The following is a 72089-nucleotide window of genomic DNA, read 5'->3' on the forward strand; positions in this document are numbered from 1 at the left end:
TATCCATTCATGTTAATTCATGAACTCTAAGTTTCCGTAACGAATACCGGCGACCCAGTTGGTGTCCTCGCAACTGCAAGTCCACAGACGTAACCACTCTTGAAATTTAATTTTCTTAATATATGGTAAAGTATTCTTGTCTGGTGGAGAAAAGATTACGTGCAGCCTCAATCCTAGTGTAGTCTATAGGTCCGAAAACTTATTAACCAACCAACTATATTGTGAGATTCTCACTGTATCTTTCTGGGTCCGTGTTATTTAATATTTTGTAAATTTCTAGCATTGTATTGTTTCTTATGTCGTTTGCATTATTGTCAGTGTTAATTCAGAAGTATAGACTTAATAATTATGGCATTGTGAATAAAGCCTGAGTATTTTTCTTTACAATTCCAGTGGCAATTTAAGATTATTATTATTATTAAAATCAGGGGAAAGCGCTAAACCCGGAGGATTATACAGCGCCTGGGGGGATGTGGAAGGCATTCAGGCTTAATTCGGGGAACTGGAGCACAGATCCAATTCTCTAAATCAAGAGCCCCTCACCAACATCAAGGAACCTTCCTTGAAGGGGGCAATTTAAGAGCAAATACGTAATTCGATTTGGGTTCATGATACTCAAGAACTCTTAAAAAAGTTTCAAAGTATTTGAGAAACTAGGGTTTGTAACAACAATAAACACTGATCCAGTAACACGTTCACTACAGAATAACCATCGGTGAAAATCTGGTCAAGACCTCCATCAGATTCAGTGTTGACACTGGCTGGTGGGAATGCCTTCAACTTTTAACTGAACGACCGGGTTCAATCCTGTAGCGTTTGGAACATGTTTCCTTACATCTGTCACCTGGTAGTAAGTAGGTACTTGAGGGTGTTAGTCGACTGTTGTGCGTCGTAGTCTAGGGAAGAGGACCGTAGGATCCCAGTGGAAATAATCCACACTGATTTACTTCCTTGAGTTACCAACCATCCAGGTAATAATTATGATCGAAGTCTCGGTATTCACTCATCATATGTGACAAATCTGATTTTGTCTTACTGTACCGGGTTTAATTACCTTTACCGTCTCACTTTGCTTCTATGGATGGCTTTAACGTCCTCCATGGTATAGCAGCGTTGTTTTTTGTGCAAGAAATACCGTACAGGGAACTCAGAATATGGGCTTGCAATTGGAAGTCCACGACTGTACCGACTTGACCACAGAGTATTCCTTACAGACTCTGTCACTTTAACAATACGTGAGATACTCATTTTAGTATTTCCTGTTCAGCTGATAATAATTTTTGTGTTTAGCAGTTCTATTTTACAACTTTCCCAATACTTCCCTTTATTAATTACAACCATGATCATCTAGGTAGAATGTTTTCTTTATTACTCCTCAACAATTTTATGACAAAATTGGGATCGAATAATCCCTGTTCAAGAAATTATATCTAAAATGATTTACTTATAAAAAAAAAATACAAAAACTTATTCCCAGCTACACCACATGACTTACGAAATCGTAATAACACTATTGCAAACAAATCACAGAACGGAATGGGCTCCATCCCATGGCACGCGAGCCCTAATACTCAGTCCAGTCTGTTAACCACTAATCTATGCCAGCCTACCAGGAGTCACCCAACTAGGTATATTTCAAAACACCACTGAAGTCCTGACTCTACAATGAATTTGCATTATCTGACAGTCTACTGGAAAAATATTTTTGTACATAACAGACACACAAAGTAGTAACAGAGGCAATAAGCATTAAAAATAGTACACACTTCTGTCACTAACATTTACACGAGTCTATCTTTTCACCAGTTTTATTCAAACATCCCGATAGAAACCCTTTGGGTTGGTCTCTGAGTTAATAAAATATATAACAAGGGAAGCTGAGGAACGAAATAATAAACATTATAATAACAATAAATTCAGATAACTCAAATAGTTGGACAACTGAGGGAAGATTGTGAGCCTCTAAACCTCTTATTGTTGATAATATTTGAAGCCTCGTATGGTGAATTAAAGGAACGAGTTGCTGAGCTTTGTCAAATTAAAAAAAAAATAAATAAAAACAACGAGTAAACAAAATGAGAAATTTGTGAGTGGATTAAATCAGCGGCCCTCCTAAAACAATATTATTAAAATTATTGGAAAGAGAAGTTGATAAACTCTTACCCAAATCTGTTCCACTGTGCAAATAAGTTAATCATGAACTGGGTTTACCTTCCTACCAGGCTATTGTTGCCTACTGTTGCTACCTTCGCTGTTACTGTGGCTTCTGTTGCAGCTCCTAAGTTTGATGTCATACTGTTGTTGTTGATGTTACTGATTTTCCTATTGTTACTTCTGCTATTATTGTTGCTGCTGTTAGTGTCATTGCTGTTACCACTGCTGGTAATATATGCTGTTGCTCTTTCTTCTTTTGACTTTGCTGCTGCTGTTTGATTTCTTGCTGCAGCAACTGCTGCAGCTTATGTAACTGCTTTTACGATAGCTGAGAATAGTGGTACTTGGTAGTAGTAAAAACAGAAAACGGGATGACAAAAAAAAAATGGTTAACATTTATTTTCGCTTCAGAACCTTAACTGCGTTAAATATTACGAAACGTAAATACTTCACCAATCTTCCTCTTGTAAATCGAACAAATTTCTTAGGAAATATTGTGCAGGCTAATTTAAGAGTGTTATATTTCTGGGAAAGCACTAAACCCTTAGGGCTCATACAGTCCGTGGTAGTGGGAAAAAATCAGGTTTGATCCAAGTAAAGAGTAATTCCAATTCCATGGATCATGAGCCCTTCATCAGTCTTAAGGCGCTTTAAAGGGGCGGCGGGTGTTCCGTGGCGTGCGAGCGAAAAAAAAAAATTCGAAAAATTATGAAAAGAGTTAATCATATAGAAAAATAGCTTGTCTCTTTGGTAACACTCTGGTACAAGAATCAATGAATGAACGACAGAACTTTTCAAAAGTCGCTGTGGACTGTCCGAGGTTTCTGAAAGTATTATCCAGAAGGCTGAGGAGGGATAGTTGAGGTGGTTCGGACATTTAGAGAGGATGGAACGGAACAGAATGACTTGGATAGCTTATAAATCTGTACTGGAGGGAAGGCGGGGTAGGGGTCGGCCTAGGAAAGGTTGGAGTATTGGAAGTTTTGTGTGCTATGGGCTTGGACTTCCAGCAAGCATGCATGAGTGTGTTAGACAGGAGCGAGTGGAGACAAATGGATTTTAAGACTTACGTGCTGTTGGAGTGTGTGCAAAGCAACATTTATGAAGGGACTCAGGGAAACTGGCAGGCCAGGCTTGAGTCCTGGAGGTGGAAAGTACAGTGTCTGCACTCTGAAGGAAAGGTGTTTATATGTTGCAGTTTTTTAGCTGTAGTGTAGGCGTGCCTCTGGCAAGACAGTGATGGAGTGTATCTTTTTCAGGTCACCCTGCCTTGGTGGGAAACGGCTGATGTGTTAATAAAAAATTAAACAGGTGACTTCAGAATATGCAAAACAACCATTGTGAAAGAATAGAGAAATTCCAAGCGCTTTCATGACTACTCACATTATCAAGGAACTATTGTTCCTTGATAATGTGAGTAGTCACAAAAGCGCTTGGAATTTCTCTATTCTTTCACAGTGGTTGTTTTGCATATATATATATATATATATATATATATATATATATATATATATATATATATATATATATATATATATATATATATATATATATATATATATATATGCATATATATATATATATATATGCATATATATATATATATATATATATATATATATATATATATATATATATATATATATATATATATATATATATATATATTATACAGTGTGTGTGTTCCCCATAGGATAATATATTCAATAAAAGACACAGGCTCCTACCCTAAATATTAGCCGACGTTTGTGGTCGAGTTGTATCCTGTCTTACCTGAAGTGTTACATGCGTCCATTTTTCTGCGGAGGTCTCCTGATCCAAAGAACTAGAGCTACTCTCTTCCCCAGATATCAAACCTGATTTCCTCTCCTTCCCTTGGCGCTGTATGATCCTTACGGTTTTAGCGCTTCCCCATATAATAATGATAATACAATTCAATGATGTATCTGAATCTTTAATTAATTATTGTACTTGATAAGGGTGTAACATGCAGTACAATATGTTATTTTCACCAAAATCTAATAAATCACGCCACAGTATATATTTTCCGACATGCTGATAGACATACTCTCTTTTCCTGATAAAAGGGAGTTGTCGTATGTGCAACAAAAATATGCAAATTGCAATAGGGTGGCAAATTAAGGTCAAAGCCTCAGGCTACTTGTAACTCCTTTACTAGTTAAGATATAGGTGAGTACAAATAGGAAGCGTGTTTGTCTGGCGCTCAGCAGACGGAGGATCGAGCCTCTATTACGTCTTGCGCTGAATGACCCACATGGGTCTAGCGCTTAACATGAATTAAATTTACCAATTAAGAATAATATTTAATCTATAAATTAGAGAGTAAAGTAAACTTTCAGTGTATAGCGTAATCGTATGAGAAATTCCTTTAACACTTTCTTTCCTCGACTTCTTTGCTTCAGCATAACCAATGAAAACCCAGCTTACACGTTAAGCTTATTAACAACTGGTGAGAACAGGCAAGGGCGAGTAGAAACATCTGAGTTGCGACTGATCAGTGAGTTGTGTTTAAAGCATGAAAAACATGTAGTCATATTTAAGAATGATCACTTCCCTTCTTCACAAGGAGACAGTCTGGAGTACATGTCTTTCCAAGACCTGCACAGAAAGTTTGTTTTCTGTAAATATAATGTACCGTTGCTTCTTTATTCACTTACTGTTCATTACTTATACTAGTATAAAATTACATAAAACCAATGGCTGAAAATGCACCACAGTCAGAGTACTGTCTGTTTACGCTGCTCCAAGCGTGAGGTGATGGCGGTGGTATTTTATTTGTCAGGAAACGGGACAAGTTTCCTGACGTTGGAGTGTTCATGAAGAATTTTCCAAAACCCTTCTTGGTGGCCAATCCTACCAATGTCTTTGTGTGTTGATTAGTCGTCCTGAAGATAAAGCAGCTGCATGTGAGCCATTACAGAACAAGAAGAGACAACAGGCTTGTGCTAAGCAAAGGAAACTTGCTGGAGGCAGATGAAGGCTTGGAGATGTCAGGTTATGTTGGTGAAGATGCCACAACCAGGAGCCTGAACAACAGATCACACTGCTAAGCATGATCTGAGGAATGAAGGAGGATAAAATATTATTGATAATGAGAAATGAAGATGAAGATAAGTAAAACCATTAGCTCGATGGACTCGCTTCCTTCATCTGTTCATTACAGTGGTAGTGTGTTCCTCTCACAACTGAAAAAAAAACATGTTCTGTTCTCCGGTGAAACGAGACTAACAAATGTTCTTATACATAGTGTTCATGTTCACCTGGTAAGAAACACGTACTTCAGTATTAATCTGCTTGTGGGTAGGACCTTAATAGAGGTAAGTCTTGGGTTATCCTGGATTAATAGCAAAGTTTAAATGGCCCCTAAGGATGTCTTCATCTTCTGTCGCTGATGGACTTCCGGGATGTCTATGATACTGGTACACACATGGTACATACTATGTAAATTTTAGCTGTATCATTATATAATAGGCTGCATTATATTATACACATGTATTGCATCAGAGAGAATTACTGTGTTGTATTTCCTCGGATTTGCTGTACAGTAGTGTATATGTTGTGTATTTATCTGAAATAATTATATATATATATATATATATATATATATATATATATATATATATATATATATATATATATATATATATATATATATATATAACAAGTCGGCCGTCTCCCACGGAGGCAGGGTGACCCAAAAAGAAAGAAAATCCCCAAAAAGAAAATACTTTCATCATTCAACACTTTCACCTCACTCACACTTAATCACTGTTTTTGCAAAGGTGCTCAGAATACAACAGTTTAGAAGCATATACGTTAAAAAAAATACAAAATATATCCCTCCAAACTGCCAATATCCATAAACCCCTCCTTTAAAGTGCAGGCATTGTACTTCCTATTTCCAGGACTCAAGTCCGGCTATATAAAATAACCGGTTTCCCTGAATCCCTTCACTAAATATTAACGTGCTCACACTCCAACAGCTCGTCACGTCCCAAATACCATTCGTCTCCATTCACACCTATCTAACAAGCTCACGCACGCTTGCTGGAAATCCAAGCCCCTCGCCCACACAACCTCCTTTACCCCCTCCCTCCAACCTTTTCGAGGACGATCCCTAGCCCGCCTTCCTTCCTCTACAGATTTATACGCTCTCCATGTTATTCTACTTTGATCCATTCTCTCTAAATGACCAAACCACCTCAACAACCCCTCTTCAACCCTCTGACTAATACTTTTATTTACTTATTGATATATATATATATATATATATATATATATATATATATATATATATATATATATATATATATATATATATATATATATATATATATATATATATATATATATATATACAACATTGCGACTAGCCGAGGATTCGAATCTGTGTTGTTTTAGCCCGCCTCATGGTGAGCGAAAATTCACGACGCTCTAACCCATTGAACCATCGAATCCTACAAGAATCACGCACCCAGCAGAGCTAGGTGTTGTACCGTTATCCGAGGACATACGATGGTGTGAGTGCTTCAGGGCTAATTTCATCCTCCTCCCCGTTTGGTGTGCTAGCTTTCACAAGCAGTATATATACTAGCTCTGCCGGGTGCGTGATTCTTGTAGGATTGTATGGTCCCGTGGATTAGAGCGTCGTAAATTTTTGCTCACCATGAGGCGGGCTAAAACAACATGGGATCTAATCCTCGGCTAGTCGCAGTGCTCTTATTGATTAAATATCACTTGTTCGTGGTTACATTATATATATATATATATATATATATATATATATATATATATATATATATATATATATATATATATATATATATATATATATATATATATGCAATAAGATCACAGTAAACAGGTGATTTTAGAATATGCAAAACAACCACTGTGAAAGAATAGAGAAGTTCCAAGTGCTTTCGTGACTACTTACATTATCAAGGAACAATGATAATGTGAGTAGTCACGAAATCGCTTGGAACTTCTCTATTCTTTCACAGGGGTTGTTTTGCATATGTATATATATATATATATATATATATATATATATATATATATATATATATATATATATATATATATATATATATATATATATATATATATATATATATATATATATATATTATATATATATATATATATATATATATATATATATATATTATATATATATATATATATATATATATATATATATATATATATATATATATATATATATATATATATATATATATATATATATATATATATATATATATATATATATATATATATATATACAATAGCTTGATACTGGATGGTATTTACCTATTTGATAAAGTTCCTGGGTTGGTATCTGTTGGTGTGGGCGGTGTGATTCACCTGATGATGGGGGAGACTGGAGTAGCTATTAGATGTGGAGGCATGCTGCTCATTCATCTGCTGTTGTTGCTGCTGCTGCTGCTGCTGCTGTGGCATAAGGCACTTTCAAACAGGTGAACAGTGAGATTCCTTTATATTCTAGTGTCTTTTTTTCCCCTCAATGACATTTAAGTAAATTACCTGACCTGTAGGGAGATCAAACAGCTCCTGGGGAATGACAGCTAATCAGGTTCAATCCGAGGACGAGGAGAGTAACTACAATTCTCTGTATCAAGAGCGCTCCAAGGCAGCCCCCTGGAAGGGTGAGCCTCGAAAGGTGGGCATGGAAGGCTGGGCATGGAAGGGTGGGCCTGGAAGGATGGGTCTGGAAGGGTGGGCCTGGAAGGATGGGCCTGGAAGGGTGAGCCTGGAAGGATGGGCCTGGAAGGGTGCGCCTGGAAGGATGGGTCTGGAAGGGTGGGCCTGGAAGGATGGATCTGGAAGGATGAGTCTGGAAGGGTGGGCCTGGAAGGATGGGACTGGAAGGGTGGACCTGGAAGGATGGGTCTGGAAGGATGGGCCTGGAAGGATGGGTCTGGAAGGGTGGGCCTGGAAGGATGGGTCTGGAAGGATGAGTCTGGAAGGGTGGGCCTGGGAGGATGAGCCTGGAAGGGTGGGCCTGGAAGGATGGGACTGGAAGGATGGGTCAGGAAGGATGAGTCTGGAAGGGTGGACCTGGAAGGGTGGGCCTGGAAGGATGGGTCAGGAAGGATGAGTCTGGAAGGGTGGACCTGGAAGGGTGGGCCTGGAAGGATGGGTCTGGAAGGGTGGGCCTGGAAGGATGGGTCTGGAAGGATGAGTCTGGAAGGGTGGGCCTGGAAGGATGGGTCTGGAAGGGTGGGCCTTGAAGGATGGGTCTGGAAGAATGAGTCTGGAAGGGGGGCCTGGAAGGATGGGTCTGGAAGGATGGGCCTGGAAGGATGGGTCTGGAAGGATGAGTCTGGAAGGGTGGTCCTGGAAGGATGGGTCTGGAAGAATGAGTCTGGAAGGGTGGGCCTGGAAGGATGGGTCTGGAAGGGTGGGCCTGGAAGGATGGGTCTGGAAGGATGAGTCTGGAAGGGTGGGCGTGGGAGGATGAGTCTGGAAGGGTGGGCCTGGGAGGATGAGCCTGGAAGGGTGGGCCTGGAAGGATGGGACTGGAAGGATGGGCCTGGAAGGATGGGTCTGGAAGGATGGGTCTGGAAGGATGAGTCTGGAAGGGTGGACCTGGAAGGGTGGGCCTCTGAAGGATGGGTCTGGAAGGGTGGGCCTGGAAGGATGGATCTGGAAGGATGAGTCTGGAAGGGTGGGCCTGGAAGGATGGGACTGGAAGGGTGGACCTGGAAGGATGGGTCTGGAAGAATGAGTCTGGAAGGGTGGGCCTGGAAGGATGAGCCTGGAAGGGTGGGCCTGCAAGGATGAGTCTGGAAGGGTGGGCCTGGAAGGGTGGGCCTGGAAGGATGAGTCTGGAAGGGTAGGCCTGGAAGGGTGGGCCTGGAAGGGTGGGCCTGGAAGGGTGGGCCTGGAAGGGTGGGCCTTGAAGGGTGGGCCTGGAAGGGTGGGCCTGGAAGGGTGAGCCTGGAAGGATGAGTCTGGAAGGGTGGGCCTGGAAGGGTGAGCCTGGAAGGGTGGGCCTGGAAGGGTGGGCCTGGAAGGATGAGTCCGGAAGGGTGGACCTGGAAGGGTGAGCCTGGAAGGGTGGGCCTGGAAGGGTGAGCCTGGAAGGGTGGGCCTGGAAGGGTGGGCCTGGAAGGGTGAGCCTGGAAGGGTGGGCTCTGCTTCAGCCTTTTCTCTCATATGTCTCAGATTTTACAGATGATAAACACTTCTGAATATTGGATAACCATTCTTATTAATCGATGACCTTCCTAACCAATGGATGATCTTTCTAGCTAATGGATAACCTTTCTAACTAACGGATAACCTTACAAAGGAATGGGTAATGTAACTAATGGATGACCTTAAGTTATGGATCACCTCCTTAACCAATAGATGACCTCAACCAATGGATGACCTTCCTAAGAAATGGATGACCTTCCTAAGCAATGGATGACCTTCCTAAGCAATGGATGACCTTCCTAAGCAATGGATGACCTTCCTAAGCAATGGATGACCTTCCTAACTAATGGATGACCTTCCTAACTAATGGATGACCTTCCTAACTAATGGATGACCTTCCTAAGCAATGGATGACCTTCCTAACTAATGGATGACCTTCCTAACTAATGGATGACCTTCCTAACTAATGGATGACTCCCCTGACTCAAATAACCTTGTTTACTGCCGTACAATTTCCCTGAAGGTAAAATGACCTTCATGACCTTTGTTCTACCTCGAGGATTCTTGTATGACCTTAACTCGATCCCGACTGTGCTGCATGACTTCTAATATATCTGGTTGTAAACTAATGTGATTATCTTTTAAATGATCTGACTCTAGAGTATAATTAAGTAAAATGTCTGCCTCGCTCTCAGAGGACGGAGGATCGATCCTACACCACTCCTTGCGCTGACCCCACACGGGTTTAATGCTTCCCATAAATAAGGCCATTTAATATGATATTCACTGGGAAACGTTAAATCTGTAGGAGTTATGCAATGCCTGGGAAGTGGGAGATAATTAAGTTCCATCCTGGGAAGGGGAGGATAGTTCCAGTTCCTTGGATCAAAGGGGATTTTTCAGCATCTAGAAAACCCCCCTTGAAATGGAAACTGACTCTAGAATCCTCAATCTGGCTTCTATTCTAGAGGCCGAGCTTAACTCTCCAGGAATTTACCTAACACTGGACGAAGTATATCATTATATTAATTATATACAATATCAACGAGCTGATCAATAAGACTCATGTTTTTTTTATGCCTAATAAAGCTACCCGGGTGAAGCACATGTAACTTATCATCTCAATAAGGTCTGGGTGATTAATTGTGAAGATTGTTACTAATCCCTGAGTGAACCCTGACTCCCCTGGCTGGCCAGCACCTGTCCTACCTGGGCCCTGGCGCGCTCCTGTGTGAGTTGGTCCAGCTCCTGCCTCAGGGAGGTGATGGTGTGGTGACTCTCAGCTTCCCGCTGCTCTGCCTCTCTGTCTTTCTCCTGCTGCTGAGTCTGTCATGTTAGAGAATTATATATATATATATATATATATATATATATATATATATATATATATATATATATATATATATATATATATATATATTTTATATATTTCTTTCAACGCACCGGCCGTATCCCACCGAGGCGGGGTGACCCAAAAGGAAAAATTAAAGTTTCTCATTTTAGATTTAGTAATATATACAGGAGAAGGGGTTACTAGCCCCTTGCTCCCGGCTTTTTAGTCGCCTCTTACGACACGCATAGCTTACGGAGGAAGAATTCTGTTTCACTTCCCCACTTAACCATTTTTTAATCTTTTTCTGATATTTTAATTTAATAGCTCTGTTTGATTCAGATATGTAAATAATGTTCTTTGCTTATGTATCGTTAATGGAAAATTTAATAATTTTGTGTTAAATAACTTGATCTTTTCATTAAATTCATATCTGAAATATAAAATAAATGGTGCCAGTGTAATTTAGACTATACTACAGTTTATCTTCTATTAATATATATAGCGCTAACATCCTGAGAGGTCATTCAGCACGAGGAATGATGGTGCTCTATCCTCTGTGCGTAAACTCTGATCTCGCAGTCAGTCTTCTCCCAGTATGCTGCGCGTATTTTGATAAGACTATGCTGTTCTGCACTGCACTGGAGCTAAACTGTGTACTTTAATACAGCATACAGCTGTCGATACTGTGCTCTATTCCACTATCATCCAGCATACAGCTGTGGATACTGTGCTGTATTCCACTATCATCCAGCATATAGTTGTCGATACTGTGCTCTATTGCACTATCACCCAACATACAGGTGTCTATACTGTGCTGTATTCCACAGTCATCCTGCATGACCAACATTCTTACCTGCCAGGAGGAGAAATTCATGAAGTTCTTTTTGAGTTCTTCGTTGAGTTTGTCGACCTTCTTGTTGAGCGCCTCAATGACCAGTGACTTCTGCAGATTCTCCTCCATCAGGTCATGCACCTCTGGGTCGTCGTGAGTCTACCAAGATTAAAGGTAATATCATTATAAACAAGGAATAATAATAATATAGATAAGGATGATGTTATGTCTATACTCCATGCTAAGTAGGTCACATTTGTCACATATAACAATGAAATATAATCATGAATGCACGAACAATAACAAAATTAGTGAAAAAAAGACAGGTTGCAGACCAAGCTTTTGTTGTGACAATGTTTCTCTCTGAGCAAAGCGTTATCATTTTAAAGTTTGTTCAGTAGCCTGTCTTTTCCACACTTTTGTCTGCAGCACGCAGTTTAGATGGAACTTTGGAGTGGTGGAGGAAGTACCTGTGCATCAGCAGACTTCTCCTTTTGTTTAAGTTGTTCCAATTCCTTTCTGAGCGAGGCGATGGTGTCGAGCTGCTCCCGCTGGAACAGGAACCTACTTAGTGAACCTCTTTTGTTTACAATCTTCTGGATATGCCTCTCCAATAAATAAAGTACATATCTTACTCATACAGTGTCTGTACTCTGAAGGAGGGGTGGTAAAGTTGCAGTTTTATAACTGTAGTGTAAGCGCGCCTCTGGCAAGACAGTGATGGTGTGAGTGATGGTGAAAGTTTTTCTTTTTCGGGTCACCCTGCCTTGGTGGGAGGCGGCCGATGTGTTAATAATAATCATAAAAAATCTTACTCATTTATAGTGGCATGAAATATTATATGAAGAGCGGAAGAGGGAGGGTTGTGGTTATTATTAATTTATGGGGAACAGCTAAACCCGTAAGGGTCATACAGCGTCTGGGAAGTGGAAAGTTTCAGGCTTCACATCGCTTTAAAAAAAAGTTCGTCAAGAGGTATTGGTATTGGTGAACTGGGTCTTAATCCAAGGAATTGGAGCTACTTTTTTGTACCATAAATGAAACCTGATTGCCTCCCATTATCATGGTGCTTTATGGCCCTTGCGAGTTTAGCGCTTGCTCGTGATTATTATTTTAATATATTACGAAGTCTTAGCAGAGTTACTGGTGAAACCTGAACACTGAGGATGTCTGGTGATTCAACCTAGCACTGAGGAAGTGTTTCAATCTAACACTGAGGATGTCTGGTGATTCAACCTAGCACTGAGGAAGTGTTTCAATCTAACACTGAGGATGTCTGGTGATTCAACCTAGCACTGAGGAAGTGTTTCAATCTAACACTGAGGATGTCTGGTGATTCAACCTAGCACTGAGGAAGTGTTTCAATCTAACACTGAGGATGTCTGGTGATTCAACCTAGCACTGAGGAAGTGTTTCAATCTAACACTGAGGATGTCTGGTGATTCAACCTAGCACTGAGGAAGTGTTTCAATCTAACACTGAGGATGTCTGGTGATTCAACCTAGCACTGAGGAAGTGTTTCAATCTAACACTGAGGATGTCTGGTGATTCAACCTAGCACTGAGGAAGTGTTTCAATCTAACACTGAGGATGTCTGGTGATTCAACCTAGCACTGAGAAAGTGTTTCAATCTAACACTGAGGATGTCTGGTGATTCAACCTAGCACTGAGGAAGTGTTTCAATCTAACACTGAGGATGTCTGGTGATTCAACCTAGCACTGAGGAAGTGTTTCAATCTAACACTGAGGATGTCTGGTGATTCAACCTAGCACTGAGGAAGTGTTTCAATCTAACACTGAGGATGTCTGGTGATTCAACGTAGCACTGAGGAAGTGTTTCAATCTAACACTGAGGATGTCTGGTGATTCAACCTAGCACTGAGGAAGTGTTTCAATCTAACACTGAGGATGTCTGGTGATTCAACCTAGCACTGAGGAAGTGTTTCAATCTAACACTGAGGATGTCTGGTGATTCAACCTAGCACTGAGGAAGTGTTTCAATCTAACACCGAGGATGTCTGGTGATTCAACCTAGCACTGAGGAAGTGTTTCAATCTAACACCGAGGATGTCTGGTGATTCAACCTAGCACTGAGGAAGTGTTTCAATCTAACACCGAGGATGTCTGGTGATTCAACCTAGCACTGAGGAAGTGTTTCAATCTAACACTGAGGATGTCTGGTGATTCAACCTAGCACTGAGGAAGTGTTTCAATCTAACACTGAGGATGTCTGGTGATTCAACCTAGCACTGAGGAAGTGTTTCAATCTAACACCGAGGATGTCTGGTGATTCAACCTAGCACTGAGGAAGTGTTTCAATCTAACACTGAGGATGTCTGGTGATTCAACCTAGCACTGATGAAGTGTTTCAATCTAACACTGAGGATGTCTGGTGATTCAACCTAGCACTGAGGAAGTGTTTCAATCTAACACCGAGGATGTCTGGTGATTCAACCTAGCACTGAGGAAGTGTTTCAATCTAACACTGAGGATGTCTGGTGATTCAACCTAGCACTGAGGAAGTGTTTCAATCTAACACCGAGGATGTCTGGTGATTCAACCTAGCACTGAGGAAGTGTTTCAATCTAACACTGAGGATGTCTGGTGATTCAACCTAGCACTGAGGAAGTGTTTCAATCTAACACTGAGGATGTCTGGTGATTCAACCTAGCACTGAGGAAGTGTTTCAATCTAACACTGAGGATGTCTGGTGATTCAACCTAGCACTGAGGAAGTGTTTCAATCTAACACCGAGGATGTCTGGTGATTCAACCTAGCACTGAGGAAGTGTTTCAATCTAACACTGAGGATGTCTGGTGATTCAACCTAGCACTGAGGAAGTGTTTCAATCTAACACCGAGGATGTCTGGTGATTCAACCTAGCACTGAGGAAGTGTTTCAATCTAACACTGAGGATGTCTGGTGATTCAACCTAGCACTGAGGAAGTGTTTCAATCTAACACTGAGGATGTCTGGTGATTCAACCTAGCACTGAGGAAGTGTTTCAATCTAACACTGAGGATGTCTGGTGATTCAACCTAGCACTGAGGAAGTGTTTCAATCTAACACTGAGGATGTCTGGTGATTCAACCTAGCACTGAGGAAGTGTTTCAATCTAACACTGAGGATGTCTGGTGATTCAACCTAGCACTGAGGAAGTGTTTCAATCTAACACTGAGGATGTCTGGTGATTCAACCTAGCACTGAGGAAGTGTTTCAATCTAACACTGAGGATGTCTGGTGATTCAACCTAGCACTGAGGAAGTGTTTCAATCTAACACCGAGGATGTCTGGTGATTCAACCTAGCACTGAGGAAGTGTTTCAATCTAACACTGAGGATGTCTGGTGATTCAACCTAGCACTGAGGAAGTGTTTCAATCTAACACCGAGGATGTCTGGTGATTCAACCTAGCACTGAGGAAGTGTTTCAATCTAACACTGAGGATGTCTGGTGATTCAACCTAGCACTGAGGAAGTGTTTCAATCTGACACTGAGGATGTCTGGTGATTCAACCTAGCACTGAGGAAGTGTTTCAATCTAACACTGAGGATGTCTGGTGATTCAACCTAGCACTGAGGAAGTGTTTCAATCTAACACTGAGGATGTCTGGTGATTCAACCTAGCACTGAGGAAGTGTTTCAATCTAACACTGAGGATGTCTGGTGATTCAACCTAGCACTGAGGAAGTGTTTCAATCTAACACTGAGGATGTCTGGTGATTCAACCTAGCACTGAGGAAGTGTTTCAATCTAACACTGAGGATGTCTGGTGATTCAACCTAGCACTGAGGAAGTGTTTCAATCTAACACCGAGGATGTCTGGTGATTCAACCTAGCACTGAGGAAGTGTTTCAATCTAACACTGAGGATGTCTGGTGATTCAACCTAGCACTGAGGAAGTGTTTCAATCTAACACCGAGGATGTCTGGTGATTCAACCTAGCACTGAGGAAGTGTTTCAATCTAACACTGAGGATGTCTGGTGATTCAACCTAGCACTGAGGAAGTGTTTCAATCTGACACTGAGGATGTCTGGTGATTCAACCTAGCACTGAGGAAGTGTTTCAATCTAACACTGAGGATGTCTGGTGATTCAACCTAGCACTGAGGAAGTGTTTCAATCTAACACTGAGGATGTCTGGTGATTCAACCTAGCACTGAGGAAGTGTTTCAATCTAACACTGAGGATGTCTGGTGATTCAACCTAGCACTGAGGAAGTGTTTCAATCTAACACCGAGGATGTCTGGTGATTCAACCTAGCACTGAGGAAGTGTTTCAATCTAACACCGAGGATGTCTGGTGATTCAACCTAGCACTGAGGAAGTGTTTCAATCTAACACTGAGGATGTCTGGTGATTCAACCTAGCACTGAGGAAGTGTTTCAATCTAACACTGAGGATGTCTGGTGATTCAACCTAGCACTGAGGAAGTGTTTCAATCTAACACCGAGGATGTCTGGTGATTCAACCTAGCACTGAGGAAGTGTTTCAATCTAACACTGAGGATGTCTGGTGATTCAACCTAGCACTGAGGAAGTGTTTCAATCTAACACCGAGGATGTCTGGTGATTCAAACTAGCACTGAGGAAGTGTTTCAATCTAACAGTGAGGATGTCTGGTGATTCAACCTAGCACTGAGGAAGTGTTTCAATCTAACACCGAGGATGTCTGGAGATTCAACCTAGCACTGAGGAAGTGTTTCAATCTAACACTGAGGATGTCTGGTGATTCAACCTAGCACTGAGGAAGTGTTTCAATCTAACACTGAGGATGTCTGGTGATTCAACCTAGCACTGAGGAAGTGTTTCAATCTAACACTGAGGATGTTTGGTGATTCAACCTAGCACTGAGGAAGTGTTTCAATCTAACACTGAGGATGTCTGGTGATTCAACCTAGCACTGAGGAAGTGTTTCAATCTAACACTGAGGATGTCTGGTGATTCAACCTAGCACTGAGGAAGTGTTTCAATCTAACACCGAGGATGTCTGGTGATTCAACCTAGCACTGAGGAAGTGTTTCAATCTAACACTGAGGATGTCTGGTGATTCAACCTAGCACTGAGGAAGTGTTTCAATCTAACACCGAGGATGTCTGGTGATTCAACCTAGCACTGAGGAAGTGTTTCAATCTAACACTGAGGATGTCTGGTGATTCAACATAGCACTGAGGAAGTGTTTCAATCTAACACTGAGGATGTCTGGTGATTCAACCTAGCACTGAGGAAGTGTTTCAATCTAACACTGAGGATGTCTGGTGATTCAACCTAGCACTGAGGAAGTGTTTCAATCTAACACCGAGGATGTCTGGTGATTCAACCTAGCACTGAGGAAGTGTTTCAATCTAACACTGAGGATGTCTGGTGATTCAACCTAGCACTGAGGAAGTGTTTCAATCTAACAATGAGGATGTCTGGTGATTCAACCTAGCACTGAGGAAGTGTTTCAATCTAACACTGAGGATGTCTGGTGATTCAACCTAGCACTGAGGAAGTGTTTCAATCTAACACTGAGGATGTCTGGTGATTCAACCTAGCACTGAGGAAGTGTTTCAATCTAACACCGAGGATGTCTGGTGATTCAACCTAGCACTGAGGAAGTGTTTCAATCTAACACTGAGGATGTCTGGTGATTCAACCTAGCACTGAGGAAGTGTTTCAATCTAACACCGAGGATGTCTGGTGATTCAACCTAGCACTGAGGAAGTGTTTCAATCTAACACTGAGGATGTCTGGTGATTCAACCTAGCACTGAGGAAGTGTTTCAATCTAACACCGAGGATGTCTGGTGATTCAACCTAGCACTGAGGAAGTGTTTCAATCTAACACCGAGGATGTCTGGTGATTGAACCTAGCACTGAGGAAGTGTTTCAATCTAACACTGAGGATGTCTGGTGATTCAACCTAGCACTGAGGAAGTGTTTCAATCTAACACTGAGGATGTCTGGTGATTCAACCTAGCACTGAGGAAGTGTTTCAATCTAACACCGAGGATGTCTGGTGATTCAACCTAGCACTGAGGAAGTGTTTCAATCTAACACTGAGGATGTCTGGTGATTCAACCTAGCACTGAGGAAGTGTTTCAATCTTACACCGAGGATGTCTGGTGATTCAACCTAGCACTGAGGAAGTGTTTCAATCTAACACCGAGGATGTCTGGTGATTCAACCTAGCACTGAGTGTTTCAATCTAACACCGAGGATGTCTGGTGATTCAACCTAGCACTGTTTCAATCTAACACCGAGGATGTCTGGTGATTCAACCTAGCACTGAGTGTTTCAATCTAACACCGAGGATGTCTGGTGATTCAACCTAGCACTGAGTGTTTCAATCTAACACCGAGGATGTCTGGTGATTCAACCTAGCACTGGGTGTTTCAATCTAACACCGAGGATGTCTGGTGATTCAACCTAGCACTGGGTGTTTCAATCTAACACCGAGGATGTCTGGTGATTCAACCTAGCACTGAGGAAGTGTTTCAATCTAACACCGAGGATGTCTGGTGATTCAACCTAGCACTGGGTGTTTCAATCTAACACCGAGGATGTCTGGTGATTCAACCTAGCACTGGGTGTTTCAATCTAACACCGATGATGTCTGGTGATTCAACCTAGCACTGAGTGTTTCAATCTAACACCGAGGATGTCTGGTGATTCAACCTAGCACTGGGTGTTTCAATCTAACACCGAGGATGTCTGGTGATTCAACCTAGCACTGGGTGTTTCAATCTAACACCGAGGATGTCTGGTGATTCAACCTAGCACTGGGTGTTTCAATCTAACACCGAGGATGTCTGGTGATTCAACCTAGCACTGGGTGTTTCAATCTAACACCGAGGATGTCTGGTGATTCAGCCTAGCACTATGTGTTTTAATCTAACACTGAGGATGTCTGGTGATTCAACCTAGCACTGGGTGTTTCAATCTAACACCGAGGATGTCTGGTGATTCAGCCTAGCACTATGTGTTTTAATCTAACACTGAGGATGTCTGGTGATTCAACCTAGCACTGGGTGTTTCAATCTAACACCGAGGATTTCTGGTGATTCAGCCTAGCACTATGTGTTTTAATCTAACACTGAGGATGTCTGGTGATTCAACCTAGCACTGGGTGTTTCAATCTAACACCGAGGATGTCTGGTGATTCAGCCTAGCACTATGTGTTTTAATCTAACACTGAGGATGTCTGGTGATTCAACCTAGCACTGGGTGTTTCAATCTAACACCGAGGATGTCTGGTGATTCAGCCTAGCACTATGTGTTTTAATCTAACACTGAGGATGTCTGGTGATTCAACCTAGCACTGAGTATTTCAATCTAACACCGAGGATGTCTGGTGATTCAGCCTAGCACTATGTGTTTCAATCTAACACTGAGGATGTCTGATGATTCAACCTAGCATTGAGTAAATGTTTCAATCTAACACTGAGGAAGTAAGGTGAATCGACCTACGAAAATAGTGAGCACTTTCAGACCAACCTGAACATCGAGGGAAGCCTTTTCACTATCCTTCATCTTAGTGGTCAGGTGGTGAAGTCTGTTCTCCAAGGCCTTGATTGTTTGCTTGTTGGCCGCCTCTTGCTTCTGTAGTGCTACCATAGTGCCTCCACGCTCATACTGTGGGGAACAATGTTGTTGTTAGAGGCTGTGTATATCACTGGCATTATAGTGGGTAAATCAGTGTTGTGAACACACACATGACTAGAATATAAAAATTGTACGTTCGTCTGCACACATGACTAGAATATAAAAATTGTACGGTAATATAATTATTGCATAAATTAAAAAAGTTCAAATTCGAACAAGAAGCTTTAAACATGTATAGTTTTAAAGAATTAGACAAATGTGCATTATCTGGGTAACTTTATTTGTAGACGTCTACAAATAGTTACCCAGATAATGCACATTTGTCTAATTCTTCATCTTGTCGGTATTGTATATCATTCATACACATGTATAATTTTGTTTAAGCATGTAATGCATGTAGTTACTTGTTGTCAAAGGCACTTGTCGATAGACACTTGGTCTGGGGAGGTCCTTTGTGTGTGTGTGTGTTAGTTAGTTACCATTTTGTCATAGGCACATGTCGATTAGACACTAGGCCTGTTGTATGTGTGTGTGTGTGTGTGTGTGTGTGTGTGTGTGTGTGTGTGTATGTGTGTACTCACCTAGTTGTACTCACCTAGTTGAGGTTGCAGGGGTCGAGTCCAAGCTCCTGGCCCCGCCTCTTCACTGGTCGCTACTAGGTCACTCTCCCTGAACCATGAGCTTTATCGTACCTCTGCTTAAAGCTATGTATGGATCCTGCCTCCACTACATCGCTTCCCAAACTATTCCACTTCCTGGCTACTCTGTGGCTGAAGAAATACTTCCTAACATCCCTTTGATTCATCTGTGTCTTCAGCTTCCAACAGTGTCCCCGTGTTGCTGTGTCTAGTCTCTGGAACATCTTGTCTTTGTCCACCTTGTCCATTCCTCTCAGTATTTTGTAAGTCGTTATCATGTCCCCCCTATCTCTCCTGTCCTCCAGTGTCGTCAGGTTGATTTCCCTTAACCTCTCCTCGTAGGACATACCTCTTAGCTCTGGGACTAGTCTTGTGGCAAACCTTTGCACTTTCTCTAGTTTCTTTACATGCTTGGCTAGGTGTGGGTTCCAAACTGGTGCCGCATACTCCAATATGGGCCTAACTTACACGGTGTACAGGGTCCTGAACGACTCCTCATTAAGGTGTCGGAATGCTGTTCTGAGGTTTGCCAGGGGCCCATATGCTGCAGCAGTTATTTGGTTGATGTGCGCTTCAGGAGATGTGCCTGGGGTTATACTCACCCCAAGATCTTTTTCATTGAGTGAGGTTTGTAGTCTCTGGCCCCCTAGACTGTACTCCGTCTGCGGTCTTCCTGACAAATATTCCCTGATCCATTGTAGTGCCTTCCCTGTTATCCCTGCTTGGTTCTCCAGTTTTTGCACTAATCTCTTGTGTAGTACTGTGTCAAACGCCTTCTTGCAGTCCAAGAAAATGCAATCCACCCACCCCTCTCTCTCTTGTCTTACTGCTGTCACCTTGTCATAGAACTCCAGTAGGTTTGTGACACACGATTTCCCATCCCTGAAACCATGTTGGGTGCTGTTGATGAGATCATTCCTTTCTAGGTGTTCCACCACTCTTCTCCTGACAATCTTCTCCATGACTTTGCATACTATACATGTCAGTGACACTGGTCTGTAGTTTAGTGCTTCATGTCTGTCTCCTTTTTTAAAGATTGGGACTACATTTGCTGTCTTCCATGCCTCAGGCAATCTCCCTGTTTCGATAGATGTATTGAATATTGTTGTTTGGGGTACACATAGCGCCTCTGCTCCCTCTCTCAGGACCCATGGAGAGATTTTATCTGCCCCCATTGCCTTTGAGGTATCTAGCTCACTCAGAAGCCTCTTCACTTCTTCCTCGGTTGTGTGTACCGTGTCCAGCACCTTTTGATGTGCCACACCTCTCCGTCCTTCTGGAGCTCCTTCTGTCTCCTCTGTGAACACTTCTTTGAATCTCTTGTTGAGTTCCTCACATACTTCACGGTCATTTCTTGTTGTCTCTTCTCGTTCCTTCCTTAGCCTGATTACCTGGTCCTTGACTGTTGTTTTCCTCCTGATGTGGCTGTATAACAGCTTCGGGTCAGATATGGCTTTCACTGCTATGTCGTTTTCATACTGTCGTTGGACCTCACTTCTTATCTGTGCATATTCGTTTCTGGCTCTACGACTGCTCTCCTTATTCTCCTGGGTCCTTTGCCTTCTATATTCCTTCCATTCCCTAGCACACTTGGTGTTTGCCTCCTTGCACCTTTGGGTGAACCATGGGCTCATCCTGGCTTTTTCATTATTCCTGTTTCCCTTGGGTACAAACCTCTCTTCAGCCTCCTTGCACATTGTTGCTACATATTCCATCATCTCGTTAACTGGCTTCCCTGCCAGTTCTCTGTCCCACTGAACCTCGTTCAGGAAGTTCCTCATTCCCGTGTAGTCCCCTTTCCTGTAGTTTGGTTTCATTTGTCCTGGCCTTCCTGCTTCCCCCTCCACTTGTAGCTCTACTGTGTATTCGAAGCTCAAAACCACGTGATCGCTGGCCCCAAGGTGTCTTCTATATGTGATGTCCTCAATATCTGCACTGCTCAAGGTGAATACTAAGTCCAGTCTTGCTGGCTCATCCTCTCCTCTCTCTCTTGTAGTGTCCCTTACGTGTTGGTACATGAAGTTTTCCAGTACCACCTCCATCATCTTAGCCCTCCATGTATCTTGGCCCCCATGTGGCTCCAAGTTCTCCCAGTAGATCTCCTTGTGGTTAAAGTCGCCCATTTTCAGGAGCTTTGCCCTGCATGCATGAGCTCTTCTGGCCACTGCAGCCAGTGTGTCAACCATCGCTCTATTGCTCTCGTCATACTCATGCCCTGGTCTCCTGCTTTTCTGTGGTGGGTTATACATCACTGCAATTACCACCTTGGGACCTCCAGAGTGAAGCATTCCCGCTATGTAATCACTTTCTTCTCCGCTGTCTCCTCTCTCCAGCTCATCAAAATTCCATCGGTGTTTGATCAGCAGTGCCACTCCTCCACCCCCCCTGTTCCTTCTGTCTTTCCTCAGGATCTGGTATCCCGTTGGAAAGATGGCATCTGTTATCATACCTGTAAGCTTGGTTTCTGTGAGCGCTATGATGTCCGGTGATGTCTCTTTGACTCTTTCATGCCACTCCTCCCACTTGTTTGTTATTCCATCAGCGTCTATGTACCATACCTTCAGTTTCCTTTCCAATACTGTGGTTTGGGGGGCCTGTGGGGGTGGGAGACCTGGTAGCATACTGTGGGGTTCTATGATTGGGGGTTGGGTGGAAGCTGTGGGTTTGGATTGTAGTTTGTGTTGGGATGGTGTGATAGGTTGTGGGGTTCTGAGGATAGTTGTGTGTGTGCTTGCCCTTGCTTCTCTGTTCTGCTCTGACTGATCTCTGCTGGTTCCATCCTTGTTTCCTTTCCTATCTCCTTTCGCTTTTTTGTCCTCTCCCTCAGCTGCTGTCTCTCTGTTTGTGTTCTGTCTCTGTCTAGGAACACCTTGTACTCTTCCGAGTTTTTCAACCTTGGTTTCTCTTGGAGGATCCTGTTCCTCACTGTTTCTGTCCTGAGAATCAGCTTGATCGGTCGGTTTCTCCCCTTCAAGTACCCCCCTATTCTCTGAAAATTTACAATCTCGTCCATGTCTTCTCCCCCTATTTCCATGATGATTTTCTCAATCTGCTTTCTTTCTTCCTGCCATCTTTCAGTGTGTGTCTTTTCCTCTCTCTCCCGAAGCCCATGGATAAACACTGATTTTGCCCTTTCCTCCTCCAATTACCTCTCCCTCTGTGACTCTGGTTCCTGTCTGTATATGGTAATTTTTCTCCCTTGATTTTTCCAGTGGCTCTTGGTAGCATGGTTGTGCCTCAGCATTCGACTTATCTCCCTCTCTATCTGCACCCAGCTGCCCTTTCCTTTTACTCCCTGACCCTTCTTTGCAGGCTGATATGACCTTAGCATAATTCATATCTCCTTCCTTCCTGTTCATCCTCTCAGCTTCATATGCTGTCTTCTCTGGTCACTGCCCCTGAGACTTGCTTCAGCCTGTTTACCTGAAACTCTAGGACCCTTACCCTGTCTACTGCAGTTTCGACTTGTGCCTCCCATTTCTTTGTCTCCTTCTCCAACCTCTCTTCCCATTTCGCAGAGAGCTCTTTCTCCATTTTTTCAGAAAGCTCTCCTAATTTTCTCTCCCATTCTTGCTCCATCCTTTTCCACTGCTCCTCCATCCATTCCTCCCTACCAATACCATTGTCATCTGATTCCTACGAGTCCCAACCATTTTTTTTTATTTAGTAAAGGAAAGAGAGAGAGAGAGAAAGAAAGAGAGAGGGGAAAGGTAGGAGAGAGAGGGGGAGAGTGAAAAGGAAAAGGGGGAGAGAGTGAGAGAAAGAAAGAGAGAAGGGAAAGATAGGAGGAGAGAGGGGAGAGAGTGAGAAGGGAAAAGAGAGAGAGAGAGGAAGAGAGAGGAAGAGAGAGGAAAAGAGAGAGGAAGAGAGAGAAGAAGAGAGAGAGAGGAAGAGAGAGAGAGGAAGAGAGAAAAAGAGGAAGAGAGAGAGGAAAAGAGAGAGGAAGAGAGAGAGAGGAAGAGAGAGAGAAAAAGAGAGGAAGAGAAAGGGAGAGAGAGGGAGAGAGGGAGAGAGAAAGAGAGAGGGAGAGAGAAAGAGAGAGGAATAGAGAAAGTGTAAGAGAGAGAGGAAGAGACAGAAAGAGAGAGAGAGAGAGAGAGAGAGAGAGAGAGAGAGAGAGAGAGAGAGAGAGAGAGAGAGAGAGAGAGAGAGAGAGAGAGAGAGAGAGAACAGAGAGAATAGAGAGAGAGAGAGGAAGAGAGGAAAAGAGACAAAGAGACGGAGAGAGAAGGAAGGGTTAGAGGGTCAATTCACATAAAGGTGTGAAATCCTGTATATGTGTGTGTATGTGTATGTGTGTGTGTATGTGTGTATGTGTGTGTGTGTGCGTGCTACAGCTATTCAAGTGCCTAACAGCAGATCCTGTTCTCACCTAGTGTGTGTGTATGTGTGTGTGTATGCGTGTGTTTATGTAAGCAGTCCTTATTTCCCTCATATGTACTACATATGTTTTGCATATGTACCCTATCTCTTGGTTTCCACTGTACTGTCTTGTGTGCCTAAAATTACGTAAATTCACATAAAGGTGTGAAATCCTGTATATGTGTGTGTGTGTATGTGTGTGTGTGTATGTGTGTAGTGTGTGTGTGTGTGTGTGTGTGTGTGTGTGTGTGTGTGTGTGTGTGTGTGTGTGTGTGTGTGTGTGTGTGTGTGTGTGTGTGTGTGTGTGCAAGCAGTGACTGCAGCAACCACCTGACTGAAAGGAGTCTTCTGTTGTTCGGATTCTTGCAGCCTCTGAGTCAGATCATCCACCTCCTGCTGAAGTCCGGTGATGGTGTAGTCTCTCTCCTCCACCTCCTTCTCTTTCTGCTTCAACTTGTTCTGTGGAACATAGACGGAAGTAAACAGATATATCTATATAGAAGAAAGTAAATAGATATATGTACCTAGACGGAAGTAAATAGATATATCTATATAGACGGAAGTACATAGATATATGTACCTAGACGGAAGTAAATAGATATATCTACTGTAGGAGATACTCGACTGGTGTGGAGCGCATCCAAGAGGAAAACCATAATCATGGCTAGGCTATCCTGGGTTACTAAGCATAATAAATTCCTTTTTATTTATTACAGATGGGCAGAAATGGTTTTTTTGGTCTTTTTCCTAAGAGTCAGGCAGACAAGCCGAATGGCCCTAAGACATTTTTTTTTTTAAATTTCGGTTTGATGCATTGAGATGAAAGTATATACTTTCGTAAATTTACATAATACATAAATTTTGAATTTAGCATCACAACCGGACGATATAAACCTAACAGAACCTAATTATGCTAAAATAAAATAAAAGAAAATAGGTTAATTCTAATCAGTCTATCGTAGGCTAACAAAATTTAGTATCATTAAACTAAGTTGTCTTGAAATCTTATTAAAATATATTAACTTTTTCCGAATAGCCTAAAACCCCTCTAAAAATATATATGTAATAAAATAGGTTAAAATAGGTATAAACCCGAAGCTGATTGCCATGGTGTTGAGTAACAACCTACCTGATACCAGGCAGTGTGTTCCTGGCGCTCCTTAAGTTTCTGATTAAGTTGATCAAGGTTCATTGTAAGAGCTGAGATCGTCTTCTGTTTTGACTCGTTCTCTTCTATTAACTCCTCTATCCTGGCCTGTTGCTGCTTCTGTTTGGCAACCAGAATAATAATAATAATAATAATAATAATAATAATAATAATAATAATAATAATAATAATAATAATAATAATAATAATCATAATAATATTTATGGTAGCAGAAGAACAAGTAGTCGAAACGGAATAAGTATATCATTAATTCAGTTCGTATTAAATCGGATGGGGGTCGGGGAGAAGCTTTGAACCCAGAGGGGTTATTCAGCGTCTGGGGGATGGTAAGCAACCAGGAATTACTCAAGTTCCTTAGATCAAGAGTTCTTCACCGGCATCGGAGCACCTCTCTTGAGGGGTGATCCAAGATGTGTTTGACTGGCTGGGGTCTCCTAGCCTTGTTTATGAGATTGTATTAGCTCTGTCACTCGCCCTGTTTACTGACCCAGTGAAGTTTAAATAGAGCGATCAAGATCGTGTTGGCGGTAATACTTCACAAATTACTCGGTGCATCAAATAAAGCAACAAGAAGTATAATAACTATGGTATTTTTAGAATTTACGTATTAGGATTCTATTTAGTTTCACTGGATTCTAGTGCTGCGACACCAGCAACTGACCCCTCCGATTATTTTTTTCTAATTAATTTCACAATCTTCCAAATAAAATCATATATCAATCAGTATGTTCTAAAACTAAATTTTTACCAGCATCCAGCCGGATGAGAAAAGCTATGAGACTACCTCATGCATAGCTTTTTTGGACAGTGGATTACCTATGGACACCGTTGATTATATAGGCAAATTCCAGTTATGAGCAAATAGTTCAATATAAAAAAGTCCTAATGTCTCTCGATCAGAGTGTGTGGTTTTCACTCTAATTTATTGCTTGCTTGAAGGATAATTATGAAATGGGATTTGAACTAGTGTCGCTAGGCCCAAATGCAGTGAATGAAATCCATAGCCTATTTCGTTACGTATCTAGTAGGTTTTGATGTCATCTTATGAATTCAACACGTGTAAGCAGTGTGCCACTATATATAAGTAACTTACGTGGACGGCAAGTGTCTTGTTGTCCCTCTCACCGATGGTCTGAGTCATCTGCTGCACCTTAGCGGAGAGGGAGGCAATGGTAGCCTTGCTGGAGCCGTCTTGCTCCGCCAGTTGGCTCATTTGGGCGGAGAGTGAGGCAATGGTCGCTTTGTTTGTGGCATCCTGTTCTATCAATTCCTTCAGTCTTTCCTCTTGTGTCTGTTGAGACAAGTACGGAACGTTATGTATTAAAATGAATTCTTTATTAAAACATTGCAGGAATTGTTGCAGACAGTGTGAGCATAATCTAAGTAGTATAATTTTAACTAAACCAATATCACGCTCAGTCTTTCGGGTAAAAATATTCTGAGCATTCATTCGCATAACTGGTGGTTCTATAGCAAATAATATCACTGATAAAGAATTGTTAAAGAGCACTTGATCCATAAATCAGATGGTAAGATGATTTACTAACTATAGGAAAGAATTAATACATGAAAAGTAAAGAAGTTTGAGACTGTCTCAACTTTCATACCCAGTGACAGTGGCTATAGTATTTTTCAGGCTCATCTACCTAGCTGCTGATTTTTACCTTAGAATATCTCTTGACATACCTGGATGATGGTTTTTCAGTATATCTCTTCACCTGCCTGGCATCCAGATGAAGATTTATGCTGAAAAAAGATATGCCAGCCTCTCTTACTCTGGACCTACATACATGCCTGTGGATTATTTTCCTCATACCTTACTACCAGAACCTTTCCCTCGGCTTACCTTACCTGTTGACCATTTTGCCTTCAGCATTTCTCAGTCTGACTTACCTGATCGACAGAAGCCTTTTCTTCAGCTACCCTCAGCTTGATCTGGTCGCTGCGAGCCCTTGCTTCAGCTTCTCTTAGCTTTTCAGACAACACAACTATGGTGTTTTTGTTAGCTTCTTCAAGCTTCTCCAGTGCTGATATCTTCTCTGTTAGCTCCTCTATGACACTTGTGTGGCTTTCATCTCTTTCTTTTAGTGTAGCAATCTTCTGCTCCATCTTCTCCTAAATGTTAAAAATAATTCTTTTTAGCAGAATACTTATTATTTTTTCTCAGGCTTGCTTAATGCACAGTTTAAGAAACCTAAAATTTTGTAGAGTGGAAAATTAAGATCAAGTTTAAGGGCAAACTGTTTCATCAGAATAAATTACATAAGCTGAGTTTTAAACCATAATAAAAGAAATGAATACTGATCTGTGTTTATCGGCGAGTTAATAAACACAGTATCAAGACGCGTGCAAACACAGTGGTGGTGTTTATGGCTATAGTGGGGGTTATATTTGATGAGGTGGGGGTTAGGAGTGTAGTGGGTAAGTTTTGGCTGTAGTTGAGTGTGTGTCCGGGCATGCACGTGTATTAATTTGAGCTCCATGTGGTGTGTCTTACCTGATTACTGAGCGCCCTATGGCCCGTTTCGCTCAACATGCAAGTAAGATGTTCTATTTCCTTCTGAAGGGACTCGATTTGGAAGGTGGAGGAGCTATTGACTTCAGCTTGACGGAGAGCTTCCTGGAGGGAAGGTGAGAGATGAGAGTGAGATGATGATGATAATTACACAAAAAAAAATAAAGAGTTTACTTACAAACATCAGTATCCGCGAAACGTGAAACAGCAGATTAACGGAAAAAGAATCAAGAGGTTAAAAGAAGATCTTCGGTCTCTGACTGAGACCGAAAAATACACTTATCTTTTTACTTGTGCATTATTATGCTTCTCAAGTGGTTTCTCATTTTTTCGTTGGCCAGTGTTGATGACGCATTAATCAAAACATCAATATTCACATTTAGTAGAAGGCTAATTAAAACAAGAAATAGTGTTAAGACTATGTCAACAGTGACTGACACTGCCACGGAATGCAAAAAAATAAACTTGCCTAATTTTTCATAAGCTAATCAGAGGAGCCATTCGTTACTCCTTAGACACCATTTTCCTGCGTCTTTGTCAAAGAACCGGCAACACTGAACGAGTTATGACTAAGACAACTATTAGTTTTTTAACTCCTGACAGACAAACTAAGAAAACTACTCCATCAGTCCTTTCCATGGAGCCATGCAGTGGGTATACTATCCCACATTAGGCAGGTCCTACTCTCACCCATCCAGTCCAACAATATCACTTGAGTTCGACCTACCTGAGTCTGCAAGAGGTTTTCTTTGCTGCTTCTCAGTTGAAGGGAGAGTCGCTCCACCTCCCTCTTGAGGGTTTCAATGGTGTGTTTGTTGACAGCTTCTCTCTCCAGCACCTTTGCCTCCTCGCTCTGATTTTGGTTCTGGGTAACAATTCCACAACGTTAGAAGAACAAGCGAAGAGGAAAGGAAAATAATGAGAAAGACACAAACAAGTGCAATACTTAGTTATCTTTCTCATCAACTTGTGGGTATTGTCTAACATTTTAATAAGATTAAGGAAAATATGATGACGTTAGTGACTGATAATGATGATGGCGATAATATCCTAGTATACGATACAACAAGTATGATAACTTTACTGTGCATACCATAGCCATCCTGTGGGTGGTCAAAAGATAACAGAGGCACACAACGGACCCCTGGACTGGGCCCAGCCATTCTGCTAGCTAAGTAAGATGTAGCAGTGAATTGGTGAGAACCTGCACACCTTGGAACAATGTACACAATGACACAATGATAGATCACACAAAACTCTGAATGTCCAGCAAACTAGGCGTTTGTTCCCAAAAATTGATGGCACCAGGAAGGTGAAATGAATTTCATTTTCACTTGCAAATGAACTAACCCACAAGAGATATTTAGAATCTCTAACAATTCGCAAATAGCGAAATTATTTGCAAATAATTTGTTGGCCACCTAAATTTTTATGTGGTCTGGCATGGTGGGTAGAGTACTGTGTACTTTGTCTCAGGTGCGCTGGTTCATACCTTCTCTGGCCTGAGAGACACAATATTATATTTAGTAATTAATTGACTATGTAAATGATCCCGAATGCATTCACAGGACATTACTGTGTGGTGATCTGTTTATTATAAGTGAGGTGTGAAACCCAGCTCGGGTAGGCCAGCGAATGATTAACCAGGCAACGCATCATCTGTCAGTGAACAGTGAGAAATTTGATGTAAATTATGTTGATGACATAATATATGATACGAAAAATATACAAATGGACAACATCAGAAGTTCAGTCGCAGTGATCACTGTAGATATCTCAGGTTGTGACACTTATACCCAGCTTGTGAAACATATACCCAGCTTGTGGCACTTCTACCCAGGTTATGACACTTATTTTGGGGCACTTAATCCAGGTTATGGAACTTATACCTAGGTTATGGCACTTACACCCAGGTTGTGGCACTCAGTGACCAACTAACCAGCTGACTCTGGTACTCGTCGTTCTGCAGGGCGAGCTGCTGGATTTGCTGCTGAAGGGACACCGTCTCCGCCAGCTGCTTCTGTTGGTGATCAACGTGAAGGCGCGTCTCTCTCAGCTGCTCCTCCACCAGTACCTATCAGTGATACCGCGAGACCCAAGTTTATAATTCTCGCTAACATGGAGACTAAGGTGTTCTGATTTGCGAACGAACATTTACACCGAAGAGATAATAGAAAATTTATACACAAATAGCCAGCCCACAGGAAAGAGAATCTTATGACGACGTTCCGGTCTGACTTGGACCATTTACAAGTCACACTAACACATGAAGGTGAGCCAGTATATACAGGAGAGGGGAACAGGGATGGGATAAAACGAGGAGAAGGAAGTGGAATAGTGGTAGAGGTAATGTTGGTAGTGGAAGTAGCAGTAAAGGGAGTAGTGGTAATGGCATAATCGACAGAAAGGGGAGTGAAGCAAGGAAATAGTAGTGGTAGTGTTTGTAGTAGTGGTGGTGATAGTAGTAGTGGTAGTATTGGTGGTAGTGGTGGTGGTAGTAGTGGTGGTGGTGGTAATAGTATTGGTGGTAGTAGTAGTAGTAGTAGCAGTAGTGGTGGTGGAAGTGGTGGAGGAAGTAGTAGCGGTAGTAGTAGTAGTAGTAGTGGTGGTGGTAGTAGTAGTAGTGGTAGTAGTAGTAGTAGTAGTAGTGATAGTAGTAGCAGTGGTGGTAGTAGTGATGGAAGTAGTAGTAGTCGTGGTAGTAGTAGTAGTAGTGGTGGTAGTTGTAGTGGTAGCAGCAGAAGTGGTGGTGGTGGTGGTAGTAGCAGTGGTAGTAGTGGTGGTGGTAGTAGCAGTGGTAGTAGTGGTGGTGGTAGTAGCAGTGGTAGTAGCAGTGGTAGTAGTAGTGGTAGTAGTAGAGGTGGTGGTAGTAGTAGTAGTAGTGGTAATAGTAGTAGTAGTGGTGGTGGTGGTAATAGTAGTAGAAGTAATGGTAGTAGTAGTGGTGGTGGTAGTAGTAGCAGTAGTAGTAGTAGTAGTAGTAGTAGTGGTGGTGGTAGTAGTAGTGGTGGTAGTAGTAGTGGTGGTAGTAGTGGTGGTGGTGGTGTTAGTAGTAGTAGTGGTTGTAGTGGTGGTGGTTGTAGTGGTGGTGGTTGTAGTGGTGGTGGTTGTAGTGGTGGTGGTTGTAGTGGTGGTGGTTGTAGTGGTGGTGGTTGTAGTGGTGGTGGTTGTAGTGGTGGTGGTTGTAGTGGTGGTGGTTGTAGTGGTGGTGGTTGTAGTGGTGGTGGTTGTAGTGGTGGTGGTTGTAGTGGTGGTGGTTGTAGTGGTGGTGGTTGTAGTGGTGGTGGTTGTAGTGGTGGTGGTTGTAGTGGTGGTAGTAGTGGTGGTGGTAGTAGTGGTGGTAGTAGTGAACGCGCGCACACACACATTATATATATGTACGTATATATATATATATATATATATATATATATATATATATATATATATATATGTCGTGCCGAATAGGCAGAACTTGCGATCTTGGCTTAAATAGCAACGCTCATCTTGCCATATAGGACAAGTGAAAATTTGTGTATGCAATAATTTCGCCAAAATCATTCTGAACCTAACGAAAAAAATATATTTCACTGTGTTCGTTTAGTATTAAATTATTGTAAAGAAATCTAAAATATATATAGTTAGGTTAGGCTAAAATAAATTGTTCTTGTTATAATAAGGTTAGGTAAGTTTTCTAAGATTATTTTGGTGCAAAATTATAAATTTTTACATCAACATTAATGAAAAAAATATATCTTGAAATGTATAAGAGAAAATTTCAGAAAGGACTTAATTTTAAATGAGTTCTTGCTAATTGACCAGTTTTACATATTCGGCACGACATATATATATATATATATATATATATATATATATATATATATATATATATATATATATATATATATATATACTATAGGTAATTGGTCAATTAGCAAGAATTCATTTATAATTAAGTCCTTTCTAAAATTTTCTCTTATAAATTTAAAGATCTTTTTTCATTTATCTTAATGTAAAAATTAACAATTTTGTACCAAAAGAACCTTAGAAAACTAACCTAACCTTATTATAACAAGCACAATTTAATTTAGCCTAATCCAACTAAACATATTTTAGATAAATTTACAATAATTTAATAATAAGCAAACACAATGAAATTTATTTTTTTCGTTAGGTTCAGAATTATTTTTGCGAAATTATTGCATACACAAATTTTCGCTTGCTTTATTCGGCAAGAAAAGCGTTGCTACTTAAGCCAAAAATCACAAGGTTTACCTATTCGCAGTCAGCAGGATTCGATATTGCTACTGAGACGGGCAAGATTCCCAGGCAGTGCTCTGAGTCATTCTTTTGTAAGACATTGTTTTACGTAATTCCACGGGTGTGTACTGAGTCCGGAGTGCAGTCACTGAAGTTGCGTATTTCACAGGTGGTTTCCACGATTGATTTCCATAATGTCAGAAAGCCACTGACACTTGGGTGGCGGTGCTCCAGAGAAACAACTGTTAAGAAGCTAGGAGTGGCTGTTACATTCGTGGTGCAGCTGACTTTCATAGTTAAACATACCACAGTGGTGCAGCTGACTTTCATAGTTAAACATACCACAGTGGTGCAGCTGACTGTCCTAGTTAAACATACCACAGTGGTGCAGCTGATTGTCATGGTGAAACACACCACAGTGGTGCAGCAGATTGTCATGGTGAAACACACCACAGTGGTGCAGCTGACTGTCATGGTGAAGCACACCATACACCACACCATGATGCCACACTCCCACCTACTACACAATGCGTCATTACAGAATGATGCAATTATATTTGTTAGGATCTGAGTCACAAGATACTACAACGGATGTTCAGATAATGTACCACGCTCTTGTTTACACACACACACACACTGTGTGTGTATGCCTACATTAGAGTATGCAGCACCAGTTTGGAACCCACACCTAGGTAAGCACGTCAGGAAATTAGAGAAATTGCAAAGGTTTGAAACGAGACTATTCCCGGAGCTAAGGCGCATGTCATACGAGGAGAGGTTAAGGGAAACTGACCTTACGACACTGGAGAACAGGAGGGACAGGGAGGACATGATAACATAAAATACTGAGAGGAATCGACAAAGTAGACAGAGATAAGATGACAGGGGGTCACAATTCGAAGATGAAGACTCAGATGAGTTTCAGAGATGTTAGGAAGTATTTCTTCAGTCACAGAGTTGTCAGGCAGTGGAATAGTCTGGAAAGTGAGGCGGTGGAGGCATGATCCATACATAGCTTTAAGAAGAGGTATGATAAAGCTCACACAGCAGGGAGTAACCCAGTAGCGACCAGTGAAGAGACGGGGCCAGGAGCTATGAATCGACCCCTGCAACCACAATTAGGTGAGTACACACAACATGCTAAACATCTTAGCGACAAGTGCCTTTGATAAATGGTAACTAAACACACAATTTCTCAGGGTGTTACTATACTCTGTCAACACATATAGCAGACTACCTCATTATCACTGTTTCATTACAGTTGTAACTATTTATCCTATGTTGAAATCATACTTCTAATGCTTCAAATTTCAGCATCCTGTTGTATGCCCACCCTGGGCGTGCATCTCTGAATGACCCACACACCGGTTTAGCGTACTGTTTTGTAAATATAATATATCAAGGTCCTGCTGTGATGCGAACCGGTTTTGCAACAAGACCAGTTAATTAAATGTGCTCACTGGTGATAGGTCCTGATCAGCCGCCAGTAGTGTATACTTATACTTTATAGCGTTTCTTAAAAAATAATAGTAATAATAATAATAATAATAATAATAATAATAACAGGGTGGTCTGCCTTGAAACTTGGCTGCAGGGATCAGTGGAAACATCGACACGTAATCTACAGATAAAACATTATCAATATCCTGTATCAAAACAATGCTGTTTGTTTGAGAGCCGTGGCACTTATATGGAAGTTTAAAGCTTAGGTCTTAGAGGACTCAGGATCTCATTGAACCTCTGAAGAACAAAGAACTAAAAACAAAGGCCATCTCTAAATTCTGTTCCTAATGAACACTCGTTCCCTACGACATTTTCGTGAGATTTAGGACCTGTCCAGATTGTTCGAAAGATTGGTCGGTTAATGAGGTTTAAAGTTTATCGACTACACCAGGGTTATTAAGGCTGCACGTCACCATCTCGCCATTTGGCAATAATACTATAATTTCTAAAATAGGTTAGGTTAGGTAAGGTTTGCCAGGAAACAGGACAAGTGTTTCCTGACGCGTGTCTTAGTCATGTGATGACCCGTCGCTGGAGCTTTGGCCATCTGACTGAAGCCTTCATCTGGCTTACTGGTCTACCCCTTCAAAAATTACGGTTAAATAATACCTATTAAAACAAACTCCTATCATATAAACTCTTCAAAGAATACACCTCTCAGTGTATATATATTGTGTTCCAAACTATAATAATTTCAACAATGTTAATAATTATAAAATTATTTATAATTGTGTATATATTTTAAGAGGCATTTAAACGTCCCGTCAATATGATATTCTTCAGGAACTTTCTCATTAAAAATAAAAAATAAAAATATATTGGAAAAAACCCGCTTTAATTTTTTACGAGATCAAAAACTAATTTTATGTTTTGAGGTGATGGTTTCCTCAGTGTAACTTGCCAATAACGGGACTGATTGCCAGAGAACTTCGTGAAAGTCCTCGTAGTTAATAAATTTATATTGTCAACAGTTCTGATTTATTTCTTGATTTCTAAGTGTCCTTTATATTCAATAGATTATTGTAACAGTAAAATAAACGCACTAATAAAGAGAGTAGACAGCATCGTAACAACGAAAGTGACGTCAACACCGTAATGAAAAAAGTGAAGTCAACACAGTAATGAACAAAGTGATGTCAAAACCGTAGTAAAGAAAGTGAAATCTACATCGTAATAAAGTGAAGTCAACCGTAATGAAGAAAGTGAAGTCAACACCATAATTAAGACAGTGAAGTCAACACCATAATTAATAAAGTGAAGTCAACACCGCAATAAAGTGAAGTCAACACTGTTGTAAAGAAAGCGAGGTCATCACACTATCTTACCTTCTCGTTCTCTAACCGGCTAAAGTTGTTTTTCAGTCGAGTGATCTCCTCGTCCCGGCACTGAAGTTCCTCCTCGTGTCTCTCCTGTGGAGGACCGAGCAACACCAATGAACAAGTTATTCCTGGGATAGAAGTTCTTCCTGACAGACTAGTATTTATAACAATTACATGAAGGTTTGTGATTAAAATGGTATAAAATACCATTTGAGATCAATTACAACAGCTGGGTATCTTTAATGATGAAACATTTCGCCTACACAGTAGGCTTCTTCAGTCAAATATAGAAGGGGCAGTAGTAGTGATGTAAAGATGATGTAATCAGTCTATCAGTCTTGAAGAAAAGTTCAGCTCCATGGAGCTGAACTTTTCCCCAGGCTGAGGAACTGACCACTTCAAACACATTTTCTCCAAGACTGATGGACATCTTTATATCATTACTACTGCTGCCTCTGTATCTGACTCAAGAAGCCTACCGTGCAGGCGAAACGTTTCATCACTAAAGATACTCAACTCTTATCCATGTGTCTTAATCTCCTACATGAATATTTGTCAGTACAAGAATAGGCTTGACCGGCATATAAGTTTCCGTACTTTTCATTGTATAAAGCACACACACATACGGTAGCTATTAACTTCACTCTGGTATCTAAATGAATTCAATCTAGGCTTCTAAGGTAAATAAAAGAAGGTAAACACTGGTCAGTAACACAAACTTTCAAATATAGAACATACAAGAAAAGAAAAACCATTATATATTTGCACTTAATACTGAAGAGTGTCTCACTCAATGTTCGAAATATACAATACTCATCTTATTTTGTGTCATAAGGGATTGGTCACTGCACTGAAGGTGAAGTGACCAGCCTTGTTATAATTTTGCAACGCTGTACCCGTCAGGGTAAGTTAGTGCTTTAAGAATAAGATGTAATCAGGTGTGATGCTAAGAAGGAGAGACTAATTCCAATTCCTTGCATCAAGAGCCATTCACCGGCACGAAGGGTGACTGACCTACCTTGACGTCGATGAGTTCGTCCACCTGACTCTTCAGACTGGATCTGCCTCTCGAGGACCTCAAACTCCACGTGCGGCGCCTCGGCTCTGGTACTACCTACATGTACACCTTACAATAATTAAACACAAGCCATCTTCCTTCGTATGTACATAAATTGCATATGTATTTTGAATCCCCTAATATAAAGGACAAATTCTGGGAAGGAATAATTTTTTTTTGCCTTTAAGTAGACCATAGAGACTCCATATATATAAAGACTTGACCCTTGAAGAGGAAAAGAGGGGATCCGTGTCTGGAACAATTTTAACCACTAACGCAAGATTCTGAGGGGAAATTTTAAGCGTCGTTTCGGTCTGTCAAAGACCATGGGATGTGCTCCTAGGCAGCGTCATTGGAGGCGGGAACTTTGAGTAGCTTTAAATATAGTATGGACGGGAATGTGAGTGGGTGTGGTTGAATGTAAGTTGAACCTGCCTAACATGAGCCAATAGGCCTAGTGAAGTGTTCCTTCATTCTTATATTATTAATTGTCAATGTGGAAACGGTAGAGGACGGACCGAAACGTTGCTTAAAGTTCTCTCTCCAAATTGCGGTTTGTAAACTCAACTCCCTCGACATGCCGACAATATAGCCAAGTTTCTATAAATTATTATTCAGCAACACTTCAGGTTTCGAAGGACACTGCAACAAACTAATTAATCTTCAGTTTTTAGTTAAGAGAAGCAGAGTATGTGAAAAAGACACAGGAGTGCTTGACTGGTATTAGGTTTCACTCAACACTAGTTTTTTTTTTTTTTTTTTGAAGACTTGAGAAAGGTCAATGTTGGGTGAAATGCTCTACATACAAAGGACTCCTCTGAATTTGTCTTTTTTTCACCAACTTTCGTCGTTTTCTACAACAGTCACATTATCAGCTTACCCTAGATTCCATCATGCGACTCAATGGAGAGTCGGGAGGAGTGAGTGAACCCTCTGCAGGCCTGGCATCCTCCGTTGAGTGCTTCCGCGTCGAGGACACCATCGACGTGCTATCCACGTGCTGATCCACGTGTGACGAGCCTGTATCATTGAGGTCTGGCTGCATCTGTTTTTCCTGCTCCGTGGCTGGTGGGGAGCTCTTGACTGAGTCCACCGACACGACCATTGGTCTCGGTCGGTGGACGGGTCGCTGAAGGCTCGAAGAATCTCGCATACTCTTACGAGCCTTTGCTGTCCCAAACTATAAATGAAATGAGTCTTCAATGCTAAGATTTTAAAATGGAATACGATGAAACTTATAAAGAAGTGTGTTTAAGCTTATCACGCCAAATTAACTTATGAAGAATGTTGTTATATATTTTTTCCACAAGTACTTGTGAAGGTAAGTAATAATAATAATAACAATCATAATAATAATAATAATAAATTTCTTTCTTTTCTGCAGTATACAGGTAATGTAATGTATGTCATCAAATATTGGTAGGCATAAAAGAAAGCCACTAACATGCGGTGCATTTCGGGAAGTACTCACGATGTGGATGAAAAATGACACAAGTGAACTCACATACGACATCGGATACGTTTCGGTCTTGGGGCCTTTAGCGTGACCGATCTCCCAGAACCGAAACGAACTCAATAAAGATATGTTGTGTCATCCACAACTGTTGTTAATTAACAATGAATAAAGAACCTTCGGTACTTATGTTTTATTCCTAGATTGCTTCTGGTAATAAGTGCTTCGAAAATTAAAACTATGTATCGCCCTGGTCAAACACATTAATTAGTTGCTTCCCAGAAGCAAAAAATCAATATCTCAAAAATGGCCAACTTCCGGTTTCATGACGCGATGTGAAAACACTTCATTAACATTCCTTAGAAACTCCCAGCGAAATGTAACCATAATGTACCATACACATCAATTACCATGGTAACTACTGTACTACAGAATAGTCACAATGACGTGGGTGGAACAATACACAATAAACTCGCACTCAGGAGAGGGGAAAACTTATGCGACTTATCAATGGTCCAGGGAGGACCGAAACGTCGTCATAAGTTTCCCCTCTCTTAAGAGCGTGTTCTGTGCGTGTAACTACTGAGCGAGCACCCACCGTGCCTTTCTTGCTGGCGCTCTCCTTGAGGAAGCGATGTATGTTGTTATGGCCGTACTTCTTAGCCACGTCTTTGGCCAAGCGACCATTCTTGTCTTTGAGAACCAGGTACACCCCGCTCTCCGAGAGCCACTTGACAACGTCGAGGTCGCCGAAGTAGGCGGCGTGGTGGATGGGTGTGGCTTTCCCGTTGTCTCTTGCGTTAAGGTCACACCCGATCTCCTGAAGAAGCTGCAGCGCCTCCAGTTGTCCCCTCGATGCTGCCCTGTGACTCGCACGCCGCCCTACCTCATTGTACACGAAGAGAGTTATACAAGTGTAAACAGTGCTGTTCCTCTGTGCAGGTACGATGTATATAACAATATAAATTCATTGTAATGCAGTATGCCTTTGAATAGATTTTGGAATGTCATGCGGTGTCTCGTTAACGTCTTCATACTTAATGCACTACGTCATGCAGTGTGCCATGTGCCATAGTACTACAGTAAGTGAAGAAATACTATGCCACATGTGGTAAATTAATGCTATGCTTGCTATTACATATAAGATGTCTCATGATTTCAGGTTCTTAATTAAGCAATGAAAGGAACAAATCATAAGTCACAATAATCAGTAGAAAGATGATTTGAATATATGCAAATTTTAGACATTACATAAAGTTGCAACAATCCTGCGTATTTACTTGTCAAGTAATAAATAATAATGCACTGTGTTTTTTTTTACTTTGCAATTGCTATTATTTTTTTAAATCACTTTATTGTAGGACAAACATAAATAAGGGACTTTTTTTTTTTAAATTAGACTCATGTATAGTGATTATATGGTTGTAAAGTCGTGATACCTGAGAGCAAACGCTAGTTGCTTTCAGCACTGTCTGCAGGTAGGTAGGTAGTTAGGTAAGTAGGTACGTAGGTTAGGTTGGATTAGGTTAGGTAGGAATGCAGGTGAGTAGGTTGGTAGGTAGGTACTACCTACCTACCTGGGTAGGTTTGTGTGTGTGTGTGTGTGTTTGGTTCAAGTGTCTGCAAGTTTCAAGTATAACTCTTGTCTTGCCTTTGAGGTCGATAGCTTCAGCGTCTGCTCCAGCAGACACCAACAGCTCCATGATATCTGCGTGACCTTCCTCAGCCGCCAAGTGCAGTGGTGTTCCTCCTGTTGGACAAGACTATTGTACAGCCAAACATCTGTCACACCCCTGCTGTACAGTGTACATCTATTGTACAATCACACTCCTGTGTTCACACTAGTGTTCCACGGTCATACTTCTGTTAAGGAGTTATACTTCTGCTGTTGCATTCCTATTGTATAACACACTCCTGTTGTCGCTCTTCTGTTGTACTGTTACACACTTCTGTTTTGTCTCACTTCTTGTGTTCTATACTCCCTCTTCTCTTAGCACTTCCCTATTCATTCTCTACTCTTATTCTACTTTACTGCACATTTACCTTGGGCAATTCTACACGGGAGGCAATACGATCTGCACAAAACCAAACATTATTAGAGCGATTGTTTAAAATATAAATAACCAAGACACTCTTGTTAAGCAATAATCACGATAAGAAAGCACCCCTTCAGAAACTACTTCTAATTAAGAGACATTCAGAAAACAATTGTAATATTAAACACACTCGTTTAGCAATGAACATTATTGGAAAGAGTCCTGAAGGAGGGAGGAATACTCTCTCTCGTCCCAGACTACCGTGTAAGGGCTGTTGAAAGATAGAGAGAGAGAGAGAGGGGGGGGGGGGACGGGCAGAAAGCAGCAACTTCACTCTGGATGTACCCTTCTCCAGAACATCACTTCATTTGAGATCATTTATCCCCAGGATGACTCGAGTATAGAACACATTCGTACAGCATTATGATGTTAACGAGATAAAGTCAGTTGATCAAATAAAAATGCTGGCCCACAGATGGCTCCAACTTCATCCTGTTCCCTACTTGTATATCTCATAACAATAAAAATGCTTTCAAATGAGCTGATGTAGGTAACAGCTCTTAGCTTGTCAATAAAGTCAGGAATCCTTAACCTGTAAATAGCTTGTCAATAAAACTAGGGACCCTTAACCTAACCTTGTCAAACCCTGTGTAAAAAAAAGGGGGAGAGAGAGAGAGAGAGAGAGAGAGAGAGAGAGAGAGAGAGAGAGAGAGAGAGAGAGAGAGAGAGAGAGAGAGAGAGAGAGAGAGAAAGAGAGAGAGAGAGAGCCTGCACTAATTCATAATTATTTCAACGTGCAATACATCATAACTATTTAATGTACCTACACATTCCTTAGCGGGACACGCCCACATAACACAATTTTACAATCATTCTAATATACACGCAACATTTTTAGGAACATAATAATGTACAGACACTGCCACTACGTTTACTTCCACACCGGCCGTCTCCCACCAAGGTAAGGTGACCTGTAAATGGAAACATCCGCTCAATGACTCTCTCTTGCTAGAAACATTCATTGTCATCCATTCAAGCGGACGTCTCAGTTCAACTGACCCTCTGAACTGCAGCATATTCATTCGAGCCTCTTAGTACACACAGTGGTTTTCCGAACATCACAATATACTGATAATGACTTTGAAAACACAATACTGCACGTATAGTGAGTTACGAACCACTACACCAAACCAACACAATATTACGCGACTAACATTTTTAAGAACACAATACCGCACAATTAATGATTTTGCAAACACAAGCCACACCAGCCAGGCTGACCATTGTCATCCTCTGCTTTGCTCCTCTTGTTGACGTCAGCTTTCCAGTTGAGCAGGACCTTGACTACATCGAGGTGGCCCTCGACGGCAGCGTGGTGGAGACTTGTCCGTCCACGCTCAGTCGTGTCCACTGCTACGCCGCTCTCAAGCGCTTCGTTCACCCTGGCGGAGTCCCCTGCCAGGGCACTCTGTACCTGTGGTGATCTGTTGTTAGTGTGTGTTGACTGTTACTCTATACCTGTGGTGGTCTGTTGTTAGTGTGTGTGTTGACTGTTACTCTGTACCTGTGATAGTGTGTGCTGACTCTTACTCTGTACTTGAGGTGGTCTGGTGTTAGTGTGTGTTCATTGTTACTTTTTTGAAGGTGATCTGTGTAAGTCTGTTTCAGTGCTTATAGTGTTTTTTTTTTATTCTGTGCGTAAACATTGGCAGTAATGCTTAATATCGAGGGTAGGCCTCTAACAATGATCCGACTGTCATACAAAGGGAAAATTAGGCTTATCTTATCTCCCCGTTATACAGATAATGACAGAGTAAGCTACGAATTCTCCGATAATGCCATACATTCTTTGTATGCATGTGTACGTATCTTCATACTGTGCATGTATAGGTATGAGTGTATATATGTCAGTGTATAAATACGTGTGTGTCCCTGCATGTATAGGTATTTATGTGTACAGGAGTGTATAGAAGTGTGTTTATACGTGTGTTTTAAATATGTGTATACATGTGCACGTGTCTTTATGTGCATATAGTTGTGGGTGTGGGTGTTTCACATATCTGAATAATTATGTATGCATTACACACACACACACACACACACACACACACGGAACCATACATAGTTTTAAGACGAGGTTTGATAAAGCTCATGGAGCAGGGAGAGAGATCTAGTATCAATCTGTAAAGAGGCGGGGCCAGGAACTACGAATCGACCCCTGCAACCTAAAATAGGTGAGTACACACACCCACACATTATATATATATATATATATATATATATATATATATATATATATATATATATATATATATATATATATATATAGATATATATATATATATATATATTAACAAGTCGGCCGTCTCCCACCGAGGCAGGGTGACCCAAAAAAAAGAAAATCCCCAAAAAGAAAATACTTTCATCATTCAACACTTTCACTTCACTCACACATAATCACTGTTTTTGCAGAGGCGCTCAGAATACAGCAGTTTAGAAGCATATACGTATAAAGATACACAACATATCCCTCCAAACTGCCAATATCCTAAACCTCTCCTTTAAAGTGCAGGCACTGTACTTCTCATTTCCAGGACTCAAGTCCGGCTATATAAAATAACCGGTTTCCCTGAATCCCTTCACTAAATATTACCCTGCTCACACTCCAACAGCTCGTCAGGTCCCAAATACCATTCGTCTCCATTCACTCCTAACACGCTCATGCACGCTTGCTGGAAGTCCAAGCCCCTCGCCCACAAAACCTCGTTTACCCCCTCCCTCCAACCTTTTCGAGGACGACCCCTACCCCGCCTTCCTTCCCCTACAGATTTATACGCTCTCCATGTCATTCTACTTTGATCCATTCTCTCTAAATGACCAAACCACCTCAACAAACCCTCTTCAGCCCTCTGACTAATACTTTTATTAAGTCCACACCTTCTCCTAATTTCCACACTCCGAATTTTCTGTATAATATTTACACCACACATTGCCCTTAGACAGGACATCTCCACTGCCTCCAACCGCCTCCTTGCTGCAGCATTTACAACCCAAGCTTCACACCCATACAAGAGTGTTGGTACTACTATACTTTCATACATTCCCTTCTTTGTCTCCATAGATAACATTTTTTGTTTCCACATATACCTCCACCACTCACCTTTTTTCCTTGATCAATTCTATGATTAACCTCATCCTTTATAAATCCATCCGCTGACAGTTTGATATCCAATTTTTCTTTATCTAAATCATTTGATACCCTCATCACCTTACTCTTTTCTATGTTCACTTTCAACTTTCTACCTTTACACACACTCCTAAATTCGTCCACTAACCTTTGCAATTTTTCTTTAGAATCTCCCATAAGCACAGTATCATCAGCAAAAAGTAACTCTGTCAATTCCCATTTTGTATTTAATTCCCCATAATTTAATCCCACCCCTCTCCCGAACACCCTAGCATTTACTTCTTTTACAACCCCATCTATAAATATATTAAACAACCATGGTGACATTACACATCCCTGTCTAAGACCTACTTTTACCGAGAAGTAGTCTCCCTCTCTTCTACACACCCTAACCTGAGCCTCATTATCCTCATAAAAACTCTTTACAGCATTTAGTAACTTACCACCTATTCCATATACTTGCAACATCTGCCACATTGCTCCCCTATACCCTCTATCATATGCCTTTTCTAAATCCATAAATTCAATAAAAACTTCCCTACCTTTATCTAAATACTGTTCACATATATGCTTCAATGTAGACATTTGATCTACACATCCCCTACCCACTCTAAAACCTCCTTGCTTATCCTCAATTCTACATTCTGTCTTACCTCTAATTCTTTCAGTAATAACCCTACCGTACACTTTTTCTGGTATACTCAGTAAACCAATTCCTCTAAAATTTTTACAATCTCTTTTGTCCCCCTTGCTTTTATATAAAGGGACTATACATGCTCTCTGCCAATCCCTAGGTACCTTCCCCTTTTTCAAACATTAAACAAAAATACCAACCACTCCAACACTATGTCCCCCCCTGCACCTCACGCACCTCCCCCACACTCACATCCTGCTCTTCTTCACTCCTAAAAGATGGTATACCTCCCTGACCAGTGCATGAAATTACCGCCTCCCTTTCTTCGTCGACATTTAAAAGTTCCTCAAAATATTCTCGCCATCTACCTAATACCTCCCTTTCCCCATCTACTAACTCCCCTACTCTGTTTTTAACTGACAAATCCATACTTTCCCTAGGCTTTCTTAACCTGTTTAACTCACTCCAATTTTTTTTCTTATTTTCATTAAAATTTCTTGACAGTGCCTCTCCCACTCTATCATCTGCTCTCCTTTTACACTCTCTCACCACTCTCTTTACCTTTCTTTTACTCTCCATATACTCTACTCTTCTTATAACACTTCTGCTTTGTAAAAACCTCTCATAAGCTAACTTTTTCTCTTTTATCACACCCTTTACTTCATCATTCCACCAATCACTCCTCTTTCCTCCTGCACCCACCCTCCTATAACCACAAACTTCTGCCCCACATTCTAATACTGCATTTGTAAAACTATTCCAACCCTCTTCAACCCCCCCCCACTACTCATCTTTGCACTAGCCCACCTTTCTGCCAATAGTTGCTTATATCTCACCCGAACTTCCTCCTCCCTTAGTTTATACACTTACACCTCCCTCTTGTTGTTGCCATTTTCCTCTTTTCCCATCTACCTCTTACTCTAACTGTAGCTACAACTAGATAAAGATCCGATATATCAGTTGCCCCTCTATAAACGTGTACATCCTGGAGCCTACCCATCAACCTTTTACCCAACAATACATAATATAACAAACTACTTTCATTATGTGCTATATCATACCTTGTATATTTATTTATCCTCTTTTTCATAAAATATGTATTAATTACCAAACCTCTTTCTACACATAGCTCAATTAAAGGCTCCCCGTTTTCATTTACCCCTGGCACCCCAAATTTACCTTCTACTCCCTCCACAACATTTTTACCCACTTTAGCATTGAAATCCCCAACCACAAGTACTCTCACACTTGGTTCAAAACTCCCCATGCATTCACTCAACATTTCCCAAAATCTCTCTCTCTCTCTCTCCTCTACACTTCTCTGTTCCCCAGGTGCATATACGCTTACTATAACCCACTTCTCACATCCAACCTTTATTTTACTCCACATAATCCTTGAATTAATACATTTATAGTCCCTCTTTTCCTGCCATAGCTTATCCTTCAACATTATTGTTATTCCTTCTTTAGTTCTAACTCTATTTGAAACCCCTGACATAATCCCATTTATTCCTCTTCACTGAAACTCTCCCACCCCCTTCAGCTTTGTTTCACTAAAAGCCAGGACTTCGAGCTTCTTCTCATTCATTGCATTCACAATCATCTCTTTCTTATCATTCGCACAACATCCATGCACATTCAGACTTCCCACTTTGACAATTTTCTTCTTCTTATTCTTTTTAGTAATTATTACAGGAAAAGGGGTTACTAGCCCATTGTTCCCGGAATTTGAGTTGCTTTTACAACACGCATGGCTTACGGAGGAAAGATTCTTATTCCACTTCCCCATGGATATAAAAGGAAAAGGAAAAGTAATAAGAACAAGAACTATTAAGATAAAATCAAAGAAAACTCACATGAGTGTGTATAAATAAACGTCTACATGCATGTTTAGTGTGACCTAAGTGTAAGTAGAAGTAGCAAGACGTACCTGTAATCTTGCATATTAATGAGACAAACAGAAGACACCATCAATCCTACCATCTTGTAAAACAATTACAGGCTTTCGTTTCACACTCACTTGGCAGGACGGTAGTACCTCCCTGGGTGGTTGCTGTCTACCAACCTACTACCTAAACCAACCTATATATATATGTATATATATATATATATATATATATATATATATATATATATATATATATATATATATATATATATATATATATATATATATATATATATATATATAAAGTTAAAGGAAAAATAAATATGAGGTGCAAGTAGACTGTGTTAACATACAAAGTTATCACTTCCTTAAAATGTAAAGGTTTGGTCTTTGTGGTCAAATGATTTTATTCAACGTAAATACGACTCGTTAAATCTCCTTCATATAAATGACAACTTCAGAAATGTAAAAATCTTACCAACGATATCTCCTCTTCACTCATTCTGGAGTTTACTGCTTAACTGAATAGGTAGAGACAAGGTAGTCAGCGATGTGTGTACTATTGGAGGCGTTAGCTGGTTCCTTCAGGAAGGTGTGGGCACTTAGGGGCAGAGATGCGGGCCCCGATGCGAAGATGTGAGCTCTTCGGCGAAGGTGCTGGCTTCTTAATGGTGGTACTAGTCACTGTGAAGAGTAAGCTGTCCAATGAAGCGGAAATGAGGGGCCCTTCCCACGGTCTGGCCTGAGAGCTCTTGGGGGTGAGTTTTGAGGTTATGGATCTCCAGACCCTGTGGGTTCCAAAAGTGAAGGTTACTCGATCAGTTGGGCTTTGAAACGTTAATTTGCTCACCTGATGCTTATTCCACTCTGCAAATGTTGCTATGATGACACTCGCAGAAACTTTTGGTAGGGTTTAAAATCATTAGTATTCTTATTAATACTATTTACAATAATGTGTCAAACACACGTGTGAGAAAATATTTGACTGAGTTTCACTTTTCTTTTATGGTAATGGTGAAAGCACTAAGAAGTATAAACATAGGGACACGCTTAAATTTAATACCTTATCCTTTCACTGGAACTCCTAATGTTCAGATACACTGAATTAATCGCTTTAGCACTGCACACGGAACTGTTCCCATGAAAATAGTACACTGCATCACTGAACCTGTGAAGGTGTATGTTAGTAATATACGTCGAACTCTAGATGTTCTTCACTATAGTGAATAACAATAATATAAACACCTTGTTAGGCTCGAAGCAGCACAACGTCGACCTGACGGTGATTTAGTCACTTGTTAGTGGTATGAGGGCGGGTAAAGGTATCAACGTCCCGGATTAGCCAGCTGAAGTTTTCCCACCTACAACGAGAACTGCCAGCTACGGTTAGTTCCCTAACACCACCACTGTCAGATAACAGAATAACGTGGTGACACTGACCAAGAATGCTGCTCCATAACACTCGCTTTTGATGTTTTTGTTTTTGCGATGGCGTTGGGTGAGTCTCCTGCTACAGCGTCACTAGTACACGGAGAAAATATGTTCCACTGATAGGATAATCAGAAATGACTAAAGTACTGATAACCCTAGTGGTGTTATCTCGTGCTCCAGCGGTTGTGTGAGGCATTCGTAACTTACCATATGAAGCACAATTTAAAAACTTTGACTCTAACACGGCATCAAGTTTTAAACTACACTGTCAACGCATTAAACAAAATTAGTGTTAAAATGCTAAGGGATAGTTTATAAAAATATATTAATTTTCGATTCTCCTCACGGTCTAGTTCTTTCTACGTCCGGGTGTCAATGCCTTCTGAAATATTTTCCGGAATTCACGTCAATATATGCCTTTTACTAGTTAGGTTGATTTTTTTACATAAGCCAGCAAGAACGCTATTGAAATCCCACAGAGACACTTTAGCATAATTAGATGTGATCCCTTTTCTTGCATGACCGAAAACGTCGAGATCATTGCGAGGGAGACAAATGTCGTTCTCAGGCAAAAATATCTCCGCTTAGGCCTCAGAGTTTCTTGGACGACAGACCTGACCTTTTACTGACGAGTCCAGTAGATTACCTGTAGTTGATTCAGTGCTTCATTTTCCCCGCTGACCTATTGTAGAACTCGAAGACTTCTACAATAGGTCAGTCCTGGGTTTTTTAGGTGACTGTAGGTAGGTACTCAGTCATGCAAAAAGCAGCAGAGCTGCGTGCAGTATATATATTGTCCTTTCGACAGTTTTTATACATTACCTGAGATCAAACCTCAGTCACTTCCATTCCACTGGAATGGAAGTGACTGAGTGATCCATAAGGTTTAGCGCTTTCACATGAATGTAATAATAATAACGACCTAATCTGCTGCGATTAAATCTAGTTCCTCTGCTTAATGGAAGTCAGACCCACGGTTTGGGTCTTCCTGATACCTTTACGGGTGTTCCTGATACCTTTACGGGTCTTCCTGATACCTTCACGGGACTTCCTGATACTTCACGGGTCTTCCTGATACCTTTACGGGTCTTCCTGATACCTTCACGGATCTTCCTGATACCTTCACGGATCTTCCTAATACCTTCACGGGTCTTCCTGATACCTTCAAAGATCATCCGTGATGCTGATGAGAGGCTTTTGGCCAATGTATTAAAGCCATCCTCTCCTCTGTAATCAAATCTTATTACCTTCTATTTCCCAGGCGCTGTACGACCCTGGGGGTGTTAGAGCTACCCATGTAAATATAAAAATCCTTCATCTGAGAGTTTAAAATTCCTCCGTGGTTTTCTGGCAAGCTGGAGCATTAAGGCGAGAGAAACATTTCCCATGATATAAAGTTGTGTATGGTACAAAATAAGTCACGTAACCAGAGACCAAGCCAAGTTGAGCGATAACTTATCAGACTGTGGCCAGGTATTCCACAGACCCGGGCGGCCAGCGTTGTGCTACCACCGCCCACTTTAACCGGTGTGTGTGTACTCGCCTATATGCTCACCTACATGTGGTTGTAGGGGTCTAGTCACAGTTCCTAACCCCGTCTCTTCGCTGGAGTGTGTACCTGATTGATTCCCTGGTCAATGTTATTCCCTTTCGTCTAATTATGTAAAGACAGACGTACACCTACACACGTACATATATGCATTTTATACACATATCTTACGTAAAAGGAAACACACATACACCAATAGGTAAGATTAATTTTATTGTTACACTGGTGTAGGCAGCTTTCCACCTCGGCTCCCACGAGAATTGCCGTGACTCCTGAAGGTAATGGTAATAATATTGACATTCATTTTGTGCGCTAAAACAGTGTGAGTAGGAGTGTGTGAAAGCAGAAGTGTGAGAAGAGTAGGAAAGTGTAAGGCGCAGGAATTACTGGAAGTGTGGCTGGTTTAAGTGTAAGAATAAAACTGAAATTACAGTTGGTACCGTTGGTTAGTTTCTATTAAGAAGTCAGCCAGAGAGAGAGAGAGAGAGAGAGAGAGAGAGAGAGAGAGAGAGAGAGAGAGAGAGAGAGAGAGAGAGAAAGGTGGGACCTTCAGCGCGGAGGTCGGTTAGAGTGTGTTGAATCCTGTGTGCTCTCTAATAGACGGAATAGTCTATTAAGATATGATGAGCTGAAAATGTGTGAGCAGTCGTCAAAGAGTGGTGCCGGATATTTTTCTATGTGGTAGCCGTGTGTGAGCCATGCGTGCCCGATTCATAATCGTGAGAGCTCAGTTTCTCAACTCTAACAGCAGTGGGAAGATGGTCTTAATGTCAAATGTATTCTAACAGAAAATTTTATGAGATATCGACACAAGGATAAAGAAAAACAAATGAAATTATATGGAATCCTTTAGTGATGTCACTTGTGCCGCGCACTGTGCTTAAGTGACAAACAGATAAACCTGTATAAAGAGTAGTGGTGAGGTGCCACACTTGCCTCACCGCACTGCCCCCCACGAGAGATTTATGACTGCGACTTGTTGAAACCCAGTGTGTAACCGAAACATCATCAATGAAAGCTTCAGATATTTCCGCTTGTGCATCTTTACCACGCCATGATACAGCCCAGTCTCACACCACGAGTGACGTACAAATTTTAACGTCTGGGATATTTTCGGTAACCTTGTTGCCAGACAGATCGATGCCGTTGCTGTCATAATTTGCTTATTCGTGGTTAAATATGCATTTTTATAGGTTTACACACAGACATAGACACACACACACACATATAATATATATATATACATATATATATATATATATATATATAATATATATATATATATATATATATATATATATATATATATATATATATATATATATATATATATATATATATATATATTATTAACTTTAGACTCCACTAGGGTTCAACACGTTTTGGCAAGTTCCTGCGAGTTTCTTGAATGATGAATAACCGGAGTCTGACCAAATACTTCACGTGAGGAAATGACGCACTCTCACCTGCTACTGACTAGACTGTGATAAATGGTTTAAAACCGACAAGTTGAAGATTGAAACACTTATGCAACATATGAGAATCAATAAAGATTCCCATATGTTGCTTAAGTGTCTCAGTCTTTAACTAGACTGTCTCTCACCTTCGTCATCAATGACGCACTCTCACCTACTATTAACCAGTGTCTCTTATTTTCATCATAAATGACACACTCTCACTTTCTACAAACCACAGTGTCTTTCACCTTTGTCATACATACGTAACACCGCTAGGCCTCTGGTGCTGCGCATTCATGGCACTTGGGAAAGCGCCTGGTGGCAACACTGCAGGCGGGACAGTTTACCCTGCCCGTACTGTCAGCCCAGGTAGTGGGGCGTAGATACAAGTTGTACAGCCGGTATAGGTAAGGGTAGCAGACAGCGTGGAGATGTAATGGGTACAGCATACACCAAACCAGGGCACGGAGGAGACAGAGGTGGGGAGAGAGGCGTGCAGAGTGAAGATCAGCTGACCAGCAATTGTGTGATGGGCTGCAAGGTCAGCCCGGAGGGAGGGGGGAATAGGTCACAATCCATGGAAATCATGGCTTAGCGGATAACTCAAAATGCTGCGGGAATATCTGCTGCTGCGCATCATGATTGTCCTTCGCTGCTGCGCATCATGTTAGTTTTCCTGCTGCTGCGCAGAGGTGCGAAATTTTCTTAACTTAAACGAGACAGTGATGTTTATTGCATTGTTTTTTTCCGTATTCACTTCTATTATTCATAAACAGAGAGAGAAAGAGCAGCTCTTAGCTTGTAAATAAAGTTAGGAACCTTAATCTAACCTTGTAAAACCTTGTGTAAAAAATAGAAGAGCGAGCTCATCGGTGGTGAGCTTGTAGTTAAGGCTTATTAATCGTTATCAGAGCCTTACACAATCACAGATAAGCAGTTGGTGATATACATGGGCGGCCACACACACACACACACACACGCACACACACACACACACACACACACACACACACACACACACACACACACACACACACTTATGTTCCACTTCGTTTTACCAACAATGTAGAACGATTAGCAGTTGAACACAATGAAAACTGGTGAATAAAATACCAATTTTAGGCATCTGGGTAATTTCCGCCACTAAAAAATAAGAGATACTACTCTACATTGTACTCGATGTCTCACGAAACAGAGAGGTTATTTAAACAAATGTTTTATTTTTTTAAAGATGTGATTATATTAATGTTTATTGTGTTTTACACATCGTGGTGAGGGTGCTGTGACGATGCTGGTGCTGGCTGTTTTTTCTTTAAAATAGATACATCAGTATTGTGCTGCTACCCTGTTCTATATCAGAGTTACACAGTGGGAACAAAACTATGTTTCCCTGTTACATTCCACACGTTGGTAGTGCTGTTCACAGTAAAGTTACAGAGAGCTTAACACAGAACCGTTATGCAACCAGAAGACTTTTTTTTTAAAGACACCAGTATTGTCCCCCATCAGTACCTCGTACACTGCCTACGTTAACCACTGAATAAGTGACTTCAAGAAGGAAGACGATTGCAGCAGCAATGCTACCGACAACGAGGACGATGAAGCATCCTTGTAAGTGGTCAAGACTAAGGGGGATGACCCCGCCACCCCCGTCCATCACCCTGTCATCCATTTCGTCAGCGTCTCCGTCCACGTCACTCTTGTATTCCTGATGGCATACGGAGATAAACTTTTAATTCCTCAAATGATGTGGCAATACAAAATGCATTGTATTTCGTGGAGCGTTATAAATGTGTTGGTCATATATCGGAAAGTGATCGAGGCTAGATTCTTCGTCCGCTGATCACGGCCCTGTCGCTAACCATCAGGCTGCAGGTGACGGGAAAACGATGCAAATCGTATTAATTCAAGTTTGATTACATGATTCAGGGTCTGCATAAATTGTGTACCTTATACATGAGAGGAAACTGAGTGCAAGCACTGAGCGTCCTTCACACAAAACTCAAATTAAATAACCCGATTTTTCTAATTCTCCGAAAACTAAAGTCTGACTAACTGGGTTTTCTAAATCCTTCCAAAATTAAGGATTGGCTAGATAATTTCACAGATATTACTACTGTATGTACATATTTCATCAGCAGATCATAGATTGGCTTATTCGGCTTAAAGCCTATCGATTGTCAAGAATATTCCAATCCCTAAAAAAAGGGGATTAAATTAAATTCTGCAGGTATCTACACTGAGAAATATAACGTTCTCCAACAGTAGGTTAATAGCATCACTTTTTGCTACTCTGCTGTATAGTGTCAGTGAAAAATGGAGAAAAATTTCTATCATTGTAGACTTTGAGATGTGTTTGTGCCATATCTCATGACGCTATCAGCTGCAATGGAAGACGTCATATTGCGTTTAGAGTTACACTTACTAGTGCGGAAACTATCATGCTGAAACTAAAAGCTGTGCTAGCAAAAATAGCTTGGCGGTTTGATTCTGCAATTCATCTATTTTTTTATAATCATTAGATTTAAGGACTAGGTTGCCACTATTAAAATGTATAATGTAGTAATAATTCCTCCTCAATTATTCAACAAACGAATTATTAAAGATTAAACCTAGTAGGCTTGTTATTGCTGCCCCGTTGTGTTGAGAGGAAAGCCTGGCTGCGAAATTTGTGCCCGTCTCCTGATTAGTGAACGGAGGCTAGATAAAATGATCTTTATTTTCCACCGTTTTCCTGTAAACAAGTACTCATAATTAAAAAGAATTTATCCATAATCAGTCAGTATCATCAATTCAATAATTTTGTTTAAGTGTTCTGATGAATCAAGACTCATGCATACAAGACTCTTGACTGGTGATAATGCCTTCACCCACAAATTTCATAAACAGTGAGTTAACATCAAATCTGATATTTTCCCACCTTGGTAGAGGCCGCCAGTCTAAGGGAGTAGAGGAAGTAGTGCCTCAATAGACCACTTTGTTGTATCCAACCAATGACCTCGTCAAACTTGACCTTGAGCGGAGAGTGACGCTGTAGTCCCATAGCGATGTTATAGGGAGCGAAGCATTCCTTTATTGAATAAAAAAATTTACTGTGAAATATAATGTATACAACAGAATACAATGTATATGATTAAAAAACATAACACACATGAAATAAAAAACATTTCATTGAAGTCTATTATAATATAATTTTTTATTCCCTACTTTTCTTGCCATGCTCCTTCTATGAAGATAAGTGTCCTTGTTTCTCTCCTCATCCACGCACTCAGCGTGTGACCTTCAATTTCTCGACTTCTGAAATTTCCATTCTTCTCACCTCCTCTCGCCTTGGCTTTCTTCCAGATTTCACAAACTGTCAACTCTCATGCTAAACAGACTTTCTTCTTCCTCAAACTCACTCCTCCTGTGAAATCTGTTTTTTGCCTCCCCTTTATTTCCACTCTAGATATCAAATTTGCTTTTCATCAACCTAATACCCTTCGTAGTTATCTTGTTCACACATCTCTTCCGTTGCTGATGTTTGTGGTGTCTACTCTATTTCCTGCTCTTCCTGTCATCTCCATTTCCTTGTTGAAATCCAGATGCTTCTTTTCTAACAGACTTAAAGAGCACAAAATATATGTTCGCCTTGCCGGCAACGATAGTATACTCTGCTTAAACCATCTACCACTCCTCCAGCCTTCAAGGACGGTGTCTTGTCGAATTAGCTCTCGTACACAACTTCCCTAGCATGAATCTTAGTCCTGGCTTTGCTTTTGCAGACATCTGCCTTTGCCAATACATCATCAAATGATCTAATCTTCAGAACAATCGTGACTTGACCTGACATTTGCCTACTATCCTTTCCTCTTAACCTGTCTTCTGCATTGACTCTGCCTACCCTGACTTCTGATGTTCCTCATTCTTGCTTCCCTTTCTTTCCTAGCTTGGGCCAGTAGGCCCACTGTAGTTCTTTTCTTCCCTCGTTGAAGACAGATGCCAGAGATACTCGAGATACTTCAGTCTCCACCACTGAAATTTAACTCCTTGAAATGTAATTCACCTTCATTACTCTGTTACTAGCCCTGCCTGAGCTGGGCCAGTATATGTCCTGCTGTGCTCTTCTTTTCTTTTGATCTTTTGTAATGCTACTATAATATTACTACGATTTCCTTCTCTCCCCGCCCCCTACAGTACTGTATTCAGACACTCCACTTTTCTGCCTCAGTTGTGACTTGATAATAGCCTAGGAAGGACCGAAATATTTTCGTAAGGTTCCACTTATAAGTGCAAGTTTTTAGTGTTTTTTTATTCTCTAACAAATCTGAAACATGACTTCCGCTTACCTTCATAATCCTCATCCGGGAGAAGCCGCTACTCGTAAACTTGGTCCTGGCGATGAATTCAACGAAGGCGCGATTCTGTAGGAAGACTGCCCTGCCCTTCAGGACCTTCTGATAGGCCTCGTCCGTAGACTTCTGTCCTTCGTAGAACTTCGTCAGTCCCTTTCAAATAAAATAACACAGCAAGGCAAAGTATTAGATTCCTTGTAAAAGATATACAGTACTTGAAACTAAAACATGTAAATACTGACGTGAATACAAGGAGCGGTGGTCGGAAAAGGGAAAAATAACTACTGTATTAATGGAATGCGAAAAGGCTTATAAGGGTGGACTGGGAAGAGATTTGGTAAGTGTTGCTTGGAACAGATGATAGACTGATTGGGTGATACTTCCATGACTTTTTAATGTTTATGGATTGAGGATGTAAGGAGTGACGGCTAGTGTGACGGGAGGAGTACGGTCTTAAAATGGACCTCACCCACACTGACATTATTCATGGTCATGTAGGTTTGCCAGGCCTGGCCATGGCCCGGGTCTTCTCCATGTGGTGACCCGGCACTGGCTCCTGAAGGAGTGTCGGAGTTTGTACTAGTGATGTACCGTTTACAACCCTATGGCAATGCCAGAGTGAGCATTCGTATCAAGTGTAGTGCCGTTTACAGCCCTATGGTGGGGCAGCCCTATGACCCGAAAGCTGGGGGCATTGACTGTGAGGCTATGGGCACGGGCCTTAAGGTTGGTGGCAATGACCTTAAGGTTGGGGGGTATTGATAATAAGGTTGGGGATACCGACTCTAAGATTGAGGGGAAGGGCACTGACCTAAAGCTGGAGATCCACTCTACGGCATGTACCAACGAACCTTGAGGTATGGGTCGCTAGCCGAAGCTAGCTCATCCTTGTAGAATTCTCCCATACCAATCACTTTGAGGTCGGAGTCGTAGAGTTCCTTGATGGTCTCGATGTCCTTCGATGGCTTGTTGACAAGAAGGAAGGCGGTGAGGTTGGTACTGTAGGCGATGGTGATGATCGTTGTGTACAGCCAAAGGGAAGTGATTAGCACTTTCGTGGTGCTGAGGAGAGGCAGGTGAGCCTGAGACTTCATGAGATGAATCCCAACGCTGTAATTCCAACAGCCTGTAAGCGATCTCAGACTCCCGATCTCCTTACCACTGAGGAAACACGAAACCTGCCTGGTCAAACTTTCGGTCCAGGTTTTCAAATATGTGTTAACATGGGAAAGACAGAATCCACAATGAGGCTATCTGCCGAGAAGAGCGTTACATATGGGAATATTTGCACATGTATAAGGCAAATTATTACTAAAAAAATGGTAAAAATCATAGCATTACAATTTTCGGCTGGCCGTGGAGAAAAAGAAGATCGCTGGACCGGAGAGGAGGAGACCGAAGAAGATCGCAATCCAGGTGGTCCAGTGGAAGGGGAAAGCAATGGCCTGCCAGCGGGCCAGCGGTGGCTCCAGCCTCGCCAGAAAACATGTTACCTGTTCAATGATAACTCTACATCAACACAAACTGTGACACCTCCCAGGTGCCCTCAGCCTTTGATATCCTACCCTACGTCTTTGACATCTTACCCTGATTTTTTGATATCTTACCTTGATTTTTTATCTTACCCTGATGCTTTGATATCTTACCCTGATTCTTTGATATCTTACCCTGATTCTTTGATATCTTACCTTGATGCTTTGATATCTTACCCTGATTCTTTGATATCTTACCCTAATTCTTTGATATCTTACCCTGATTCTGTTATATCTTACCCTGATTCTTTGATATCTTACCCTGATTCTTTGACATCTTACCCTGATTCTTTGAAATCCTATCCCGATTCTTTGATAACTTACCATGATTAATTGATATCCTAAGCTGATCCTTTTGATATCCGATCCTTTCATATCCAATCATGATTCTTTTATAGCCAGCTCCTGTCCCCTTAATTAACATCCAATTACCACACACACACACACACACACACACACACAGATTACATCTGAGTTGTTCACCTCTGAGTCGTATGGAGCTGTGAAATCAAGGATCCCCACCCGGCTGATGGACACGTAAAGGTTAGCCACGCCCATGTCGGCTGTATCCGTGTCCAGCAGCCCCATCATCCCCGTCCACGACCCGTCCTTGTTCTGAGACCCCCACAGCTCACCTCGCAATGAGAAAACGAAACAATATTGCAATAATATTGTTAGAGGAAAAATAGATAACAAGTGAAGTTGATTTTTTTTCTGAGGGGCGAGTTTCTTGGGCAGTGCCACTTATCTGGTAAGTGAACGTCCCGTCACTCATCCTGTGTGCCAACGTACCTCCATAAAGACAGTACTGGACAGTGCCACTTATCCTTCAAGTGAACCTACCACCATAAAGATAACACTGGGCAGTGCCACTCAGCCTGTGTACCAACGTACCTCCATAAAAACAGTATTGGGCAGTGCCATTGATTATGTACGTGAACGTACCAGCGTAAAGACAGTATAGAGCAGCGTCACCCACCCTGTGAGTAAACGTAAAGCTACAAAGACTACATTTCATCCTGGCATTGACGTTATCAATGCCATAAACATTACATTTCAAACTGCCATTGGCGTTATCAACGCCATTCTTGGTTGTTGCAACCATCGTGTAACATTATGTTTACGAAATAACAATGATCTAGCTCCAGCAAATCCTATGTATTAATGTGAAACGTTACCAAGGTTAGCTAGCACAGTTACAATGCGCTTATATCTTTTCCTAACTTTGGTCGAATTAATTTTCTCTCTTGAGTTTCTACACACACCTTACAATTATGACTGTTATTATCTTGATTAATGCATTTATATTTCGAATTAATGATCATTAAGCCATCCTAATTTATCAAAAAGATAGTTATACATATGATTTCACAATATAATCTCGTAATATGTGTGAGTAAAACTTGGTAAGCACTCGTGTGTGTCTGCTCTGTTACCTTTACACTGTCACTTTCTCCTTCTTTATAATCTCACACATATATTGCACACAACCATTAAGAGAAGAAATATAATGTATCGGAGTATCGGAACCAGTCGTGGCAGGCGGTAGAAACATCGAGCCGACAAGCTGATGATGTTTCCCTAAGAGAAGCAAACTGTTGACGCAGCATAACGTCAGAGTCTTGTCATACCTTCAGGCGGCTCCACGAACTGGACGGAGAAGTTGAGAGCTTGCGCCAGCAGTCTGGTGACTTCGATGTCCACTCCATACTGGTACAAGACGGAACCGTTGCTGGCACGGAAGTAGAAGATGCTGGGTTCCCACACGAAGGTCACCACCTTGAGAAACACAGGTAACAATGGATACTTGCAGCAAGTGACAGTTTGCCAATTAAAATTTTAGAGGCGAGATCGATTTGTAGATAATTGGTTAAAAGAATCATTTATCTACAAATTGATAAATCAGACACATATGCAACACTTGGGTATCTTTATTTTGGACAATAATGATACTCAGATGTTGCACACGAGAGTATCTTTATTAGACATGTGTCTGACTGACACATCTAACTGATCTTGATAAATTAGACATGTGTCTAACTGACATGTTTAATTAATCTTGATAAATTAGATATGAGTGTAATTTATCAAGATCGATTTAGTTTTGGGCTGTATACATTCCGCATTGGTAAATTTATTAAAGAAATTGGGACTGTTAGAGTTTATGCTATGACCTGAAGCCTCGTCTGATTTGCTTCAAAACATCGATACTGTTATTAAACTGCATCAGACATGATGCAGTCCACTACTACTTCTACCTCAGTGTATTTACATGCAATGAGGTAGAAGGAGCTGGGTTTATAGGCTAGAGGAATACCTTTCTCGGGGTCTCTCAACGACGGAAACTCACACACTCGTCTTTATGCAAACTGACGCCAAAATCTGACTCTAAGTTTCTAATTTGATACGATGGTCGCTTAGGTTAGGTAAGATTCGTCAGGAATCAGGACAACTGTTTCCTGACGCGGGTCCTAACCATATGGTGACCCCTGCCACCGGAGCATTTGGTCATCTGACCGAGGCCTTCTACTGGCTTACCCTTCCATCCCTTTAAAAACTGATATTAGTAAAAGAACATAAGAAAGAAGGAACACTGCAACAGGCCTACTGACCCATGCGGAGCAGGTTCATGTCCCCCCCCCCCGGATTAGCCCAATGAACCCCCCCGGATTAGCCCAATGACCCACCCAGTCTGGTCACCGCCACTCAAGGATGGAGCACTGCACCACACCCAGCAGCACAAGCTAGTCAGGTCCAACTCACACCCACCCACACGCACTCATGTATTTATCTAACCTATTTTTAAAACTACACAACGTTTTAGCCTCAATAACTGTACTCGGGAGTTTGTTCCAATAATCCACGACTATATTACCAAACCAGTGCTTTCCTATATCCTTCCTGAATCTGAATTTTTCCAACTTGAAACCATTGCTGCGAGTCCTGTCTTGGCTGGAAATTTTCAGCACGCTATTTACATCCCCTTTATTTATTCCTGTTTTCCATTTATACACCTCGATCATATCCCCCCTAATTCTACGCCTTTCGAGAGAGTGCAGATTCAGGGCCCTCAGTCTATCCTCATAGGGAAGATTTCTGATACATGGGATCAACTTTGTCATCCTCCTCTGTACGTTTTCCAGAGCATTTATATCCATTCTGTAATACGGTGACCAGAACTGAGCAGCATAGTCTAAATGAGGCCTAACCAAGGATATATAGAGTTGAAGAACAACCTGAGGACTTCTATTTTTTATACTTCTACGATGGTCGTAGTTTACTAATATCAGATAAACGTAGGATTTAAAATCTTACTCTAAGTCTTGATAAGCACTAAATATTATTTTAAGAAATATAGTTCAGTTTTAAGTAATTTTTTAAAACACTGTTTCAAAGGATATTTGTATATATATCTATCTATCTATATATATATATATATATATATATATATATATGTCGTGCCGAATATGTAAAACTGGTCAATTAGCAAGAACTCATTTAAAATTAAGTCCTTTCCAAAATTTTCTCTTATACGTTTAAAGATATATTTTTTTCATTAATGTTAATGTAAAATTTGTTAATTTTGCACCAAAAGTAGCTTAGAAAACTTACCTAACGTTGTTATAACAAGAGCAATTTATTTTAGCCTAACCCAACTAAATATATTTTAGATTTGTTTACAGTAATTTAATACTAAACAAACACAATGAAATATATTTTTTTCGTTAGGTTCAGAATGATTTTGGCGAAATTATTGCATACACAAAATTTCACTTGTCCTGTATAGCAAGACGAGCGTTGCTATTTAAGCCAAGATCACAAGTTCTGCCTATTCGGCACGATATATAAATATATACATATATATATATATATATATATATATATATATATATATATATATATATATATATATATATATATATATATATATATATATATATATCCTACCCAGTTATAGTACTAGTACCGTGGAGGACACTTACCGTGAGCACGGCACCGTGGAGGACACTTACTGTGAGCACGGCACCGTGGAGAACACATACTGTGAGCACGGCACCGTGGAGAACACTGTGAGCACGGCGCCGTGGAGAACACTTACTGTGAGCACGGCACCGTGGAGAAAACTGTGAGCACGGCGCCGTGGAGAACACTTACTGTGAGCACGGCACCGTGGAGAACACATACTGTGAGCACGGCGCCGTGGAGAACACTTACTGTGAGCACGGCACCGTGGAGAACACTTACTGTGAGCACGGCACCGTGGAGAACACATACTGTGAGCACGGCACCGTGGAGAACACTGTGAGCACGGCGCCGTGGAGAACACTGTGAGCACGGCGCCGTGGAGAACACTTCCTGTGAGCACGGCACCGTGGAGAACACATACTGGGAGCACGGCACCGTGGAGAACACTGTGAGCACGGCGCCGTGGAGAACACTTACTGTGAGCACGGCACCGTGGAGAACACATACTGTGAGCACGGCACCGTGGAGAACACTGTGAGCACGGCGCCGTGGAGAACACATACTGTGAGCACGGCGCCGTGGAGAACACTTACTGTGAGCACGGCGCCGTGGAGAACACTTACTGTGAGCACGGCACCGTGGAGAACACATACTGTGAGCACGGCACCGTGGAGAACACTGTGAGCACGGCGCCGTGGAGAACACTTACTGTGAGCACGGCACCGTGGAGAACACATACTGTGAGCACGGCACCGTGGAGAACACTGTGAGCACGGCGCCGTGGAGAACACATACTGTGAGCACGGCGCCGTGGAGAACACTGTGAGCACGGCGCCGTGGAGAACACATACTGTGAGCACGGCGCCGTGGAGAACACTTACTGTGAGCACGGCACCGTGGAGAACACTGTGAGCACGGCGCCGTGGAGAACACATACTGTGAGCACGGCGCCGGGGAGAACACTTACTGTGAGCACGGCGCCGTGGATAACAATTACTGTGAGCACGGAGCCGTGGAGAACTCTTACTGTGAGCACGGCACCGTGGAGAACACTTACTGTGAGCACGGCGCCGTGGAGAACACTTACTGTGAGCACGGCGCCGTGGAGAACACTTACTGTGAGCACGGCACCGTGGAGAACACTTACTGTGAGCACGGCGCCGTGGAGAACACTTACTGTGAGCACGGCGCCGTGGAGAACACTTACTGTGAGCACGGCGCCGTGGAGAACACTTACTGTGAGCACGGCGCCGTGGAGAACACTTACTGTGAGCACGGCGCCGTGGAGAACACATACTGTGAGCACGGCGCCGTGGAGAACACTTACTCTGAGCACGGCGCCGTGGAGAACACTTACTGTGAGCACGGCACCGTGGAGAACACTTACTGTGAGCACGGCACCGTGGAGAACACTTACTGTGAGCACGGCGCCGTGGAGAACACTTACTGTGAGCACGGCACCGTGGAGAACACTTACTGTGAGCACGGCGCCGTGGAGAACACTTACTGTGAGCACGGCGCCGTGGAGAACACTTACTGTGAGCACGGCGCCGTGGAGAACACTTACTGTGAGCACGGCGCCGTGGAGAACACTTACTGTGAGCACGGCACCGTGGAGAACACTTACTGTGAGCACGGCGCCGTGGAGGTTAGACAGCTGGTCAGGGAAGAAATCCACATGAGGTGTGAACCTGTGTCCTCGCCAGCTGGTAACGAATTTGACACCGTAGCCACCTGGATCTCCGTACAGCTGGTTCATGTACACCTTCCACTCCTCCCTCACTGACTGTAGGAGACACGTACTGCACTACACTTGTACATGTACTGCACTACACTTGTACATGTACTGCACTACACTTGTACATGTACTGCACTACACTTGTACATGTACTGCACTACACTTGTACATGTACTGCACTACACTTGTACATGTACTGCACTACACTTGTACATGTACTGCACTACACTTGTACATGTACTGCACTACACTTGTACATGTACTGCACTACACTTGTACATGTACTGCACTACACTTGTACATGTACTGCACTACACCTGTACATGTACTGCACTACACTTGTACATGTACTGCACTACACTTGTACATGTACTGCACTACACCTGTACATGTACTGCACTGTACATGTACTGCACAACACTTGTACATGTACTGCACTACACCTGTACATGTACTGCACAACACTTGTACATGTACTGCACTACACTTGTACATGTACTGCACTACACCTGTACATGTACTGCACTACACTTGTACATGTACTGCACTACACTTGTACATGTACTGCACTACACTTGTACATGTACTGCACTACACCTGTACATGTACTGCACAACACCTGTACATGTACTGCACTACACTTGTACATGTACTGCACTACACCTGTACATGTACTGCACTACACTTGTACATGTACTGCACTACACTTGTACATGTACTGCACTACACTTGTACATGTACTGCACTACACCTGTACATGTACTGCACTACACTTGTACATGTACTGCACTACACTTGTACATGTACTGCACTACACCTGTACATGTACTGCACTACACTTGTACATGTACTGCACTACACTTGTACATGTACTGCACTACCCTTGTACATGTACTGCACTACACTTGTACATGTACTGCACTACACTTGTACATGTACTGCACAACACTTGTACATGTACTGCACTACACTTGTACATGTACTGCACTACACTTGTACATGTACTGCACTACCCTTGTACATGTACTGCACTACACTTGTACATGTACTGCACTACACTTGTACATGTACTGCACTACCCTTGTACATGTACTGCACTACACTTGTACATGTACTGCACTACACTTGTACATGTACTGCACTACACTTGTACATGTACTGCACTACACTTGTACATGTACTGCACTACATGTACTTGTACATGTACTGCACTACACTACACTTGTACATGTACTGCACTACACTTGTACATTTACTGCACTACCCTTGTACATGTACTGCAATACACTTGTACATGTACTGCACTACACTTGTACATGTACTGCACTACACTTGTACATGTACTGCACTACTTGTACATGTACTGCACAACACTTGTACATGTACTGCACTACACTTGTACATGTACTGCACTACACTTGTACATGTACTGCACTACACTTGTACATGTACTGCACTACATGTACTGCACTACACTTGTACATGTACTGCACTACACTTGTACATGTACTGCACTACACTTGTACATGTACTGCACTACACCTGTACATGTACTGCACTACACTTGTACATGTACTGTACATGTACTGCACTACACTTGTACATGTACTGCACTACACTTGTACATGTACTGCACAACACCTGTACATGTACTGCACTACACTTGTACATGTACTGCACAACACCTGTACATGTACTGCACTACACTTGTACATGTACTGCACTACACTTGTACATGTACTGCACTACACCTGTACATGTACTGCACTACACTTGTACATGTACTGCACTACACTTGTACATGTACTGCACTACACTTGTACATGTACTGCACTACACTTGTACATGTACTGCACTACACTTGTACATGTACTGCACTACACTTGTACATGTACTGCACTACACTTGTACATGTACTGCACTACACTTGTACATGTACTGCACTACACTTGTACATGTACTGCACTACACTTGTACATGTACTGCACTACACCTGTACATGTACTGCACTACACCTGTACATGTACTGCACTACACTTGTACATGTACTGCACTACACCTGTACATGTACTGCACTACACCTGTACATGTACTGCACTACCCTTGTACATGTACTGCAATACACTTGTACATGTACTGCACTACACTTGTACATGTACTGCACTACACCTGCACATGTACTGCACTACCCTTGTACATGTACTGCACTACCCTTGTACATGTACTGCACTACACTTGTACATGTACTGCACTACACCTGCACATGTACTGCACTACACTTGTACATGTACTGCACTACCCTTGTACATGTACTGCACTACCCTTGTACATGTACTGCACTACACTTGTACATGTACTGCACTACACCTGCACATGTACTGCACTACACTTGTACATGTACTGCACTACACCTGCACATGTACTGCACTACACTTGTACATGTACTGCACTACACCTGTACATGTACTGCACTACACCTGCACATGTGCTCATTTTTAGGCAGTAGGATTACCAAGGTAAATGAAATGACTACATTCATGCGTAGACTGTGTACCAGTAGGGGAAGGGGTCATCAGCGCCTGGAGACTGGGGAGTAATGAAGTCTGAGATAATTAGCTCCAACTCGCTGGATCAAGATCTCTTCACCAGCATCAAGGCAACAACCCCCCCCCTCACCTGAAGGGCAACGCCAAGAAAACGCCTTTTTTTTTGTTTACAGTGAAGTTTAAACATAGTGTTTTACTTAGTAGTACAGAGAAAGACGTTCCGTCTACAGAAGACGACGAAGAATCACTGAGCTCCTCAAGAACGCTAGAAAATCTGTTACACGGAAGGAGGCGCTGACCAGGGAAGTGGAAACTATCGAACTTAAGTTAAATGACTCTTACAGGAACCAGGAGAGACAGGAGCAGCTTAAAGCTATTAGTGAAATTGGAAGAAATTCGAAATATTTCTTTTCATATGCCAAAAACAAGGCAAATACCACATCTAGTATCGGGCCCTTACTCAGACAGGATGGGACTTACACAGATGACAACAAGGAAATGAGTGAAATACTGACATCCCAGTACGACTCTGTGTTTAGTGAGTCGCTAATCAGTCTGAGAATCGACGATCAAAATGATTTCTTCATAAATGAGCCTCAAAACTCCATCAATGTATGCCAGATTTCCGACATTACCCTAACTCCGATAGACTTTGAAAAAGCCATTGACAACATGAACATGCACTCAGCCCCAGGCCCAGACTCGTGGAACTCTGTGTTCATTAAGAACTGCAAGAAACCCCTCTCACGTGCCCTTAGTATACTATGGAGAAGGAGCTTAGATATGGGTGAAATTCCACAGTCACTTAAAACAACGCATACAGCCCCACTTCATAAAGGTGGCTGCAAAGCATTAGCACTGAACTATACACCAATAGCTCTAACGTCCCACATCATAAAAATCTTTGAAAGAGTGCTAAGAAGAAGGATTGCAAACCACCTGGATTCCCAAAAACTGCACAATCCAGGACAACATGGGTTCAGGGCAGGTCGCTCCTGCCTCTCACAACTACTGGATCACTATGATATGGCCTTGGATGCACTGGAAAAAAATCAGAATGCAGATGTAATATACACAGACTTTGCTAAAGCGTTTGACAAATGCGATCATGGCGTAATAGCGCACAAAATACGTGCTAAAGGAGTAACTGGGAAAGTGGGGAGATGGATCTTCAACTTCCTAACCAATCGAACACAAAGAGTAGTGGTCAACAGAGTTAAATCAGAGGCTGCCATAGTGAAGAGCTCTGTTCCACAAGGCACAGTACTCGCCCCCATCCTGTTCCTCGTCCTCATATCAGACATAGAGATGTAATCCACAGCACCGTATCATCCTTTGCAGACGATACTAGGATCTGCACGAGGCTGTCATCTATTGAAGACACGGTTAGCCTCCAAGAAGATATAAACCAAGTTTTCCAATTGGCAACGGAAAACAATGTGACGTTCAATGAGGACAAATTCCAACTACTAAGTTATGGAAAACTGGAGGAGATAATAACTAGAACAGAGTATACTACAAACTTTGGCCATACAATAAAGCGGAAAAATAATGTAAGGGATCTGGGAGTAGTAATGTCTGAGGATCTCACTTTCAAGGAACACAACAGTACCATGATCACAAGTGCAAAGAAAATGATAGGATGGGTAATGAGAACGTTCAAAACGAAAGGTGCCAAGCCAATGTTGATCCTTTTCAAATCACTTGTTCTCTCTAGGCTGGAATACTGCTGTACATTAACATCTCCGTTCAAAGCAGGTGAAATTGCAGATCTAGAGAGTGTACAGAGAACCTTTATTGCACGCATAAGTTCTATCAAGCACCTTAACTACTGGGAACGCTTGGAAGCACTTGACTTGTACTCGTTGGAACGCAGGAGAGAGAGAAATATCATAATCTACACTTTGAAAATTCTGGAAGGAATGGTCCAGAATCTGCACACAGAAATCACTCCCTACGAAAGTAAAAGACTGGGCAGGCGATGCAAAATACCCCCAATTAAAAGCAGGGGCGCCATTGGTACACTAAGAGAAAACGCCATAAGTGTCCGGGGCCCAAGACTGTTCAACAGCCTCCCATCAAGCATTAGGGGAATTACCAATAAACCCCTGGCTGCCTTCAAGAGAGAGCTGGACAGATACCTAAGGTCAGTGCCGGATCAGCCGGGCTGTGGTTCGTACGTTGGATTGCGTGCGGCCAGCAGTAACATCCTGGTTGATCAGGCCCTGATCCACCGGGAGGCCTAGTCGTGGACCGGGCCGCGGGGGCGTTGATCCCCGGAATAACCTCCAGGTAGACTCCAGGTTGTGTTTGGGTAACTTTAAAAGTGTCCGACGATAGTGATGCAACCACGCGGGGATGGGGGGGGGGGGGTTGAGGATACGGAGTCTTTAAAGCCTCCAAAATGCAAATACTTCTTATTTTTTTGCCAATTAATAACTAAATATTTACCGTGTTATAGTGACCTGTGGCCACGAGATCACGGCAATTCACTGCACTTAACATGTCTACTGAAAATCATGTATTTTTAAAAAGACTTCTTTGATTTTTTTCAGCATCTTATGAACTTTTAATCTCCTAGATTGAAATCCTAACTTAAGTAACTCCCCTAGATTGAAATCCTTGCTTAATCAACTCCTCTAGATTGAAATCTTGGCTTAAGCAACTCCTCTAGACTGAAATCTGGCTTAAGCAACCTTCCTAGATTGAAATTCTAGCTCAAGCAACTCCCCTAGACTGAAATCCTGACTTAAGCCACTCCCCTCTAGACTAAAATCCTAGCTGCGCTATTCTGAATTATTCTTAAGCATCCGAGTTATCTAAAATAACCGAATTACCTTGACGATTCCCAGAAGATGCTGAGTCTTTCTACCTTTGGACGACCTTGTCAGGGCCACCAGCTGCTCCAGGCTCACCCCGACCACCACGTGTCTGAAACATGTTCCACCTTACTCATCAAGAGCCTAGTCTTTTGCTCGTCCTCATACAAAGCGTATGGTTTTCAACGTATATGCTTACTACAGTATGGGATGTAATTTACCTGGATACCGTTACAGTAAGATAACATGTCCTCGTTGATATATTGCTAGTTTATATATATATATATATATATATATATATATATATATATATATATATATATATATATATATATATATATATGTATATATACATAGGGATGTACCACCTCTAGAACTATCCTGGGGACCCTCATCCTCAGAGAAAAGAAGAAACTTGCTTCAGGGAAAACTCAAGGTTCTCCCTGAAGATGTTTGAAAATTTTCTCCTACCACCCCCTATATATTCTACATTTGCTTTATTTAAAAACAAGATACATTGACAAAAATACAATATGGAGTAAAACAACATAGATAACTCAGAGCTACATCTCGAATACTTCGTCCAGTTCCCCGGCAGTGGGCCGCGTGCCCAGAATGCTGCAGGCATTTTCTCTCTCGATCGCGACACTGAGTCTCTGAAAGAGGAAGCTGGGGTGGTAGGAGGTGGTAGGAGAAGACTAGTGCCAGGTGAATTCTAGGGTCTCCAGACTCATCATGAAATATATTAATTACACTTCTTCCCGGCTAAGGGACTTCATATATTCCGCAAGAGGTGGACCTTTATACATATATAAGGTAGACACCATTGTCTACCAAGTTACTAGTTATTTGTGGGTGTGTTGTGCATATTGCCGAAGATTCCATGCAAGCCACCCACTACCGCTACACACTCCTCAGAAAGTACTGATGTCACATTGCCATACAAGAGGGTGTCGTTTTCCTGATAATAGGCACTGATAAACTACACTGAGTATAACTTTTCCGTTCTCAATGCAATGAATATCGACGCATTCACTTGTATAAAACACAAACACACACACTCTCACCTGCCATGGTAGTCCCAGGAATGGCTGTGCGTGTTGAGGAAGTGCAGGAGAGGACTGGGGTCCTGCAGAAGGTAGAGATATCCACTACACCTCGATGAAACCCACGATACATTCAGTAAGTCCTCTACTGTATGTAAGTGTACCACCTGCTGGGTGTGTGCAAGAATTCAGGATTCAAAGCATCGTGATTTGCAAGTACTGCAGCATCGGGAACAGAATATACACAACCTTGTAAGAATGGACATAACATGCACACACACGCATACTCATATGTGTAACAAGATCACAAAGAAAAGAAAAGAAACACACTGTGTCTTATTATGCAATTTAAGCACTATGAAAGGCGATGAAATTCCAAGCGCAGTCCTGATCTATCACAGTCTCAAGGTATATATGAAAGATGTACTTTTGTCAACAGGACTACGGACACTGACATAAGTTCAATACATGACTGTTTTTCACCACAATTTTAAGCAGAGATCCTGAAACTCATTCACATCACACAGTAAATCAGCTCATGTGCCCTGCATTATATTATTAATACAAACTAAAATTCACAATATTGTGAAAGCGGCTAAATAAAAGCGAGTGAATATGTTATTATTTCCACAGGGAACCGTTAAACACGTAGTGGTCATACAACGACTACGGAATGAGAGATAATCAGGTCTGATGCAAGGATAAGGAGGGTAACCTAAATTCCTTGGGTCAAGGATCAAGGTATTCTCTCTTGAAGGTAAGTAGAGAAATGACTGTCGGAATGATAAGGTAAAACTGCAGGCAGGAGAAAGTCGACATACGAAATGTCTTTTATCATTAAAAAAAGGTTGATCATAAACGTTCAGCTACAGTATGTATGAACGAGTATACAGTATATACTCGTGATGTATCGGATATCCGCATCCGCAGAACATCCGCACAATTTCTTACATCCGCATCTGCATTTTACTGTAAACAGATATCCGCTTATGCATCCGCATCCGAATCCGCGAAACATCCACACAATTTCTTACATCCAATCCGCATCCTCAAAATAAGTAAGACATCATCATACACATCCACATATATCTAAATTTTCACATCCGATACATCTCTACATAACACCAGCAGGCATTAACTAACCTGTCGGGTATTAAGGAGTTGGAGAAGACCAGAGTGGCTGAAGCCGACGTCGTAGATCACCACCAAGTCACACGTCCTTATTTGCATCATCAAACTCACCAACATTTTCCTCATTGATGCACACATCATCTCCCTCATCGACTTGCTCATCATCTTCCTCACTGATGTAATCATTCCCCCATCTGATGCTTTATTTACTATTATGGGAAAAAAATCGTCAAAGTTATGTAATGGTATAGTCTGGTTAGTATGTAGAGTGATCCTGCGTTCATAGTCTACCATTTCTTTTCCAGACTTTATTAGTATCTCTTTGTTCATGACTTGCTGAGGTTCTTCAATATCATGAAGGTAGATGCTGTCTTGGTCTTCGAATATCTGATTCAGTGTGTCGATCACCATGGCGCCTCCAGCATCATTGTTGTGCGAGTGGTAATAACGGAGAGAGTTATCATGATAGAGGGAGTTATCTTGAAGGCGATTAATTTTCGGAACCACCAACTCAGGAAAGGTTTTCCTATTATTTACAAAGTGTTGCAGACTGTGAGTGGAGTTCCTGATAATAGCCACATCAGTGTCGTCTTCAGGAGACAGAGGAGCCTGCTGGCTGACACTCACCGCGTCAGTGTCCTTTGTAAACAGAGGATACATCTCGCCAACGGTCGCAGCGTTAGTTTGCGGTGACAAAAGAACTATTTGGCGGAAAGTCGTCAAGTCATTTTGGGGTAACAGTGGATACGAAACGACCAGTGATATGGTTACCGACAGCAACACCACCACCAAGTGTCTGCTGGATTTCACTGTCGGTAGTTCGTCCTCTGTAAACACTGAAGATTACACCTGTCAGGAAGCTGAACTGGATAATTACTGTACTCACACAGACACACACACAAAACATTTTCCGTTAAAGTAGGCTCATAAAATGAGAAATAAATGGTTCTTTAATTTAAGGGATATTTACAGAAAGTTTTCCAGATATACTGATATACTTACAAGAGGCGAGACAGGTTGATTAATGAGATATCTGTGCGACACATATGCATGTTTAGTGCCGAAATGTTTTGCCTGTGCACCAGGCTTATTTAGTCGAATAAATGAATGATTCCCATGCTAAGCGAAACGTTTGGGCAATAAAGAGATCCAAGTGTTATTCATTGATCTTATTCATCATCTCTGTTCTGTATAATCATTACTATGATACTTCTCTGACACAGCAACACTGTGGTATCTTGCTACAAAGAATTTCTTCAGTTTTCTTGCTAAACATCTTTTGGGCATAATCTACTTACAATTGTGGGCCCCGCCCATCTTTGACGCCATTTCCAACTGCTACGCCTCGCTTCTGACTCCGATATGCACATCTTGGTCCTCATATCTCTGCTTTAGGCTAAGGGACTGACCACCTTCAACAAAAACTGAGGGATTTTAATAGTCTCTCCAGTATTAAAGTATCAGTAGCAGCAGTAGTAACTGTGACACTTACGGAGCACTTTGATTATGTAGATCAATCAGCTCTTACAGGTATAAACATGTATACACAACACAATAAAAGTAAGGATAAAATCCAAGTCGGACCGAAACGTCGTCATAAGCTCCTCTCTCCTATGTGCGGGTTTGTGCCTTTTTATTCTTTCTTCTAGGATAAAATCAACAAAGAATAAAAAACAAAGAACGTACACTCAACACAAATAGATACTATCAAATTAAGTTTAACAATCAGCATCAATTACACCCCCCCCCCTTCCCCTTCAGCATTAAAGTCACCTCTGTATTATGACTGAAGAAACCTGCTGCACAGGCCAAACCTGTCCACAATAAAGACACGCGAGTGTTGCACATGTGTCTTATTCATCAGCTTGTCAGTATTGTTTACCGTTAATATGAAACAAATGTCTGCCTCAACATACGAACAAATGCAATATGTGCAATAGCTCTCAGAACGATCTTTCCTTTTCAATATATGATGCCTTGTGTGGGACGGGGCCGCAGGGGGCGATAATCCCCCGATACCATTAATATTATAATAAATATCCTGGGCACGCGCCCACGGGAAGCACTACATATGTAGTCTGCTACGTTTACCAGTGTGAAGTGTTAATTTCCTCACTTTCTCTCAGTAGGACGCTGGTCTTGAATCAGCTTGTGTTTATATGACGACTGCCTCAGGTGTCTCAGGAGAGCCTCTTAACAAATTAATCAAGTGTTAAATAAAGCATAGATTGATCATGTGTCCGTCATAACAAGGATCGTTTGTTATATGTTTATGGGGATGGAGTTCTTGGCTCCCTTCACCGCTGGCTTGAGCTTGATGACTGAACCATCATGGAAGAGGCTGTGTGCTCCAGGAAGAAATGAGGAGGCTTCTGTCACTAGTGGGGCTGGGAAGGCTTCTTTTACTACCACATCATTCTTCTATCGATCACTCAGACTACTGAATCTAGCATGAGTTAGCCACCGTCACTGTTGTAATGACCTGCCACAGAAACATCGGCTGCCCAACCTTAATGTTCTTTAAGATACACGGCACCTCCGCCATTGTGGCGCCACCACCGAACGGGTCATCTTATGATGAAGACCCTTACCAACTTTTTCCCTGACGAAATAACTATCAACAACATTGTATCGCCTGCCTAAGTTCTGATCTTTCAACACCACCTTCTCACCTTCACGCGTTAACCACACTAATGTCAGCGTTCATTAATTAATCTCCGTTAGTTGCTAGACTTTGTAATGACTTTCTTTCCCGCAGCTTTCATCGATATTGTTTACTAGATCAAGCGAGAGGTTCTCAAGTTATTGCTGTTATATTCGGCAAGGAAACTCACCTGATGTTAGTCTATCCTATTATTATTCATAGAATTGGTGTGGCAAGTGGTTATTATTCAGCCCCTGAAATTACAAAGTTAAAAAAAAAAAAGGTGGAAGGGCAGAGACGACAAGAAACGGAGCACAGGGATAGCATGTAAAGAAATTGGAGAAAGTTCAGAGGACAGACTGAGGGCAGTTCATCTGCATTCTCTGGAAAGGGTTAGATTTAGGGAGGGATAAAACTGAAGTATACAAATGGAAGACACGAGTAAACAAAAGCGATTTAAATAACGAGCTGAAAATATCTAGCCAAAACACTATGCACAACAATGGGCTCAAGATGGAAAATTTTAGATTTAAAAAAGATATTGGAAGGCGCTGGTTTGATAATCGAGTTGGTTTGATAATCGAGTGGAACAAACTCCAAAGTAGTGTCACTGAACCGAGAACTTTGGGGACCTTTAAAAACAGATTGGACAAGTTGACAAGTGTGGGTGTGAGCTGGACCAGTCTAACATAGGCTAGTAACCCCATATCACTCAAACTACGGAGACTGAGAGGTAAGACAGCGGTGACTGACATGGACAGCTACAGGACCATGTATTACCACATTCACCATTGTAAGTAGACAGATG

The 72089-nt window shown here is 41.6% G+C and overlaps 1 protein-coding gene across 3 annotated transcripts; it reads right to left on the minus strand.

Annotated features, from left to right (window-relative positions):
• Positions 1-4095: 4095 nt before the first annotated feature.
• LOC128684672 (ankycorbin-like) lies at positions 4096-46641 on the minus strand. 3 transcript variants are annotated; one of them, XM_070100876.1, is made up of 21 exons: positions 46529-46641; positions 45567-45876; positions 40661-40853; positions 38995-39093; positions 37942-38225; positions 36771-37070; positions 35852-35947; positions 34840-34923; positions 29712-29846; positions 28500-28637; positions 27755-27877; positions 27151-27372; positions 26351-26548; positions 25219-25356; positions 24420-24548; positions 18982-19119; positions 11978-12058; positions 11529-11666; positions 10552-10668; positions 7492-7632; positions 4096-5232 (listed from the first exon to the last, which is right to left on the minus strand). In XM_070100876.1, the coding sequence occupies exons 2-20, from the start codon at positions 45588-45590 to the stop codon at positions 7492-7494; spliced, it is 2778 nt and encodes a 925-aa protein (XP_069956977.1). In that variant the 5' UTR covers positions 45591-45876; positions 46529-46641; the 3' UTR covers positions 4096-5232. The 3 variants fall into 3 exon arrangements, with proteins under 3 accessions (XP_069956977.1, XP_069956990.1, XP_069956983.1); XM_070100889.1 differs by lacking the exon at positions 46529-46641 and having other exon boundaries at positions 5092-5232; positions 7492-7626; positions 45567-45741; XM_070100882.1 differs by lacking the exon at positions 46529-46641 and having other exon boundaries at positions 5092-5232; positions 7492-7629; positions 45567-45741.
• Between the last annotated feature and the right edge of the window lie 25448 nt (positions 46642-72089).

Source organism: Cherax quadricarinatus, chromosome 5 (genome assembly GCF_038502225.1).
Source record: "Cherax quadricarinatus isolate ZL_2023a chromosome 5, ASM3850222v1, whole genome shotgun sequence".
NCBI classification, from domain to species: Eukaryota; Metazoa; Arthropoda; class Malacostraca; order Decapoda; family Parastacidae; genus Cherax; species Cherax quadricarinatus.

Excerpts from the sequence above, each read along its gene's own strand:
- LOC128684672 (XM_070100876.1), bottom strand. The coding sequence starts at position 45,590 with ATGAGTGAAGAGGAGATATCGTTG. Across the intron at positions 25,357-26,350 it reads ACAAGACACTTGCCGTCCAC|AAGCAGCAACAGGCCAGGAT; the intron begins GTAAGTTACTTA and ends GTTGCCAAACAG. Across the intron at positions 10,669-11,528 it reads TGAATTTCTCCTCCTGGCAG|ACTCAGCAGCAGGAGAAAGA; the intron begins GTAAGAATGTTG and ends CTAACATGACAG.